Below are 72,089 nucleotides of genomic sequence, written 5' to 3'. Positions count from 1 at the left end.
GCCGAATCGCGGGTGAGACTGTGTTTGTGTGTGATTCTGGTCGCAGACGTTAGACAGGACTGTATGCGTGTTTACGTGGACGAGATACAGAGAAAACCCAAAAGAAAGAGATTGCTGAACGTGATGGTCTGACTGCGTGTGCAGTGAATCATTGTGCACTAAATTTCAATATCTTTAAGAAACTCTCTGTTAATGAGTTAATTCACACGATTGACAGAAGAAGCTCCAGATGATAGAGTAGAACAATCAATACACCTCTCTCTGATGAAGGGTCTTGGCCCGAAACGTCAGCTTTTGTGCTCCTGAGATGCTGCTTGGTCTGCTGTGTTCATCCAGCTCCACACTTTGTTATCTCAATCAATACACCTCGTCATGTTTTTGAAAATTGAAATCTATGATCTAAAAGTCTGTGTCCATTTCTGTTCTGTGATTTCAGACACTGGGCAGTGGTTGGGGCAGCGATGGCCGCTGCTCCCATAACACCCCGCGGCTGTGAAAGGCCTCTATCACGAACACAGGCCGCGGTCCACTCTGGGAAAAACGAAAGGACGCATGCGTATTTCTGGAAGTCCCAGATCTTCTTCTATTTTAAATTTCCCCTTTCGAGGCGATCAGATTTTCCACCCACCCCTTCTTTGTTTCGGCGATTCCGAGGTTTATATATAAATTTTAAATGAGTCTGACGTCACCCAACATGGCCGCCCCCACGATGAAGCCACGGCAAACTGACAAAGAAGGAAGTGCATCGTCAAGAGGAGACCCTGGGATGACCAGAAGAGTCAGAGCGTCACCTTCCGGGTGAACACGTTTCACTGCACAGACATATGTTGAAACCATAAGCAGAAGTAGGCCATTCAGTCCATCGAGTCTACTCTGCCATTCCATGAGACCATGGCTGATCAGATAATCCTTTACTCCATTATCATGCATTTTCCTGTCAACTTTTATTCCTCCACCGACTAAAAAATGTTTACCTCAGTCATGAATAGATTTAGTGACCCGATTGCCCTCTGACATAAAGAATTCCACAGGTTCAGTACCCTTTAAGACGAGAAATTCCTCTTCATCTCTGTCTTCAATGTATGGCCCCATGTTCTGACATTATGCCATCTGGTCCGAGCCTCTCTGAGACGTAAACTTTGATGTGGGCTTTTTGGTTGAAGCACCTGTTTCCACACGGTAGGGATTCTATGAAGTGGAAACAAGCCTCCGCATCGGCCCTGTGTAGTCCTCTATGAATTTTGTATGTTTCAATAAGATTGCCTCCCAGTTTTATGTTCTCACAAATATGGTCTGATTCTACTCAAACTATCCTTAGAAAACAGACCCCACCCACATACCTAGTATCAGCCAAGTGAACTTTCTCTGGACTGCCTCCAATGCCTGCCCACCTTTTCTTAGCTATGGGTTCCAAAACTATTCACAGTATTCCAACCACGGTCTTACTGGTGCCTTAGATAATTTGGGAAAACATCCCTAACTTTATCTTTCATCACCTTTGGTGTAAAACCATACATTCCATTTGCCATCCCTATTACCTGCTGAACCTGTGTGTTAGTTTTCTTTTGGGCTTTTATACATGGACTCCCAACAGCCTCTGTGTTGCTGCTTTCTGCACGGTTTTCTATGTAAATAGTACTCAGCTGCTCTATTCTTCCTGCCAAACTGCATACAGCCCTTTCGCCAAATTTCATTCCATCTGCCACATTTTCGCCTGCTGGCTTAATCTGTCCAGATCCCTCTGCAGAGTCTTTGAGTCATCTCCACCAGTTCCCTTTTTAACCAGTTTGAGTCATCTGCAAACATGGCTATAGTCTACTCACTTTCCTCAATCAAATCATTAATATAAATTGGAAAGAATTGTGGCCTTAGTTCTGATCCCTGTGACCCTTAATTGGTTGCATATCACTGTCCTAAAAATGCCAAACCCCACCTAAATTCAACTCACTGTCTTCTATTAGTTATCAATCATCTACCCATTGTCATACCATGACCTCCAACATGGTAGGTTTATATGAAATAGCCTATTATGTCATGGAACCTTAACTATCACAGGCTGAAAATCCAAATATAGTACATCTAATGCTTCCCCTTTATCTATCCTGCTTATTAGCACCTCAAAGAATTCCATTAAATTTGTCAGGCATGATGTCCCATTCATGATGCAAGGCTAACTCTTTTTGATCATATTATATTTTTCTATAGGCTATGTTATTACATCTTTTATAATAGTCTGTTAGATTTTTCCCAATCACAGATGTTAAACCTGCAGGCCTGTTGTTTGACTTCTTCTCTTTTCTTGAAGAAAAGTGTCATTTTGGCTGTTTTCCAACCCTCTAGAAGTCTTCCAGCATTTAGGAATTCTTGGAAGACTAGTATCAGTGCATTTGCCCATCTCTGTAGTTTCTTCTTTGATATCCTGAGATGCATCCCATCAGGAGCATGAGTTTCCTGATTATATTGTATCTGCCATGGTATTATTATTATTTTGTAAAGCATGTGACCACCAATGTCAATCATCTCCATTCTCTTTCTCCTTTTCTGTTTCACAGACAGTTTGATTACAGTTGTGACACTCTCCTGGGGAAAGTGTGGTCTTTCCAACTGCATCACATGTTACTTGTTAACTCTGAACAACTCCATGCTGTCATAGACTGGCCTCTCTGGTTCACTATCATTTCAACATTCAATGCGTTTGTTGCCATTTTTGCCAGAAGCTGAAATCTAAACGTTACACTAAGAAAACCGTGAGTGTGATTCCAGCAACAAGTCGTAACCATTTCCCTTTAAAGAACATTCTTACCAACAACAGGTTTATTACCTGGAACCTAATCAGACATCTCATTTTGTTCTAATTAAGAAAGCTGATCCTGGATTAAATTGAATTGGGAATATATGAGGCGTTATCCTCATTAATTCTGTTGTTGAGTGCTCTGACAGTCTGACACAATTCAGTGGCTAATCAAGTCGACAAAGGACCAAGTGACCAGAGCAAGGCGGAGAATCACAGTGATAAAGTATAGAAGAAAGTCTGTCATTTCACTCTTTTACTCCATATCCAGCAGCTTCATGGCTTTGACGGTTATGTATATTTCATTGTTCTGTGATGCTGCAAATCACTTAGACTGTCATTCTCACTGCAGACTTGAAAGCTTACATATGTGCTGCATTTTTGTTTCACAAGCATGTTTATTTCCATAATGAATCCATCCAAGTTCAGAAAGCAGTTGAAATATCCAGTTGCATCAATTTTCAATGAAACAATGAACAAATGAAAAGAACCCAATAATCCAGTGAGCAATACATATTAAAATAGTGGTATATGAGATTGATGACTTTTGTGAAGAGTTTAAAAGAGGTAATGAGATCAAACAATCCTTCTGGAACTATGATGTAACTTAGTATGCGTCAGAGAGCGGGAAGACTTTAGAGTGATAAGGAAAGATTGTTTTTACTACAATGGTTTATGACAGGTAGTTATTCTTGGCTACTGGCTTAATGATGAAAGATTGATCTCAGCATAGGAAACCCAGAGAGTGAAAGTCTTTCAGTAATTCAGAGGAGACCTGATCGGGCTCAGTAACATATGTGGTTTCTCTTGTGGAATCTGTGGAAGTCTAAGCTCTCAGCTTTGTGAATTTTCATGCAAGAAGACTGGACAGTTCACAAGAAAGAACTGGGGAGAATCAATTAAGTCACTCTTAAAGATCTCACAAAGAAGGGTAATATCTCTGGTGCTGAGTCTCTGTAACGGATAGTGTTAGATAACATGTTTATTTGCAATGTGTTCTAAGGTCTTTCTATTTGTGTAATAAACTTCTGCTGTTAAAGAAACTTAAGAACCTCGTATTAGATAGGTTTCATTGAATCACAACCACATTCACTGAAATAATTTTGAAAAACATCGATCAAGCCAGGTTTCATTCTGTGATCAAATGTGTCTGCAGAAATGACCCTGATCTTCCAGTTGCCTTTTCAATAACCCATCTTGCTCCCATGTTCCTATTTCCTACATGGACCTGCTGCAATCTTCCAATAAAGCTCAATGCAAGCTTGAGGACTAGCATTTCACTTGCTGCTTAGGTACTCTTCAGCACTCTAGTACTCAGGATTGAATTCCACGGTTAAAAAGCATGGCCACTGTACTCCAATTTTTTTGTCCACCACCTCACCCAAGCTGAGTCTTGTCAGGTTCTCTCCCAGGGTGGACCCATCTTTTCCCCTGTGCACAAGGAACATTCGCACCTATTTCACAGCTCTATCACTCCTTTGCCACCATTAGTCTCTTACTGTAGGTTGCCTCTGACTCTAGGCATTCTGACAATCTGTTCAATTCCCACCTCCTCACCTTCCATCACAGGAATAAATAACATAACTTTACAGATCTTATCAGTTCTGAAGAGAGTCATACTGGACTTGAAATGTTAACTGCCTTTCTCTCTCCATTGCTCCTGCCAGACCTGCTGAGTTTCTCCAGAATTTTCTGTTTTTATTTCAAACATCAGCTTGGGTGGGAACATAGGTCCTGGAAGAGTAAAACCCATGTGGGAGATAATAACAATGAGCAAGAAGGGCAGAGAGTGGGAGGATCATTTGGGTGTGACAGAAGGTCTCCACCCTCCCTATATCTCCAACCTCCTACAGCACCAACACCCCTCGCTATATCTCTAACCTCCTCCAGTCCCTACACCTCTTCCTATATCTCAAACCTCCTACAGCACCAACACCCCTCCCTATCTCAATAAACTCCTTCAGCCCTTATATTCCTCCTTATTTGTAACCTCTCCAGCCCTAAAACCCCATACTATCTCTGTAGTATGATCTCTGGTCCTCCATCCTTCCCTATCTCTCGAGCCACCTTCAGCGCCTACACCCCTCCACATCTCTGTAAACCCCTCCTTCTCCTACACCGTTCCCTATCTCTGTAACCTCTTCCAGCCCCTGAGGGCAGTGCAATGGGAGATTTATCTGATTCTGAACCAGTGCTGTCCCTGTTCGAGGAGTGTTTGAGGCCAGTGGGTGTGGCGTGCCTCTGTGTGGACAGATATGGACATGAGCAGATGATCAGTCGCTCAAGAAGACTCACTCCAAATCCTAGAGGATGCCATGGGGGAGAGAGAGAAAGAGAGAGAGAGACAGAGAGAGAGCAAGAGAGAAGGTCAGTGCAAAACACAATAAATTAATGGCAAGGTGAAGTGGTTACATTGTCTCTTATTGTCTGGCATTGACCATGTCAAATAACAGAGAATCTAAACTTGATATTCAATGGCGTTACCATCAGTGAATACCCAACGATTAACATCCCGGGTTGATCATTGACCAGAAACTCAACTGGACTTACAACATAGACACAGTGGCTTCAAGAGCAGGTCAGAGGCTGGGAATACTATGATGAGTAACTCACTTCCACATTCCCCAGAGTTTGCCCCACCATCTACATGGCACATGTCAGGAGTTGGATGGAATACTTGCCCTGGATGGGGACAGCTCCAACAACACTCAAGAAGCTCAACATCATCGGGGACAAAGCGGCCCCTGCTTGATTGGCACCACATCCTCAAACATCCCACTCCGTCCCACTATCAATGCTCAGTAGCAGCAGTATGTACTACCTGCAAAATACGCTGCAGAAATTCACCAAGATTTTCGGACAGCACCTTCCAAACCCATGAACACTTCCATCTAGAAGGACAGGAGCAGCAGATACACGGGAAAAATGACTGATGAGGGATATTGAGGCTCTGATCAGGAAAAAGGCATACAGTGGGTTGAAGGTATCAATCTCAAGTGAATCCCTAGATGACTGTAAAAAGTGTCGGAGCACACTTAAGAGGGAAATCAGAAGAGCAAAAACACACTATGAGACGGATCTGGCAGCTAAGGTAAAAGATCATCTCAAGAGGTTCTATAACATATTAAGAGCAAAAGGACAACTTGGGAGATAATACGTCCCTGAAAGATCAGCATGGTCTTCGATGAATGAAGCTACAGGAGATGGGGGAGGTATTTAATGAATGATTCCCCTCAGTACTTACAGCGGAAAGAATCATGGTTGCTAAGGAAATAAGGGAAACAAGTGGGGATGTTTTGGACTGCGTACACATTACTCGAGAGGATGTGTTTCCAGCCTTTAAGTGCATTAAGGTGGATAAATCCCCTGGGCCTGATCTAGCCCATGCTCGGATGTTGTGGGAGACATTCCCTCCATCACATTCTGTCATGCCTGAGGGCATTTTTGGTCAACATGGACTGCAGCGGTTCAAGAAGGCAGCTCACCACCACCTTCCCAAGGGGTAATAAATGGCAGGAAATGGCAATAATGCAAAGAAATGGTGCCCAGCAGTGGCACAGACTTCTGAGAAGAGAATAAAAATAAAATGTAAGATCTCGGAGTTGCGACCCAAGTCTGTGATCCCACCTTTAGTTCTCAGGGTGAAATACCTGAGGGCAACTAGTGATTCACCAGATCCACACCCACATGGTCTTACCTTCCTCCTGGTCCTGGAGATTGGGCAGCAGATGGGGAGGCACCCGGCATTCTGTGCTGTCTGTCAGTCGCTCCCTCACACTGCTGTGCATTGCCAGCTGCTGAAAGAGAAGTGAAGGAACACACTGCGGCTCAGCGGGGTGTAGGAGCTTTGAAGGGAGTGAGGTTGGGGATTGGGGTGGGGTGTAAGCCAAATGAGATTGTGGAGAACGGTGATCCGTTGCTGAAGAGCTTGCGTCTCTCCACTAGCTCTCTGCGGAAAGGCTGAAGAAACTGAGGACAATAGCAATGCTAACTGTTATCCCTCCTAACTACCTTCCAAACTAGTGATGTATGACAGGGAGAGAATTACTTTATGGGATGATATAGGTGGGCTGAACATACATAAATGGATTCTAATGCAGAAAACCAGGAGGTGATGTGCTTTGGAAGGGCTCGCAAGTTGAGGAAGCAATGGTAAGACCTTAAAAAGTACAAAGGATCAAAGGGACCTTGACATGGATGCCCATGGACCCTTAAAGGCAGCAGGACAGGTCGATATGTTGGTTAAGAAGCCATATGGGATGCTTACCTTCATTCAACTAGGCGTTGCATACAAGAGTGAAGGGGGTTAAGGGACTGCATAATCCATTGATTTGGTCACATCTGGGGGACTGTGCAGTTCTGGTCACCCACATTATAGCACGGGGTGCAGACGAGATTCACCAAGATGTTGCCTGAGCTGGATTAGTTCAGCTCTCACTGGAGACCAGGGTTCTTTTCTTTGGAACAGAGAAGGCTGAGGTGGCACCAAATTGAAGTTTACAAAATTACAAGGGGCAGAGACAGGGTAAACAGGGAGGAACCTTTCCCCTTTAGTAGGTGATCAGAAACGAGGGGGGGGTTGATTTAAGGTAAGGGGCAGGAGATTAGAAGTGATTTAAGGAAGATTGCTTCTTCCTGAGGGTCGTGACTATCTGGAAGTCACTGCCTGAAAGGTGGCTCGACAACAGTAAAGTTGTATTTAAATGAATACTTGAAATGCCATCGTGTACAATGCTGTGGGTCAAGTGGTCGAACATGGGGTGAGAATAGATGAGCTGAAGTGTCTCCTTCAAGCTGTAAAACTCTGCAACTCTATCATCCATCACCTCCCAATTTCCCTCAATTCTGTTTCTGACCCCTCCAAACCTCATCCCTTCTAATTTCCACCTCTCCAGTTCTTCACCCTCGTTTTCCTACTGTTTCAGATCCTACCAGCCCCATTAACCACCCCACTCCCCTCTAAACCCTTCTCCTCAAATTTCCCTCCAATTCTATTCCCCTTCAGTCTCTATCCCCTTGCCTACTATTCTAATCTTATTAATGCACCCTCCCTTCTAGTCACTATCCACTAAAAATTCTCAAAGACATAAGTCTTCTTCCCCTCCAATGTAATCCTCCTCTATCACCCCTCCCTTCCAATTACCTGAACCTCCCCTTTTCTGAAGGTGTGACCCTCAGTACCTCAGCTGTGAATGCAGCATAGTGTCACTGTTGCACACTCTGTTTCAGAGGGAGTTGCACCAAATAATTACTCTTCTCACCCATTTGGCCATGTTAGTCAGAGTATGATACAGTGTCTCATTGGTCCCCAGTGCCAAATCCTCATGATTGGCTGGAGGGCCAGAGCCTTCAGGAGACAATTCAACCCACACATTAATGTCCCTTAGTTTGCCTTGTCCAGGCCCAAAATATTGCCATTTTCACACACTCCACACCTTTCCATTGAACACCTCATCACTTCCATTCAGACCATCACATCCACTCAGCTCCTGCTTACTTTCCAATGTCCTCCACACTCTGGAAACACTCCCTGTTCAGTTCCCCACCCCACTCGCCTTCCTTCTGTCCACACTCTCCCTCACATCCCAGACACCCATCCATCCCCTCACATACCAGTCCCTCCTCTTCCCCTCATCTCCCATTCCCTCCACATCACATCATCTCCCATTCCCTCCCTGTCCCCTCACCTCCAACTCCCACCCCTTCCCTTCACATCCCATTGCCTCCAACTACAAATCAACATCATCCACCCAACATCATATCATCTGTTCTGTCCCATATCATCCTCCCCTCCTCACTTTCTCCCTTTGTTCCTCCTCTCCACTTCCTTCTCTTCCCCTCTGTGCCCCTCTCTCCCCTCCCACTCCCTCTCCCCGCTCCCCACTCTCCTCCTCTCCAGCCCTCCTATCCTCTCTGCTATCCTCAACTCCCCTCCACTCCCACAGTTACTTCTTCCTCCCCAAGCCCTTGCCTCAACTCTCATCTCAATCTGTCCTCTCCCCTATCTTCCCTCCACCCCCACTCACCTCCCCTTCTTCTCTCCTCACCTCCGCTCTCCAACCCTCTCTCCTCCACTCCCCTCCCTTCACCTCCACTCCCTCACAGTTCCTCTCCTCCCCTCCCATTTCCCCCTCACTCTGTCCTCTGCTCTACTCCCACCCTCCACTCTCCTTTCCTTTCCTATCACTCCACACCTGCCCTTTACCCACCTTCCCTCGACACCCTCCCCTCCACAACCCTTCCCTTCCCTCTTTGCCCTCCCCTCCCTACCCCTTCCTTTTACCCTTCTCCCTCGGCTCTCCTATCCTCCACTCCCCTCGCTTCCACTTTTGTCTCATCCCCTACAGTCTCCTCCCCTCCCCGGTCCCTCCATCCCTTCTTCTCTCCTCCCCTCCCCTTTCCTCCCCTCTCCTGTCTCTCCCACACTCGCTCTGCCCCACATTCAAACAACTGTGCCCACCTACCCATGACAGGTTATTGGCCTGTTCCAGGATGAGACAGTGGGGGCTGATACCTGTGGCACACGAACTCAGGGGCAGATCCCTCAGTGGGCAGCTGGCCATCAGAAAGTTCCGGAAGTTAAACTTGTACGTGAATCACTGCCATTTGTTTTTTTGGAGGATCTGTTTGCTGTCGTTATACCTGAGGATGAGGGGAAAGAGGAGTGACTGGGAGAGAGTGAGAGAGAGAGAGAAGGAGAAACATGCTGAGAGAGAGAGACAGAGAAAGAGAAAGATACAGAAGGATAAACAGCAAGGCAGAAGTCAACAGAGAGAGAGCTGAAAGAGGCAGGAGGATGGAGACAACGGTGGTGGGAATGAGAGAGAGAAAAAGACAGAGAAAGAAAGACTCACAGATACAGAGAGACAGAAATGTACAGACACACACATGCACACAAAGTATAAGGGGAGTGAAATTCAGGGAAAGATACAGAGAGTGAGAAAGAGATAGTTGGGGGAAAGGAAGTTTCGCAGATAGAGAAATGTAGAAAGTGAGAGAATGACTGGGAGAGAGAGAGGAACAAGTAGAGGTGGAGAACAAGGTGAAAGGAACAACACCCAAACAGACAGAGTGATAGAGAGCAGGACGGAAAGAGGTGGAGAAAAACAGGATGTGAACAGAAAAGTAAACAGGGCCCGTATGCTGAGACATTGAACAGGGCCAGCTCCTTACCTAATGGCCCGACTGAGCTTGTCTTGGTTCATCTGAGGTTTACATTTCCTCCTTCCCCAGGGCCGAGCGACCTCATCTGGGTCCTTCATAACAAACTCTCCATAATCTCCTTGCCAGGCAGTGACTTCTCGATATTCCTCTTTCTTCAGCAGGTCCTGGATGAAATGCCAGAGCTGCACTTGGTGACTCCCAGTGCTGGAGTCAGGCTTGTAGGCCCAGCCTGGGCAAGCCAAGCCTGGAAAGGTAAGCCCAAAAACAGACAACACAGAGACAGGGTTAGGGTCTGGGACACTATTGGGACTGGATCTGAAGGTTTCATGGCAAATGGTGATCAGTTATAGATCAGCTATTATCTCAAAGAGCTTTTTTTTAAATCACTTGTGGGATGTGGGCATTGCTGGCTGGGCCCAGTATTTCTTCCCAGTCTCTACATGCCCCCTTGAGAAGGTGAGGGTGAGCTGCCTCTAAAGCGCTGAAGCCCATGTGCTATGGGTTGACCCACAATGCCCTTATGGAGGAAATTCCAGGATTTGTCCCAGAGGCACTGAAAGAATGGCATAAATTTTGAGGTCAGTTGAGTGGATCAGAGGGATCTTGTCGGGAGTGGTGTCCCCGTGTAGCTGCTGCCCTTTGCCTTCAACGTGAAATTAGTTGTGTGTTTGGAAGGCGTTGGCTGAGGATCTTTGGTGAATTTCTGCTGTGCATCTTGGAGATAGTACACTCTCCCATGATTGAGTGCCGTGGTGGGAAGGATTGGGATGTTTGTGGTGGTGACAATCGAGCGGGGGATGATTTGTCCTGGATGGTGTTGAGCTTCTTGTGTGTGGTTGGGGCTGCAAACATCCAGGGGCAAGTGGGGACTGTTCGATCACACTCCTGACTTGTGCCTTGTCGATGATGGACAGGCTTTGGGGAGTCAGAAAATGAGTTACTCGCTGCAGTATTCCCAGCCTTTGACCTGCTCTTGTAGCTGCTGTGTTTACGTGGTGAGTTCAGTTGAGTTTCTGGTCAATGGTAACAGCCAGGATGTTGATAGTGATGGTAACGCCATTGAATGTCAAGGGGTAGTGGTTAGATTATCTCCTATTAGTGATGGTCGTAGCCTGTCATTTGTGCGGCATAAATGTTACCTGCCACTTGTCAGCCCAAGCCTGAATATTGTCCAGATCTTGTTGCTTGTGAACGTGGACTGATTCAGTGTCTGAGGAGTCACAAATGGTGCTGAACATTGAGCGATCATCGGCAAATATCCCCACATCTGACCTTATGATGGAGTGAAGGTCATGGATGAAGCAGCTGAAGTGTGGGGATGGAACAGCTACCAGCTCGATGAATGCTAGAATGGTTTAGATGGACTGGTTGGCCTCCTCCTAATGCTGTGCCCTCCCTCTTGTCCTTACAGACAGCCCTAAAGCACAATGATTTATCACAAGTTTGTGAAAAGTAGCTCTCTTTACATACCTGGTAGCCAGAAAAGTCTGGGAATCGGAGACCTGTTTTCAGTCCCACAGTCACACTGCATTGCTGTTCCCAGATCCCTGTAGGTAAGGAGAGGGAGGCAATATCAGCGACTGCAGGACTGGGAAGAGGAGAACACAGGGAAGAGACAGAGTGACACAATAGAAAGGGCTGAATGCAGAGAGAGAGAGGGAGAGGGAGTGACAGAGGCGGAGACAGACAGAAAGGTTAATGGAAGCTGAGAAACAGACGAAGAGTGACAGACACAGCGAGAACAAGGTAGAGAAATTTGGAGAGATATTCGGAGACTCACATGGAGAGAGGAAGACAGGGAGAGGCACTGGAAGACAAATGTGGAGAAGGAGCATAATATGGACAGTGACAAAAAAAATGGAAGAGATGGAAGGCCAGAAGTCAGAGAGAAGTAGAGAGGGGATGAGAAGAGATAATGACAGTGAGTTGTCACAATGAACCAGACACGGAGAGAGACAGAGAGACTGAAGACAGATGTGGTGAAAGAGACAGGGAGTTAGAGAGACGAGAGACAGTGGGGGAGAGGCAGTGAAAGACACAGACAGGTATAGAGACTGAAAACCCAGAGAGAGACAGTTAGAGAGACTAAGGGAGAGACAGTGCGATAGACAGATGCAGAGGTGGAGTCAGAGAGAGGAAGAGAGAGACAGTGAAAGGGAGGGGAATGTAAAGGACACATGTAGAGAGACAGAAAATGAGATTCTGCAGAGAGAGGGCAGGCAGTGAGATTTTATAAGAGATGATGAAGGAAATGTACAATGTAGAAAGGGAAAGAAGAACAAAGAAAGTGAGAAAGGAACAGGGAGAAAGTGGACAGGGAGTAGAGCGGCAGACAGAGAGAGTGAAGACGAAAGACAGAAAGTGAGAGTGAGGGAGCAGAACAGAACTGGAACAGAGACAATAAGACAGAAAGATGTGGAGAAAGAACAGAAAAATAAGAGGGAAAAACAGATAAGACAGACAGAGGGAACTGGCAACAGAGAGAGCAAGAGTATGGAATACTTCCAAAGAAACAGAGACAGCGAGACAGGAGAAAAGATAGGGAGACAGTTTAATGATAGAGAGGCAGAAAGATAGAGACACAGTGAGAGAGACAGCATATGATAGACTGTGACAGAGAGAGTTACAGTGACAGTGAGAGAAATGGTGACAGAGATAGAGTGTAATGGGCTATGTCACAGAGAGAGAGAGAGAGAGAGAATGTGATGGACTGTGACAGAGGGACAGTGAGAGTTAGAGAGAAAGCGATAGAGAGAGAATATGATGGAGTGTGACAGAGTTGGAAAGAGAGACAGAGTGGGATGGATTGTGACAGATACAGAGAGACAGAGTGATGGAGTGTGACAGAGAGAGAGTCACAGTGAAAATAAGAGAAACAAAATGGGTTGGAGTGTAACATTGAGAGAGAATCTGATGGAATGAGACAGCGGGAGAGTGTGTCATGGAGAGTGACAGAGAAAGAGAGAGAGATGCAGAATGTGACGGAGTGTGACAAGAGAGGGAGAGACACACAGAGTGTGATGTAGTGTGACAGAGAGACAGAGAGAGAGTGTGTGATGGAATGTGAAAGAGAGAGACAGTGAGAGAGAAATCGTCAGGGAGTGAAAGAATGTAAAAGCAAACATAAAAGAACAGGAGATCACGTGACAGACTGGCACTAACACGTGCACTTCTATTAACCCAAAAATATTCAGATGTAGGCTGAATATTTTAATGAAGATTTTCTCACTGACCTTCCAACAAAGCCCCAGGCTCTGAACAGAGCGATGGATAGAAGACAGCAGAAGAGTGGGAGGAGAAAGGGAGAGAGTGATCAGCTTGGGAACATGTCTAAGGATACAGTATCTGTCAAAGAACCTCCCGATGCCATCTCCCGTCTAAAATTACCACTCTCTCTGTGTCCCTTTTTGCTATCACATCTCGTTCTGACTATCCCTCTCGCTCTACCTCTCACACGATCTCTCACCCTCTCCCTTATTCACTCTTTGTCTCTCTCACTGTCTCTCACACTACCTCCCTCTCTGTCTTTTTCACTAGGTCTCTCTCACACTATCTTTCACAGTACCTCTCTCAGTCTCTTTATCTCTCGCTCTTTCTCACTCTCACTAGCTCTCACTATCACTCCATATCTCTCTTTCTAACTCTCTCACTGTCTCTCACACGACCTCTCTTTCTCACTGTCACTACCTCTCTCCTTCTGGCTGTCTACCCCTCACTAACTTTCTCACAGTCCCAATACTGGCTCTCCCATGCTATCACTTTCTCACTTTAACTTTGTCCAATTCTGTCTGATTCGATTGTTTCCTCTCTGTATTTCAGCCAACCTGTCCATTTCACTGTTATCTCTCTTTGTCTGCAGCTCACTTTCTTCCACTGTGCACCTCCCTGACACATTCTCTAACTCCCACACTGTCTCTTACTTTTTAATGTTCTTTTTATGCCTGTCTGTCACCCTCTCCCTTTGTCACTATCATATTCTTTGCCTACCGCCCGCCCTTCCAATGTATCTCTGCTACTCTACCTCTGCACAATTTACCAGCTGCCTGCCCCCCTCCCTCAATACCACTGTCTCTCGCTGTCTGATGAAAGAGCATTTCCCAATTATAGCTGATCTCACGAAGAGACGATCTCTGTGATCTAAATTACTTCACTTCTGGAATAGGTGAGTCACAACCAGATTAGAGAGATTGAAAAGGTGCGGTTTGGAATCAAATACAAACCTGGAATCTAATCGATGGGCTATATACAGAATTACAGAGAGCTGGGAGTGAGTTACAGGCTGGAATCTAATCGAGGGGTTCAGGGTGTGTTATATACAGAATAACAGATACCCCGGGAGGGAGTTACAGACTGAAATCTAATCGAGGGGTTCAGGGTGGGTGATATACAGAATAACAGATACCCCGGGAGGGAGTTACAGACTGGAATCTAATCGACAGGGTAAGGATGAGTTATATACAAATTATCTAATAAAGGTCAATATGATTCTTTGCTGCTATCTCTCCCTATTTACCTCTGCCTCTCTCTCCATGTTTGTGCCATTTTTTCTCAGTCTCTCACTAAGTGGGTTCGAAACCACATTGTCTATAACTGGAAATGTTAGCAACTGCAGCTAAAGGGCCTGTAAATTATTCAGCACTCAAAGAATAATTAAAACAAATCTTCCACTGAGGCACTTAGGTGACATTTTATCTCCCTGCAAATACGGTGGCACTGTGGGGTTCTGAAGATGGTCGAGTGAGTTAAGACAGGGAGAGAGAGAGGTGCACACTAGGAGAGGAAGCTGAGAGACAGTGTGATGACAGAGAGAGGGAGAGAGACAGAGTGATACACTTGAGAAAAGACAGAAATACAGGTGTGTGTCTGAAGGGAAAGGACAAAGACATGGAGTGAGTGATGGAGAGAATGAGACAAGACACAGAGAAATCGAAATGCAGACTGTGAGAGGTACAGAGAGAAAGAGAGACAAAGTGATGACAGAGAGAGAGAGAGAGAGCAAGATGGAGGGAAACAGGCAGGCGTATTGGTACATGGTGGAAGAGGGAAGGTGAAAGAGAGACAGTGTAATGACAGAAAAGGAGTGTGAAGAAAAACAGGGAGAGATAGAGGCAAAAGATGTGAGAGGGCTGAGAGACTGCGTATTAGCAGAGACAGAGAGAGAAAGAGAGAGGGGGAGAGAGATGTTGTGAGAAGAGACAGAGAGAGAGACCGGTACAGAGTGAGAGGGACAGAGAGAGGCAAAATGATGAGAGAGAAGGATACAGTGTGAGAATAAAGATGGGAGAGATAGAGATACAGAGTTTGAAAGGGAGAGACAGATAGTGATGTCAGGCAGAGTCAGTGTGGGAGAAAGCCAGGGAGACATAAATGTGCTTTATCAGATTGTATATATCATATCCAAAAATATTATGCATGCATCACTCTTTCTATATAAAATGTGTATGATGAAAGATGTATGATTAATGATTTTTAATTTTTTGAGAGTTTCCGGAAGATGACTATCGGTCTATTTTTGTGAAATGTTACAAACATTAATTAGATCAATCTTTTTGAAACTATCATTTTAAAATCAGAATGTGTCAGAGAAAAGCAGGTGATGGCTAGGATCCCTGGAGTGTTAATGGGATATTGTGGAGTTTTATGACAGGGAACAGAAACTATTATAGCAGAGTCTACATGAGCCCAAGATTTTGAAAGTAAGTTTGGAAGCTTTTTCAAGTCAAATTGAAGGAGTCATGACTGGGATCAGATGAAAGTATTGACTCTTCATGAAAGGAAGATTATTCAGCACAGTGAAGGAAATGACTTACTTCAGTGAAAGAATATCGTTATTGAAACTCCCAGACCAAAGGTGTGTGGTTCGACCTCTGAAGATTATTAAAATACTGAGAAAGTCTCATCTCTCAGTTGTGTAAGTGGTCAAGAAGAAAGGTCTTAGAGCTCACAGGAGAGGAACTGAGAAGCAGCTAATCCAAAGTAAAGATCTCTCCGTATTTTGATTAAAGATTGACATTGGCGATGTTGGGGAGTAGATTGGATTTGTTTTGTTGTGTGATTGAAATCATACGAATTCTGAAATGGCTTGGATTAGAATAGAAAAGAATAGAACATCCTGTGGCTTCGAGTCATATCGTTCTACAGCACAGGAACAGACACTTCTGTCCAAATTGTCCATGTTGTCCAGATATTCCAAATTAATCTCATTCCATTTGTCAGCATTTGGCTCAAGTCCCCATCCACGTGCCTTTTAAATGTTGTAACTGTACCAGCCTCTGTCATTTCCCTGGCAGCTCATTCCATACATGCACCACCCACTTGTGTGAAAAAGTTCCCCCTCAGTTACTTTTTAAATCTTTCCAGTCTCACCTTAAACGTATGCTCTCTAGTTTTGGACTCTCAGGCAAAGACCTTGGCTGTTCACCCTCTCCATTCCCCTCATGATATTCTAAACCTCGATAAGGTCAACCCTTAGCTCTGATGCTCCAAGGAAAATAGTCCCAGTCTGTTCAGCCTCTCCCTACATCTCTAACCCTCCAATCCTGGCAACATCCATGGAAAGATTTTCATCACTTAACCCACCAAATGCTGGTCTCATTGTGCCGCTTCTGTTCAAACACTTTTCCAAGTCCCTGGCACACTCTCCAGGAAAGTTTGTGTTCTGTTATTTTTATTTCTTTTTATTAATAGATTTCTCTTTTCTTGCTCAGCCAATTCTGCAGCTTCATTGTGCTAAGGTTTCAGTGAAAGACCATCACACACATTTATAGCAAATAAAGTTTGATTTGTTAAGCCATGTTTAATTCCAGGATTGGATTCCTCCATTCTCATGTCAACTGCAATCATGACAAATTGAGAGTATTACCAGGGTTTGAGCTCACTGCATTTGAGAGGGGTGTGTGTATCATTTATAAAATTGGACATGCGCAGAATTGGGATATGCAATGGTTATATTGCAGTGAAATATGTTGCAAATAGAATTTGCAACTATCTTAACATGGAAAAGTGTTTTCTGGGATAATAACGTATAACAGTGGGTAATTTTAAATCTTTAACTGCGGCTGAACGTTTTGAAAATTGGGTGCGTTAAATTGACCGCAGAAGTGAAAAGCCTCGTAACGAAGTTATACTTACGATCAAAAGTAGGAAGCGAAAAATGATGTCACAGCTAGAATTAACTAAGATAGTTGTAAAAATGGTGAAGAAAAATCTTGACTTAGAGTGACAAAGAGAAATTAAAGGAGTTGAGGTGGATGAAAAAGACAAAGAGAGTGAAACGAAAAGAAAAACATGGATGGGAAGATGAAGAAAAGAAAATAGCAATGGAAAGGAACATAGAGTTATGAAAACTTGAATTGACAAGTGAAGATGAGGAACAGCACAGGCTCATGGAAAGGGAGATATAATTTCAAAAGTTTGAATCCAAAGAAACAAGAAAATTATTAAAAATATGTTCCAGAAAGTTTATAATAAAGAAGGAAGAAAACAGTAGAAGCTTGGAGACCACATTGATTCGAATGAGGGACTTAATTTAACTCAGAATCGATCTTAATGGCTCAGGGTGAAGTCACATAGCATTTTACCTTATTTATGAATGTAGATGAATAAAGTGCCCAAAATATGTTTGGACCTACATGCTGTAAAGCATTGTTAAAGGTGCAGCTATGAGTGTGTTCACAAGTTTGTCAGAAGAATAATCTGCAGTTTATGAATCTGCTAGTGTCTATGTCTATGAGTTTGTTCCTGCAATTTGTCAATTAAATTGTATAACTGCAAGAAAGAAACTTAAATAATTCAGAATCAAAACTCTGTTTGTCTCTCCACAGACACTCTCAGACATCTTAGATTTCTCCGGTGTTCCCTGCTTTTATTTCAGCTTTCCAACATCAACAATATTTTAGTTTTAATCAACCTAACCAGGCATTTGTTTAGAATTTGCAGGAGAAAGTTCTTACAGTGGGATCTGTGATTCCAAACACTGAAGTTACAGGAGTAATTTCAGAGCATTAGGGAAGTGATGATTATGGAAGAATGCTGAAACAGCTGCTCCTGCAAACCTCAAAACTTATGCAGGTCAGTATCAAGCATCAAAGAACAGATTCCTATCGACATCTAGGTCAATGGAGCTGACGTGGACAGAGTCGGGGGAGCATCAAGCTCCTCGGAGTGACAATAACCAACAACTTGTCCTGGACTTCCCATGTGGATGCAACAGTCAAGAAAGTACAACAACATCTCTTCTGACTCAAGCAGCTCAGGAAGTTTGGCATGTCCATAAGGCCCCTCACCAACTTCCACAGATGCACCATGGAAAGCATACTGTCCCGGTGTGTAAAGGCAACCGCTCTGCCCAGGACCATAACAAATTACAGAAGGTGGTGTGCACAGCCCAGACCATCCCAGAAGACACCCTTCCACCCATGGACTCTATTTACATGGCTCGCTGCCGCGGAACAGCTGCCAACATCATCAAAGACCCATCGCTCTCCAGTAATGATCTCCGACACCTTCTTCCATCAGGCAGGAGATACAGAAGCTTGAACACACATATCAGCAGGTTCAGGAACAGCTCCTTCCCTGCTGACATTAGACTGATGAATGGTCTCTCTAACTTCAAAGGACATTGATCTTGTTCATGTTGATCTTGCTTCATGCACCTCCTACACAGTGTAAGCTCTGTCTGAGCACACTTTTATCTCGACATCCTTCTTTGATACTATCTGCCTATGCTGCTCACAAAACTAAGCTGTTCAATATGGGAATCCACAAGAAATTAGTAAGAATAGAAAATCTGCAGATGGAGTATGTACTCGTTTCAGGGGACAAACAGAACAATATCAAAATAATAAGGGAGAAAAGCGAGGACCAAAAATGACATGAAGAAACTGACAAGCTTCCATTGCCAAAAGACTGAACATACAAAAGCCAACTGTGAGAGGTTTATTGGCAAAATTATTTTAGTATGTTTCCTCAAGAAGATGGTCATTGGAATCTAGAAAAACTGAATTGCAGAGATGAGGTGAGAGCGACAGCCCTTGATATCATGGTTGTATTTGGCTGAGTGTAGCATCAAGGAGCCACATGAAAACTGGAATCAATGGATATCAGGGACAAACTCTCCTGATTGAATTCATACCCGGCACATAGGAAGATGGCCATGATCATTGGAGGTAAATCATCTCAGCTGCAGGACATCTCTGCAGGAGTTCCTCAGGGTAGTGTTCCCAGCCCAACCATCTTCAGCTGCTCCAGTGACTTTCCCTCCATCATCAGGTCAGAAGTGGGGATGTTCACTGATGATCGCACAATGTTCAGAACCATTTGTGACTCCTCGGATACTGATGGAGTCCATGTTCAAATCCAACGTGATGTGGACAATATCCAGGCTTGGTCTGACAAGTGGCAAATAGCATTTCTGCAACACAAATGCCAAGCTATGACCATCTCCAATAAGAGCCAATCCAACCACTGCCCCTTGACATTCCATGGTGTTACCATCACTGAATCCCTGACTATCAAACTTCTGGGGGTTATCATTGACAGAAGCTCAACTGGACCCACCGCATAAACACAGCGGCTGTAAGAGCAGTCACAGGCTGGGAATCCTGCAGTGAGTAGCTTACCTCCTGATTGCACAAATCGTGTCACACCATCTACAAGGCACAAGTCAGGGGTGTGATGGAATACTCGCCACTGTTGAAATAATACAAAAGCAGTATGTTGGTTTATAATGTACTGTGAAGGAAGAGATGATTCAGCATAATCAAGAATAATTTTCCTTAATTGTTGATGAGCAGAATCAGACTGCTGCAGGTTCTGAGGAATTTATCTCAATGGGGAAGTCTTTCCTGGTGCTATGTATTGCGAAGCTATGACAGAGATTGTAAGAAGCTAATCACTGGTACAAGAGACAAACAAGTAACAGCAGATGCTGGAATCCAAGGTAGACAAACAGGAGGCTGGAAGAACACAGTGAGCCAGGCAGCATCTGGAGGGAAGAAGACATCAATGTTTCAGGCTGGCCGATATTGCTATTTGTCTTCTCGGGGAGCTAATAAAGGAGAAAATATTAACTGGAAGAGTACATGAGGTTCTAAAACAATCTCTTATAACAAGTTAATTTCAAGAGTGAAACGGAAACAGAACATGCTGGAGAAACTCAGCAAGTCTAGCAGCATTTGCGAAGAGAGAAACAGAATTTGAGTTCGATATCACTCCTCTTCAGAACTCATTCCAGACTTTAAACTGCTTTTCTCTTTCTCTCTCTCCGTCTCTCTCCACAGACCTGCTGAGGTTCTCTAGCAACTTCTGCTTTTGGTTTCAGCTTTCCAGATTTCTGCAGCATTCTGCCTTCACTTGTGTTGGGTTAAAGAATGACTGGGTTAAATGGAGAAGTAGCAATGGAACTCGGGAGACAGATTCCCAAAGAGACAATGGATTTGATTTCGGTAAGTTACCTGAGAGAGTCAAGAATATTGGTCTCACTAAGGATGGTGGAATAAAGGGTGGAGATAAAAGATATGCAGATGTTACAGGAAGAGCATCCTGGACTGATCCCTGACTGTGTTGTGACTAGATCTCAAGCTGAGAGATTTAGATAGGAAGGAAGGAAAAGTGCAAGACACCGGGAAATGAAAGGTCCTGAATTGAAACTGTTGCATTAAACAGCCTACTCAGGAACTGAGTTAGAATCAATACCCAAGTGTCATTGCTTGAAAGCAAAATATTCGTCACACCTCAAACACCAGCAAATGACAAGTGGACAGTGGTCATCAGGAGATATAGTTACACAGAAACATAAATGATAGGAGCCTGAGGAGGCCGTTCAGCCCTTTGAGCCTGATCCGCTATTCATCATGATCATGGGTGATCATCCACTTTTTATAGCCTACTCCTGCTTTCTCCCCATAACTTTCAGTGACATTCACCCCAAATGCTTTTTCTAGTCACTTCTTGAATACATTAAATGTTTTGGCATCTAATACGTTCTGTGGTAATGAATTCCACAGGCTCACCACTCTTGGGGTGAAGAAATATCTACTCATCTCCATCTGAAACGGTCTACCCTGAATACTCAGATTGTCACCCATGGTTCAGGACACACCCACCATTGGCAACATCCACCCTGTATCTGCCCTTTCCAGTCCTATTAGAATCTTATAAGTCTCTATGACATCTCCCACTCATTCATCCGAACTCGAGGTAAAGCAATCCCATACTGATCAATCTCTCCTCATATGTCACACCCACCAACCCCTGGAATCAGCCTGGTAAACCTTAACTGCGCTCCCTCGAAAGAAAGAGCATCCTTCCTCAGAAAAGGAGACCAAAAGTGCATGCAATATTCCACGTGTGGTCTCACCAAGGCCCTGTACAATTGCAACAACACATCCCTGCCACTGTCCTAGAATAAGAATGATATGTTATGAATGGTTCATGGAATTCCAATGGCGGGGACCTCTGGGAAAACACAGGCTAAAGTTTTGAAATGCTCTTATTGGCCAGGTTTGAATGAAGCTACATATAGCAGAGGTGCCACTCATGTCATGCAGTTGGGAAAATTTAACGATCAACTGCTGTTCCTTTAATTCTGATGTCACAGTGTCATCGAGTCATACAATGTGAAAACAGACCTTTCAGTCCAACATGACCATAATTCAAAACTAAACTGGACCCACCACACTGCTCCTGCAAACCTTTCCTTTTCATGCACTAATCCAAATGCTTTTTAAACATTGTAATTGTACCCACATCCACCACTTCATCAGGAAGTTCATTCTGCACACGAACCACCTTCTGTGTAAAAAAAATTGCCGCTTGTGTATTTTTTAAATCTCTCTCCTCTCACCTTAAAAATGTGCCCCCGAGCCTTGAAATCCCCCATCCGAGGGTAAGGACAACTAACATTAACTCTGTCTGTACCTCTCATTATTTTATAAACTTCTATATGGTCACCTCTCAACCTTCTATGTTCCAGTGAAATAAAAGCCCCAGCCTCTCCAGGCTTTCTAACTCAAACCTTCCATAAATGGCAACATCCTGGTAAATCTCTTCTGAACCCTCTCCAGCTTAATAATACCCTTCCTTTAACTGGGCACCCAGAACTGGACACGGTATTCCAGAAGAGGCCTCACCAGAGTCCTGTACAACCTCAACATTGTGTAGAACCTTGACCTAAAACCAGGAATGGCAGTCAGTATTTCTGTTTAACAAATGTGGATGATTCCACAAAAATTCCTGAAGCAGCGCCTTTAGGGAAAATCGCAGTGAAAATGGCAGCAGAGAAGTTTTTCTTCACTCCAAGATGTGGATTATCTTATGAAGTACAACCGGACCTAGTTTCAAACTTTCAAAGTGTTCAGTGAAATGTTGTCTGGGATACAACAGTTCACATTTTCTCCTTATCACCCACAGTCTCAAGGTACATTAGAAAGATGGCATCAAACTTTGAAGGTCGTGATGTTAACACAAATGTCGAAGAATTGGGAAGAAGGAATTCCATTGTCATTAGGAACAGTCCTAATGAGTTCGCAAGATATAATCCTTTTTAACTGATTTATGGATGTGAGTTAAGGGGACCACTTAGAATCATACAGTCATATAGATATACAGCATGGAAATATACCCTTCGATCTAAGCCATCCATGCTGACCAGGTATCCTCAATGAATCTCCTCCGCTTTGCCAGCATTTGGCACATGGCCCTCTCAACATTTCCTATTCATGTACCCATCAACTTGGCTTTTAAATGTTGTAATTGTATCAGCCTCCATCACTTTCTCTGGCAGCTCATTCCATCCACACATCACCCACTGCATGAAAAAGATGCCTCTCAGGTCTCTTCTAAATCTTTCCACTCTCACCTTAAACCTATGCCCTCTAGTGTTGAATTCCCTCCCACCACCCACGCTGGGGAAAAGACCTTGACTATTTGACCTATCCATGCCCCTCATGATTTTATAAATCTCTCTCAGGTCACCCTTCAGCCTCCAATGCTCAAGAGAAAATAGCCCCAGTCTAATCAGCCACTCCATATAGCTCAAACCCTCCAACCCTGGCAACATCCTTGTAAATCTTTTCTGAACCTTTTCAAGTTTCTCTATATCCTTCCCATAGGAGGGAGACAAGAATTGCATGCAATATTCCAATAGTGACCTAACCAGTGTTCTGCATAACTGCAACATGACCTCCCAACTCCGGTACCCAATGTACTGAACAATAAAGGCAAGCATACCAAATACCTTCTTCACTATTCTATCTACCTGTGATTCCATTTTCAAGGAGCCATGAGCCTGCACCACAAGGTCTCTTTGCTCAACAATACACCCCAGCACCTTAGCATTAAGTGTATAAATCCTGCCTGATTTACCTTTCCAAAGTACAGCTTCTCACATTTATCTGAAGTGAATTCCTCTGCCAGGCCTCAGCCCAACTGATCAAGATCCTGTTGTAATGGAAGGTAACCTTCTTTGCTGTCAACTACATCTCCAATTTTGGTGCCATCTGCACACTTACAAACCATACCTCCTATATTCACATCCAAATTATTTACAGAAATGAGAAAAAGCAGTGGACCCATCACTGATCCTCATGTCACACCACTGGTCACAGGCCTCCAGTCTGAAAAGCAATCCTCCCCCAGCACCCTCTGTCTTTGGCCTTCGAGCATTTCTGTTTCCAAATGACTAGTTCTCCCTGTATTCCATGTGATCTAACCTTGCCAAACTTATTTTTTTTTAATCTGATAAAACTCAGAAGTTTTGATTATGTTTAAGTTTCAGAGAGAAATGAATCAAAATGCATTAGAGAAGTGTGAATGAGAGATACATGGTGAGAGAAGCATTCAGCGAGTGGGAGATGGATCAATACAATGAGAGAGCGTGATGCAATGTGAGAGAGAGATAGAGTGACAAAGTGAGAGATGGAGTGAGAGGCATAATAGTGACAGTGCTGAGACAAAGAATGTGATGCTGTACCAAGAGAGAGAGAAAGAGGGAAAGAGAGAGACAGGAAGACAGAGGAAGAGACAAAGAGAGAGAGAGCGAGAGACAAAGACAAAGAGAGAGAGAGGTACAGTGACAGAAACGGCAAGAGACAATCAGAGTGACAGAGGGTGTGAGTGCAGGAGAGAAAATGAGAGGGGCAAAGATTGAACAAGAGAGAGAAGGTGGGAGAGACAACAACAGTTAAGGAAGATTGAATGTGAGAGAGAGCAAGACACACAGAAGGAGAAGTGCACAGAGACAATCAGAGAGAGAGAGATAGACAAAAAATGGTGAAGGGTTGAACCTTACAAGAAATTGGTGAAGTGACATTTTGACTGAGTTTGATGCAGGGTTTCTCTCCGCGAGGACCAGTGAGATTATTTGAGCTGTCGTTCCACTCTCACTTCATTCCCACAGCCCGATGGCATCTCACACATCCTTTTCTCCCACTCGCGGTGGATGGCAATTCTCATCACTGCCGGGACATCCCTGGCACTGGGGCTGACTTCGAAGCTCTGCATGTGCCTGGACATTCCCGAGATATCCCTCTCTGTGTACATATCCAGAGTGCATCCACAAACCTGCCACACAGAGATGGTATTAGTTCACTGCACATGATTATAAATGTCACTGTTTCAGCAACAAGCCAGCTTACCCTTCCTCAGCCACATACCTCCTTACGACCCTTTTCCTAAGTCACTGCCCCTAGTGTCCACTGCAGCCCTGCACTTCTTGTTGTTCAATGTGGGGCTGCTCTGGGCCTGCAAATGGCCCAAAATGTTCACTTTTATTTTCGGGTAGCAACACCAAATAGAAAACAAGTATATTTGCTTCTCGGGATATGAATGGGTTTCTTGCCTTTGGAACACCAACAGATTTACAGTCATTCAGCACAAAACAAACCGTTTGGGCCACCAAGTCCACACTAACCACATTCCCAAAGAAACTAGTCCCACCCGCCTGCACTTGACCCATATCCCTCCAACTTGTCCTATTCATGAACCTATCTAAATATCTTTTAAATGTTTGTTCCAAACCCTCATCCATCTATTCCTCTGGCAGTTTATTCTACATATGAACTATCCTCTATGTAAAAAAGATGCCGTTCATGTCATTTCTCCCCTCACATTAAAAATATTGCCCACCTTAAGGAAAAGACCTTTGTCATTCACCTCGTTGGCGTCCCTCATGATTTTATAAACCTCATTAAGGCCACACCTTCAACTTCCAGTCCATTTTTATATCTCAACCCCACCAATCCCAGCAACGTCCTGAACCCTCTCCAAATTCATAATATCCTTCCGATAACTGGGTGACAAATGAGGGATCACTGCACCAGGGTCTGATCTACAGTGGCTGGGCATCGATGGATGGTTGGCATCACCCAATGCTGCAGCATCCTATCATATAGAAGGTGATCAAAGTCCTCTCCTTCCTCCTCGAAAGGCTACTGTCACTCTCCCAGTTCTTTGGCTTCCATCGCCTACCACCCACCACCCCCCTGCTCAGTCTGAACTGCAAGGACAGCCACCCTAGCCCAACCTCCAAACTGATCCCCCATCATGCTCCTGATGGAGGAATAGACTGCATCGTAACCAAGCTCGCCTTAGCCAGGGAACGAGTGTGGTTTTTGTCACCCAGCCACAGCCCTTAGAGGGTAACCCTTATCTCCCAGTCACCATCCTCAAAGGCAGCAAGAACATGAGAGGATGTGGTCACCATGGAGCTCCAGGGGTCACTGACCCAGTCCCTGAAGATGTGCCACCAATGGTCCCAGATAGTTGCACGTGCATGGAGTGGAGCCCTGTTCATTGATGATCTCAGCCCATGTTATATTATGTCTCTCTCAGAGTGTACAGTCTGCCTCAGTGTGGGGAGCCTGATACCAACAGCCCATAAGACTCAAGAGCAGAACGAGGCCATTCAGCCCATCGAATCTGCTCTGCCATTCAATCACAGCCGATAACGTTTTTCAAACACCTCACCGAAAATCCGTAACCTCTGATCACCTTGCCAATCAAAAATCTATCTATCTATCTCTGTGCCAACCATGTTTATGGTTGGAGTTCAGAGCCAATACTGGAGGACATGCCACCATTAGCTGCCCATGGAGTGTGCCCAGACATTGGCACCAATGTCTGGAGTAGGAATCCGCAAATGAGATAGCATCCCGACAGTGTGGAAGCAGGCCATTGAGTATACACCAAACCACAAAAGAGCACCCCACCCAGATCCATACTGCTAACAATATCAATGTAATCCTGCATTTCCCAATGCCAATCCACCCTAACCTGCACATCCCTGTGCACTATGGGACAACTTAGCACGGCCAATCAACCCTAACCTGCATATCGCTGGGCACTTTGGGACAATGCAGCACAGCCAGTCCACCCTAACCTGCACATCCCTGGGCACTACGGGACAATTTAGCACGGCCAATCCACCCTAACCTGCATATCCCAGGGCACTATGGGACAATTTAGCACGGCCAACCCACCTTAACCCGCACATCCCTGGGCACTATGGGACAATTTAGCACGGCCAATCCACCCTAACCCGCACATCCCTGGGCACTGTGGGACAATTTAGCACGGCCAATCGACCCTAACCTGCACATCCCTGGGCACTATGGGACAATTTAGCATGGCCAATCCACCCTAACCTGCAAATCTCTGGGCACTTCAGGACAATTTAGCTTGGCCAGTCCACCCTAACCCGCACATCCCTGGGCACTATGGGACAATTTATCACGGCCAATCCACCCTAACCTGCACATCCCTGGGCACTATGGGACAATTTAGCACGGCCAATCCACCATAACCCGCACATCCCTGGGCACTACGGGGCAATTTAGCATAGCCAATCCACCTTAACCTGTAAATCTTGGGCACTTTGGGACAACTTAGTCTGACAAACCCAATGCCTTACCTGCACATCTTTGGACTGTGGGAGGAAAACCACGCAGACACGGGGAAAATGTGCAATCTCCTCTCAGACAGTTGCCCGAGGGTAGAGTCGAGCTCAGGTCCCTGCTGCTGTGAGGCCGTCGTGTTAATCACTGAGCCGTTATGCTGTCCCATGCTGTCACAGTCTGGTTTTAACCCAGCTGATCGTGAATGGGAAAATGTACTTCAATGAGATGAGGTGAGGCAGTCATGAGATGTTTGCTAGTGAGAAGCTCAATTCAGTGCCCAGAACACGTGTCTCACACCCTGGCTCCAGGCAAAATACACAAGACTCTCACGCTGGGCTGCAGGCAGCTCTGTCAATCTCTGTCTGATCTTACTGTCCTCAATCACTGTCCTCAATCGAATGGTTTCCTGTACCACGATGCCATGGCCTGATTTCTCTTCCTTTTCATAACGCCCACATTTCTGGATACAGGCATCAAACCTTGCCTGACAATTGTAAAGTTTGATGATCCTCCATTCCTACTTCATGAATGCTATCCCTAACAATATACTCGCAATAGCCTCCTCCGGGTATCCACACACAGAAGCTGTGCCTGCCTCCTGGAATTAACTGAAGCATTTGCATCCTGAGCCTCCATCTCAGAGACTCAGTTCACGAGCACTGACTCTATCTGTGTCTTCCCCAGATATATTTGAATTCAGGAACTCCCACATGCTGCAGTTGTGACACATCACCTCGCTTGAAGGGACTCGGCCCAATACATCAGCCTTCCTGTTCCTCTGATGCTGCTTGGCCTGCTGTGTTCATCCATATCTGCACCTTGTTATCCCAGATTCTCCAGCATCTGCAGTTCCTCCTGTCTCAGAAAGCTCTCCTCACTGTGTGTACACCTTCCCAGCATATGATCAGGATGGGGTTAGATTCATTAAAAAAAAACAGTCACACATACATCCACTAATGCAGCCACCTCATAAATACAGTCACATGGACTGATCACTACACTCACACAATAATGAATACAGTTTCACACATGCACAGCTGTGCACTCATTCACACATCAGCACACATACAAACAGTCTCCCACTCATTAAAACAGTTTAATTCCTAAAACTGTCAGGCTCTCATAAATGCAGTCTCACACTCTAAATACAGTCAGACATGCCCGCCAATGCAATCACACATACAGTTACTAATATGGCAGCACATAAATAGACTTGCTGATTAAAACTGTGACAAACGCTCATAATAGGCCACATCATTAGTTCAATAATACAGTCGCACACAATTATTAGTGCACTCACAGTTGCTCATTCAGTCGCACAGGAATGAGTACAGTTCCACACAACCATAAATGCAATTGCACACATTCATTAATACAGTCAAATGCACACATGCTCATTAATACATTCTAACATTCGCACGCATTCATACAGTTGCATATGCTTGCAATTAGTCATACTAATAAATACTGTCGCTCATTAGAGTTACACAACTTAATTAATGCAGAACATATGACATTAGTACAGCAGCACACACTCAAATACAGCCACTCACACACAAGTGCATCTCATGAATATATTCACACTGACTCATAACAGGTCTCAGACTTATAATTACAGTGTTTCATACTCATTACAATCAAACACATTCATACATAGTCACACATTCATTATGACAGCAGCCACTCATTGGTAAACAGCCAAACATACACAAACACAGTCACAAACACGTTAATATGTTTGCATACTCTTATTAATACAGTCACACACACTCGCAGATACAGGCCTCACATTCACGTTGTCTACACGGGTTTTAGTAAGGCACTTGACAAGATGCTGTTTTACTGACCATGCAGATATGGGAAGATATTTTATGAATAAAGTATCGTTCTGAAATTATGAAAGAATTGGAAAGGTCATGGCAGACTGGTCAAAAAAGTAAAAGTCTCTTGGATACAGGATAACGTGTCAAATTGGATCCAAAGTTGGCTCAGTAACAGGAAGGAACAAGTTGCCCTTGTGAATGGAATGCTGTTTCAAGTGATGTTCCACGGGGCTTGCTGTTGGGACCCCTGCTGTTTGTTTTATACATTAATAATTTGGACTTGAACACAGGAAACACAATTGGGAAATTTGCAGATGATGCAAAAACTGGTCATTTCGTGATTAGTGTTGAAGATACCTGTAAACTCCAAAATGGATTGGTGGGAAGGGCAGGAAAGTGTCAGATGGATTTCAACTCTGAGAAGTGTGAGGTAATGCATTTCGGGAGGTTAATCAGTAAAAGGGAATACACATTCAATGGGAATACACAGAAAGGTAGATGAAGTGAGAGATTTTGGTATACAAATGCCCAGGTCCCTAAAGGTAGCAGTACGGGTAGATAAGGTTGTAAAGAAATGGAATGCTGCCCTTTATTGGCAGAGGTATAAAATACAAAAACTGGAATATATGATTAAATTGTATCAGACACTTGTGAGACCACACTGCAGTGTTGTGTACAATTCTGGTCACCATGTTACAGGAAGCATGTAATTGTTCTGCACAGAGTGCGGAAAAGATTCACTAGAGTGTCGCCAGGGCTGGAGCAGTGCAGTTACAAGGAGAGATTGGAGAGAGCGAAGTTAATTTCCGTGGAACAGAGAAGTCTGAGGATTGTCATAATTGAGAGGGGTAGACGTATAGTAGACAGGAGGAACCTGTTTCCCTTGGCCAATGGTAATTGATTCAAGCGAACTGGCAGAAGGATTAGAGGATTAGATTATGCAGGAATGGTGGGTGTCTGGAATTCGCTGCCTGAGTTGGTGGTGGAGGCAGAGACACTAAACTCTTTTAAAACTACCTGTACTGCACTTGAAGGGCTATACACTGCAGGCCTAAGGGCTGTTTGCAGGAGGATGGGATTAGGAAGGACATCTGGGTGCCTTTGGGTCAGCATGGACAAGAAGGGCCAAATAGCCCCCTTCTCTACCACAACACTTCAACGGTTCTATGCTGTAAATATCTTTCGAGTCATTCAGCATGACAAGAAAATTCAACACTGCAAAAACAAATGATATGTCGGTGTCCGATTTCATGGGGACTTCACGAATTAAATGGGGAAACCTTGAGTTCTGACTGCATGTGCCTCCATTTTAACTCCTAATGTGACACCATTATTCTAAAAGGGAAGGGTTTTTTTGAGAAAAACAGATAACTAACTATAAGTTGTTTCCACTTGTGGGAGTGTCTAGGACCAGAGGGCATAATCTCAGAAGAAGGGGCTGGACATTTTAGACAAAGATGGGGAGGATTTTCTTCTTTGAGAGTCGAGTGAATCTGTGGAATTCTCTACCACTGACAGATATAGAGGTTCGGTCATGAAATACATTCAGGGCTGAGATAGATTTTTAATCAGTAATGGATTCAAGGTTGTTGGGAAAAGGCAGGAAAGTGAAGTGGAGAATTATCAGGTCATTGAATGGTGGAGCAGAATTTGTTGGAATGAATGGCCTACTTTTGCCTTGAGACCGTTTGGTCACCGAGGCAGCCAGTCATTTCAGGTTGTTAACAGCCAGAGGCATCACACAGCAAACAAGACACTTTCTGATCCAACACAATCACACAGGCACTCTCTCACAAATACAGACTCATACACAAAGACAAACAGAAAAACCGGCACGCTCAAGTACAGTCACTCAAACACAACATACACCATCACACTGTACACAATAATACAGTCACACTCAGACGTAAATATAGTCTCACAAATACAATCATACAGACACATTCGTAACAAGTCTCACAGTCGAAAACAACTACGCACCCTCATAAATGCAGTCATGTGCATCGTCAACAGTCACATGTACATATGTACAATCTCACATATACAGAGGTGAACACGCACACTCGTAAATACAGACATGTTCATGCTGATGAATGCTATCACAGTTGTTCATACATACAGTCACAAAGGCACACTCATATACAAACGTAATCACATGCACAATCATAAATATGCTCACTCAAACACACATACACACACACACAGACAAATACATGTATAGCCTGGGGGGAGAGGGTGTGACAGTAGGGCTGGGGGTGATAATATTTTAAAGACTTCAACCAAATCCCCTCTTAACCTGCTAAATTCCAGAGAAAATTGGCCTATTTTCTATGATCTCTCTTCAAAACTTAATGCCTGAAGTCCAGATATCATTCTTGTAAATCAATGCTGTACTCCCTCAAAGGTCAATATATCCTTCCGAAGGTATGGTGCCAACAGCTGCTCACAGCTCTTCAAGTGCGGTCTAACCAGGGTATTGTGTCACTGCAGCATAATGTCTACATCCTTGTACTCCAGTCCTCTAGTGAGTGAAGTTCCAACCTGTTTAGCCTTTGCTCATGGGACAATCTCTCCACACCTGGGATCATCCGAGTGAAACTTCTCTGAGCTGCCTCCTATGAAATGATGTCTTTCCTCAAATGAAGAGACCAAAACTGCTCACATTCCTCCAGAAGTGGCCTCACCAGCACCTTGTGCAGTTTTAGTAAGATTTCCCTCTTCTTGTTCTCCAACCCCCTTGAACGAAGAGCCAATACTCCATGACACTTCCTGATTACCTGCTGCACACTGTGTGCTAACATTGTGTTTCCTGCACAAGTTCCCCCAAGACCAACGGCTTCCTGCTGCTTGTCTCCATTTAAGTAATATTCTGTTCTTTTTTTCTCCCTTACACAATGACCAGCTTCACATTTTCCCATATTCCACTCCATTTACCATTATTTGTGCACTCACTTAACTTCTCAATGTCTATCTGCAAACCATCTGTATCCCTCACACAATTTGCCTTTCCACCTTTTTGTCTGATAATTCGGCTCCAGTACCTTTGTGCCCGTCATTACAGTGAGCGGCCTCAAGTTTTTGAGGGAGATGCCAGCATGGCCATTGGTTGAGCTCAGTTGGCTGGATAGCGGGTTTGCAATACAAAGCAATGCCAGCAGCAGAGGGTCAAATGTCACACCAGCTCATGTCATCTTAAAGGTCTCTCCTTCTCAATCTCTCCCTTTGCTTGGAGAGCGGTGACCCTCAGGTTAAACCAGCACCAGTTATCTCTCTCTAATGACAGATCAAGATTATGATAACTTTGCCTTGTCTGAACTGAACTGACTTTAATATCATTTATTGTGCATTTTATTTCATTAAGTGCTGCACACGTTTGCAACAAAAAAATTCACTGATTAATTTAATTATTCAATTTTATTCTTTAACAATTCCGTACCATCATACTCTATAAACAACAGTGTTCTGACATGGCTCACTGCCAGAATTTCTATCCCCCAAATGGTTTTAAGAAAAGCTTTGAAAACACTGCAATCCTCATGTCCCTGCGGAGATTTCCAGAAAGTATAGATAACAGGCTTCATTAGCTCGCAGTTTAATTCAGTCAGATTGTTCATTGAGGCAGAGTATTGCAGTCAGAAAATGCACGGAATTATTCTCAGCACCAACAAAATATATTACATGGTCCTGGCTGTCATTGGTGTTCCAGGTAAGTGAGTTACCACTGAAACTCGAAGCATGCTGCCCTTGGATTTACTTTGGGACTGGCTCTGCCGACAGATTTTATGCAGATATTGGATCACTTTTATCATTTTATTTCGAAAGCACGTAAGGGTCTGAATAAACTCTGGAGTTTTGAGTTACTGCCTCAGATCCAAGTGACGCTCTGATTGTAGTTTGCTTGATGTGTTTAGTGCAATGATGCAGATTCTAGAAGCAGTGATGCTTTGATACAGGCATTGGTGGTATTAATCACTGCATTGACAGCACAGAAAGCTCTCATTTCCTTCTCCAAAAGAAAAGATATTTTCTGATCAGAAACAAAAGTTGCTGGAGAAACTCGGCAGGTTTTGGCGGCCACTGTAGAGAGAAAGTGGAGTTAATGTTCTGAGCCTGGTGACCCCTCTCCAGAAGGGAATCTGTTGGAACAGAGATAATGGGAACTGCAGATGCTGGAGAATCCGAGATAACAAAACGTGAGGCTGGATGAACACAGCAGGCCAAGCAACATCTCAGGAGCACAAAAGCTGACGTTTCGGGCCTAGACCCTTCATCAGAGAGGGGGATGGGGTGAGGGTTCTGGAATAAATAGGGAGAGAGGGGGAGGCGGACCAAAGATGGAGAGAAAAGAAGATAGGTGGAGAGAGTATAGGTAGGGAGGTAGGGAGGGGATAGGTCAGTCCAGGGAAGACGGACAGGTCAAGGAGGTGGGATGAGGTTAGTAGGTAGATTGGGGTGCGGCTTGGGGTGGGAGGAAGGGATGGGTGAGAGGAAGAACAGGTTAGGGAGGCAGAGACAGGTTGGACTGGTTTTGGGATGCAGTGGGTGGAGGGGAAGAGCTGTGCTGGTTGTGTGGTGCAGTGGGGGGATGGGACGAACTGGGCTGGTTGAGGGATGCAGTTGGGGAAGGGGAGATTTTGAAACTGGTGAAGTCCACATTGAGACCATTAGGCTGCAGGGTTCCCAGGCGGAATATCAGTTGCTGTTCCTGCAACCTTCGGGTGGCATCTTTGTGGCACTGCAGGAGGCCCATGATGGACATGTCATCTAAAGAATGGGAGGGGGAGTGGAAATGGTTTGCGACTGGGAGGTGCAGTTGTTTGTTGCGAACTGAGCGGAGGTGTTCTGCAAAGCGGTCTCCAAGCCTCCGCTTGGTTTCCCCAATGTAGAGGAAGCCACACCGGGTACAGTGGATGCAGTATACCACATTGGTAGATGTGCAGGTGAACCTCTGCCTCATGTGGAATGTCATCTTGGGGCCTGGGATGGGGGTTAGGGAGGAGGTGTGGGGGCAAGTGTAGCATTTCCTGCGGTTGCAGGGGAAGGTGCGGGTGTGGTGGGGTTGGAGGGCAGTGTGGAGCGAACAAGGGAGTCACGGAGGGAGTGGTCTCTCCGGAAAGCAGACAGGGGTGGGGATGGAAGAATGTCTTGGGTGGTGGGGTCGGATTGGAGATGGCGGAAGTGTCGGAGGATGATGCGTTGTATCCAGAGGTTGGTGGGGTGGCGTGTGAGAACGAGGGGGATCCTCTTAGGGCGGTTGTGGCGGGGGCGGGGTGTGAGGGATGTGTTGCGGGAAATGCGGGAGACGCGGTCAAGGGCATTCTCGATCACTGTTGGGGGAAAGTTGCGGTCCTTGAAGAACTTGGGCATCTGGGATGAACAGAGCTGGTTTTGTTCTCACTTGCTTCATTGTCCCACTTCATCCTGATCTCCAGTCCACATTTCCCACCAGAATAGGACACCCAGATAACAAAGAGGTCCAGCTGCACTTTGTCCAATTTGTTGATCGGGGAGAGGGTGGTGTTGTCCCTGCTCATGGTATGGTTTCTTGCTCTGACAAAAGTTTGGCCTCAGTCTCGACATCTCAGTTTGCACAGTTTTAAACCACCTGCTCCTCTCTCTCTCTGAGTCTGGCGTGACTCCCTCCCTCATCTAGCCTCTCTTTTCTTGGTCTACAATGCTATTGAACTCTACTCCACAAAAACAATCAGCAGTGTATTGGGCACGTTGTACTGCCTGACATTGACACGGGATGGAGGAAATCGGGTTTCCTGTTGCAATTGGAAATTTCACTTTGATACTTGACTCACAGCCGCTCCCCATGACCCTGGGATCCCTGTGGCTTTCCTCGTCAAATTGACAGTGACCTGGAGCAAAGTTCTCACCACACACTGACTTTACGTGATTAAATCATCCACATCTCCGTTGAGATAACAAAGTGTGGGGCTGGATGAACACAGCAGGCCAAACACATTTAGGAGCACAAAAGCTGACTTTTCGGGCCTCAACCCTTCATCAGAAACGGGGGAGGGGAAGAGAGTTCTGAAATAAATAGGGAGAAAGCAGGAGGCAGATCAAAGTTGGAAAGAGGATAAGATAGGTGGAAAGGAGACAGACAAGTTAAAGGGGTGGGTGTGGAGCCTGTAGAGGTGAGTGTAGGTGGGTAGGGGATAGGTCAGTCCAGGGAGGACAGAAGGTAAAGGGGGAAGGATGAGGTTAAGAAGTAAGAAATGGAGGTGCAGCTTGAGGTGGGAGGAGGGAATAGGTGAGAGGAAGAACAGGTTAGGGAGGCGGGTATGAGCTGGGCTGGTTTTGGGATGCAGATGCGGGAGGGGAAATTTTGAAGCTTGTGAAATCCACATTTATGCCATTGGGCTGCAGGACTCCCAAGCAGAAGATGAGTTGCTGTTCCTCCAACCTTCGGGTGGCATCATTGTGGCACTGCATGAGGCCCAGGATGGACATGTCGTCGAAGGGATGGGAGGGGGAGTTGAAATGGCTCGCAAATGGGAGAAGCAGTTGTTAACAAATCAAACAACATCCAGGAGGTGAACTGTGACTCATCTCTTAAAGTCTTTGTTTGCTAAATCTTGAAATTGACAAGTCTGAGATGAACTGAGATCATATTTGTGATGCTTAACCATTTATTGGAATTCAAACAGCATGTCCTTTTGGTACCAGAATGCAGATATGATTGCGGAGACTCAGACAGTGTGTTTGCTTCAAACTATTTTTGTCTATTTTCTTTTCTCTCCACTACAGTTAATTTACTGGCAATCATGGTCCTGTCTCGTGGAAACTGTGGCCTATCTTCATGCACAACTTGCTACCTGGTGGCCATGGCAGCATCAGATCTGATAGTTCTCATCTCTGAGGTCATACTGAGGCAGATCAATTTTTATTATTTCCCATTATCTTTCTTGGATATCACTCCCGTGTGCAGCATCATCTATGTCTTGTCAACAGCAGCCACCTCCTGCTCTGTTTGGTTCACAGTCACTTTCAGCTTTGATCGATTTGTCACTATTTGCTGCCAGAAACTGAAAACTAAATATTGCACAAAGAGAAATGCAGTTGTAGTCCTATCAACAACCTGCACTGTAATGTGTTTAATGCATGTTCCTTTCTACTTTAGATATCAACCTTATAGAATACTTTACAACTTACCATGGCTCTGTTTTTCAAAGCCGAGCTATTATACTGAACCCATCTGGGTAGGATTTAAATGGTTCATTACAGTTTTTCATCCATTGCTGCCATTCATTCTAATTCTGCTGCTCAACGCTCTGACAGTCAGACATATTATCGTGGCCAGTCGAGTCCGTAAGGGACTGAGGGGTCAAAGCAAGGGAGAGAATCGCAGTGATCCAGAGATGTCGAGCAGAAGGATGTCTATAATTTTACTCTTTACCATTTCTGGCAGCTTTATAATTTTGTGGTTGATATATGTGATAAATTTCATTTGCAAGATTATTCCTGGAATTTATCCCGTCGATGACAATCATTCTTTACATGCGTTTGAACAAGTTGGAGTTATGTTGGTGAATTTAAGTTGCTGTACAAATGCATTTATTTATGGGGTGACGCAGTCCAAATTTAGATACCAGATAAAGAAAGCAATAAACTGTTCTTTTACATAAATCAGTATCGTCATTCACAAACAGTACAAGAGTGTTTTCAAATCATGGATAATGTATTAATATATTAACTCAACATTTGAAAATGTCTCCAGTAGCTTGATTGAGGGGTGGGTTAATGAGACACTGCTGGGGAGGCTGTGTGTTGTGGGGTGCAGGTAGAGTTGTCGAGGATAAAGTAATTCTGACATAACAGAGGCCAGTATCCCGTCACTATGTCACCCTTTATTTGTGCAAATTTCGCACCGCTAACCTATGAACCTGCGCATCTCTGAACAATATAGGCAATAATATTAAATATTCTAACCCTTCTGTGTTTCCTAACAGTAAGACATGCCCTGTACTAAGCACTGAAGTAATTCATGCTGGTATTTCGGGGGGTGGATGCTGTCTTGTTACAGGATGATGAGAGGATAATCGAGGACCCAACAGGACATTTCTGTAAATAAAGATAACAAAGTGTGGAGCTGGATGAACACAGCAGCCAGGCAGCATCTCAGGAGCACAAAAGCTGACGTTTCGGGCCTAGACCCTTCATCAGAGAAGGGGATGGGGAGAGGGAACTGGAATAAATCCCACCTACATCCGTGACACCACCCACACCCTCCACCTCCTCCGGGACTTCCAATTCCCCGGCCCCCAACACCTCATTTTCACCATGCACGTCCAGTCCCTATACACCGGTATTCCTGATGCAGATGGCCTTAAGGCTTCTTCCTGTCCCACAGGCCCGACCAATCCCCCTCCGCCAACACCCTCATCCGTATAGCCGAACTCATCCTCACCCTCAACAACTTCTCTTTCGATTCTTCCCACTTCCTACAGACAAAGGGGGTAGCCATGGGTACCCGCATGGGCCCAAGCTATGCCTGCCTCTTTGTAGGTTACGTGGAACAGTCCCTCTTCCGCACCTACACAGGCCCCAAACCCCACCTCTTCCTCCGTTACATTGATGACTGTATCGGCGTCGCCTCTTGCTCCCAAGAGGAGCTCGAACAGTTCATCCACTTCACCAACACCTTCCACCCCAACCTCAAGTTCACCTGGGCCATTTCCAACACATCCCTGAGCTTCCTGGATCTCTCAGTCTCCATCTCAGGTAACCAGTTAGAAACCGATATCCATTTCAAGCCTACCGACTCCCACAGCTACCTAGAATACACCTCCTCCCACCCACCTTCCTGCAAAAATTCCATCCCCTATTCCCAATTCCTCCACCTCCGCCGCATCTGCTCCCAGGATGAGGCATTCCACTCCCGGACATCCCAGATGTCCACGTTCTTCCAGGACCGCAACTTCCCCCCCACCGCTGCAGTGGTTGAGAACGCCCTTGACCGCGTCTCCCACATTTCCCGCAACACATCCCTCACGCACTGTCCCCGCCACAACCGCCCCCAGCGGATCCCCCTCGTCCTCACATAGCACCCCACCAACATCCGGATGCAATGTATTATTCTCCAACAGTTCCGCCATCTACAATCCGACCCCACCACCCAAGACATTCTTCCACCCCCACCCTTGTCTGCCTTCCAGAGAGACCACTCTCTCCATGACTCCCTTGTCCGCTCCACACTCCCCTCCAACCCCACCACACCCCGGCACCTTCCCCTGCAACCACAGGAAGTGCTACACTTGCCCCCACGCCTCCTCCCTCACCCCCATCCCAGGCCCCAAGATGACTTTCCATATTAAGCAGATGTTCACCTGCACATCTGCCAACGTGGTATATTGCATCCACTGTACCCGTTGTGGCTTCCTCTACATTGGGGAAACCAAGCAGAGGTTTGGGGATCGCTTTGCAGAACACCTCCGCTCGGTTCGCAACGAAAAACTGCACCTCCCAGTCGTGAACCATTTTAACTCCCCCTCCCATTCTTTAGACGACATGTCCATCCTGAGCCTCCTGCAGTGCCACAATGGTGCCACCCAAAGGTTGCAGGAACAGCAACTCAAATTCCGCTTGGGAACCCTGCAGCCCAATGGTATCAATGTGGACTTCACCAGCTTCAAAATCTCCCCTTCCCCCCACTGCATCCCGAAACCAGCTCACCTTATAACCGCCTCCCTAACCTATTCCTCCCCTCACCTATCCGCTCCTCCCACCTCAAGCCGCCCCTCCATTTCCTACCTACTAAACTCATCACGCCCGCTTGGCCTGTCCATCTCCCCCGACTGATCCATCCCCTTCCTACCTCCCCACCTACACTCACCTTTACAGGCTCCATCCCCAACCCTTTAACTTGTCTGTCTCCTCTCCATCTTTCTTCCTTGATATCCATCTTCGATCCGCCTCTCCCTCTCTCCCTATTTATTTCGGAACCCTCTACCCATCCCCCTTTTCTGATGAAGGGTCTAGGCCCGAAACTTCAGCTTTTGTGCTCCTAAGATGCTGCTTGGCCTGTTGTGTTCATCCAGCTCCACTCTTTGTTATCTCAGAGGAGCAGGATCTGTCTGGACTTCCTGTGTTTAAAGTGATACAATGCCACCCTCTGCTGGAATGCCCATGCCACTGCACGTGCAGCAGATTTATTTTGGATCAAATATCAAAGTCAGTGAATCTCACACCTTGCCTGTTTGTTTTGTTCTTCGATGAATGTCTTTGGAGACAGACATTGGTTTTACCTGATCCCTTGTGATGTTGTCCATGAGGTATGAGGAGAAGGAGATGAACATGCCCACTGCTTGTCTCATCCCCTCCACCTCTGAATCCTTTCTCACCTATAATTTTGTCAGTACATAATAAAACATTGCAAGTTGCAGAAGTGCAATAAAATTTACCCTATCTCCACGCGAAACCATTCACTTGAAGGCGCCTGGATACAACTGCAATGAAAACACTCTCTTTAATGCGTATAATGTCAGGAATTATGCTCAAAGGAAAATCATTTCCACATTGCAGAGGGAACATTTCCCCACAAGAGCATGTTTCACACTGAGGGACGTCAAACCAATTGCTCCCCTCTCCACATCAGCCTCATGTGTGTGTGCGTTCTGTCTGTGCCCGTGTATGTGTGTTTCTTCGTGTGCGTGTACTCATTGTGTTAAAAGTTTGGATGGTGCTGTGAGCTGCGGCTCTGTCTCTGGTCGTTGAGGGTTTTCACTCTCCCGACCTCTTGCAGTGGCGCGGGAGGCAAGCAGAGGGTGGCATTCAATCACTTTCAACACGAGGGAGCTTGTTTACACTGTTTTGACGCGTCACCCCATGAGAGGAAACTTCTGATTAGACTGCATTGAAGTACCAGCTCACTGCAGTTAGGCAGCTTGATGCTGAAAAACAACTAGCCCAGCCATTTGTTCTCTTTTTCTTTTGGTGTGTGGGGTCCAATGATGTCATGTCATTGCCTGCCACAGTTTCTCAAATCAAAACAGTTCATAGTTGGGCATCCAGCTCTGCACCTTGTTAGCTCATAGTTGGCCAATCATGACATTCATGGGGGGGTCAGTTGAATTGTTACCATGTATTTAATAAACAAACATTTTTCACATTAACTATTCTATTTCATATCCTCAGAGACCTCCAAATGATTTGATTTTAATGGAGGTGTAGAGGGTTCCAAGCTGACAGGAATTCACCAATAGGAAATTCCATTTACCCAAATAATACCTTTGGGTTGTGTCATGATGGGAAATCTGCAAGTTCCCAGCTCAACTCTCCCCTTGCAATGGGATAAGGGCTCTCCGTCAGGTGAAGGATGGAATACTCCCCACTTGCCTGGATGGGGCAGTTCCAAAACCATTCGAGAACCTCGACATGATCCAGAACAAAGGAGCTTGAATGATTGGCACTACACTAACAAACATCCACTCCCTCCTTCACCGACCCTCAGTAGCTAGAGTGTCTACCATCTACAACATATCCTGCAGAAATTCACCAAAGATCCTTATATAACATCTTCAAAACCCATGACCACGTCTATCCAGGACAAAGGTGGCAGATACAAAGTAACTCCAAAAAAATGGAAATTCCCCTCCAAGCCATTCATCATCCTGACTTTACTGTTGATGAGTCCAAATCCTGGAATTCCCTCCTGAACAACACTGTGGGTCAACCTACAACACACGGACTGCAGCGGTTCAAGAAGGTTGCTCTCAAGGGTCAACAAGGGATGGGTAATAAATGCAGGGCTCAGCCAGTGATGCAATATCCTCTGTGTGCATAAAAAATGTTATTTCATGGCCTGGAAACAATGGGACTCTTCTGTCAGCCTGATTGTGGAGTTTTATTCATTCATAACACAATTCGTATAACCATGTATTTTACTGCATTACAGATCTTCACTATGAACCTATAAAATGTTGCTGCATAATAAATGTGTTTGTGCAACAACTTAGGTTCTGCAGCATATAACCAACTTTTCTCATGTGATCTAGAAAAGATGAGTAATGATCAAATCTGATTCCTTGAATGACATAATAAAGAAATTTTCAACATGGATTAACCGCACGAGGATGAATCTTCCAGATATGGTGCAAAACAAAATCATAGATTTCCTTCTGCTCTTCATCTCTGGGTTTCGGTGATTCTGTCCTTTCAGCCTCTTCTGGACCCTACTGGTCACTAAAACGTCTCTGCCTGTCACAGCATTCAGCGTCAGATTTAAAGCAAAATGCAGCAAAGGGGATAAAACTGTATCAAACCAATCTGATGCCAACCACCAAGTCTCAGTACAGCAGCTTGCCTTTATATTACAATAGAATGGCACTTTGTTGACTATCCTTAGAGGGTCATACTGAAAATAGAAAACAGAACTCAGTGCAGATTGATGCTACAACCATAGTTGCAGTTTTTCAGTACAACATGCTGTTCTCAGCTTCTGACAACTAACGGTCACAAATCAGTTCAAGGAGAAAGTGATGGTGAACCAGACAGAGCAGTTCTTCACTGCATGATAAAGGGACCCAGTAACATAAATAGATAAGAACTAGGAGCAGGAGTAGGCCATCCGGCCCCCTCGAGCCTGCCCTGCCATTCAATAAGATCATGGCTGATCTTTCTGAGACTCACATCCACTTACCCGCCTGCACACCATAACCCTGAATTGCTTTACTGTTCAAAAATTTATCTCGCCTTGCCTTAAACACATTCAGCGAAGTAGCTTCAACCGCTTCACTGGGCAGGGAATTCCACAGATTCGCAACCCTTTGGGTGAAGAAGTTCCTCCTGACCTCAGTCCTACATCTGTTTCCCTTTATGTTGAGGCTTTGGGCCCACAGTCCTAGTTTCACCTGCTAGTGGAAACAACCTTCCTGCCTCCACCTTATCTATTCTCTTCATAATCCTATGTTTCTATCAGATCTCCCCTCATTCTTCCAGCCCACTCAGTCTCTCCTCATGATCCAATGCTCTCAACTCTGGAAATAAACCAGTGAATCTCCTCTGCACCCCCTCCAGTGCTCATACATCCCTTCTCAAGTAAAGAAACCAAAACTGCACACAGTATTCCAGGTGTGGTCTCACAGCATAGCCTCCCTTTAAGCTCTATCCCTCCAGCAATGAGAGACAAAATTCCATTTCCGTTTTCAATCACCTGCTGCACCTGCAATCCTCCTTTTAACAATTCACGCACAAGGATACCCAAGTCCCTCTGCACAGCAGCGTGTTGCATTTGTATACCATTTAAAACATAATCCATTTTGCTGTTATTCCCACCAGAATAGATACCTCACACTTTATCAACATTGTATTCCATCTGCCAGAACTTTGCCCAATCACCTAGATTATCTATATCCGTCTGTGGGCTTCCAGTGTTTTCTGCATACTTTGCTCTACCACTTATCTGAGTGTCAACTGCAAATTTTGACATACCATACTTCGTCCCCAACTCCAAATCATCTATTTAAATTGTAAACAATTGCGGTCCCAACACTGATCCCTGAGGCACTCCACCAGCCACTGAATGCCAACCAGAAAAACACCCACTTACCCCTATTCTTTGCTTTCTACTAGTCAACCAATCCTCTCTCCATGCCAATACATTACCTGCAATACCGTGCAACTTTATCTTAAGCACCTTGTCAAATGCCTTCTGGAAATCCAGACGCACCACATCCATAGGTTCCTCATTGTCCACCATGCAAGTAATGTCCTCAAAGATTCCATTACATTAAACCTGGCCTACTCTTCCTGAATCCATGCTGGGTGTTCCCGATGGGAGAATTTGTATCTGGATGTCTCACTATTTCTTCCTTAATGATGGATTGAAGTATTTTCCTGACTACTGAAGTTAAGCTAACTGGCATATAGTTCCCTGCTTTTTTGTCTACTTCCTTTTTTAAACAGTGTCGTCACATTGGCTGTTTTCCAATCTGTGTGAACCACCCCTGAGTCCAGTGAATTTTGGTAAATAAGTACTGGTGCATTTGCTACTCCCCCATCACCTCTTTTTGAACCCTGCAATGCATTTCATCAGGGCCAGGAGACTTGACTAACTTTTGCCTCCCATTAGCTATTCTCAGCACTGCCTCCGCAGTGATAATGATAGTTTCTAGGTCCTCACCTGCTATAACCTTCTTGCCATCAGTTCTTGGCATGCTATTTGTGTTTTCCACTGTGAAGACCGACACAAACTAACTGTTTAGTGCCTCAGCTATTTCCTCAGGCCCAGTTATTAAATTGGCCTTCTCATCCTCTAAACAACCAATGATTCCCTTCACCGCACTTTTACGATTTACATATTTAGAGACACTTTTGCTGCCTGTTTTTATATTTTGAGCTAGTTTACTCTCATTAACTATCTTACTTTTCATTATAACTTTTTTGTGGCTTTCTGTTAGCCTTGAAAGATTTCCCAGTCTCCTTGTTTCCCACTAATTTTTGTTTTCGTATGTTTTTTTTTTCAATCTGACACTTTCCTTTATTTCCTTAGACATCTATGGCTGGTTCTCTCTTTTCCGACAGTTCTTTCTTATCACTGGAATATACTTCTGCTAAGCACTGTGAAAAATCATTTTGAAAGTCCTCCAGCGTTCCTCAATTGACCCACCATAAAGTTTTTCCTCCCATTTTACCTGAGCTAACTCCTCCCTCATCCTATCATAGTGTCCTTTGTTTAAGCCGAGGACATTGGTACAAGATTTAACCTTCTCATGCTCCATCTGTATTTTAAATTCAACCATACTGTGATTGCTCCTTCCGAAAGAATCCCTAACTGTGAGATCATTAATTATTCCTGTCTCATTAAACAGGACTGGATCTAGGATAGCTTACTCCCTCGTAGGTTTCATTACATATTGTCCAAGGAAATTATCACGGATGTATTCTATGAATCCCTCCTCAAGTCTGCCATGCATGATGCGATTTGAAAAATCAATTTGTAAATTAAAATCCCCCATGATAATTGCTGTATCATTTTTACATGTATTAGCTTTTTCTATCATCCTTAAAAATTAGAGCAACACCACCTCCCTCACTTTCCTGCCTGTCCATCCAAACAGTTTAATACCCCTGGATATTTTTCTCCCAGTCATGACCATTCTGCAACATGTCCCTGTCATTGACATTAATTCAGACCCATTTGCCATGATTTGTGCCGTCAACTCATCCACCCTGTTTCGAATGCTCTGAGCATTCAGATAAAGTGCCCTTATACCAGTTTTGGCACTGTCTTTTTGAGTTCTATCAACTCCATTACTAACAGCTCTTGAGTTATCCTTTGCTTTAGCTTTGTCCTTAATTTGCAATGCAGTTGAAGCTTCCTCGTAACCTGCTAACCTGTTGCTTTGCCTTACATTAATTGTTATGCTCCCTGCACACTTGCTCCTCCCTTTCCTCCTACTTGATTGTCAAAAGTTCTATTGAGAACCCTATTTAACCTTTTCGACAGAACACTGGATCCAGCCCTGTTCATGTGGAGTCCATCCCAGTTGTATAGATCCCTTCTGTCCCAGAACTGATGCCATTGCCCAGTGAAAAGGAAACCCTCTTTCCAACATCACTCTTTTAGCCACGTGTTCACTTCCCTGATTCTCGCCGCCCTATGCCAATTTGCATGTGTCTCAGGCTGCAATCTAGACATTACGACCCTTCCCACAACACATCCCTCACGCCCCGCCCACACAATAACCGCCCTAAGGGAATACCCCTCATCCTCACATACCACCCCACCAACCTCTGGATACAACGCATCATCCTCCAACACTTCCGCCATCTACAATCCAACCCCACCAACCAAGACATTTTTCCATCCCCACCCTTGTCTGCCTTCCAGAGAGACCACTCTCTCCATGACTCCCTGGTCCGCTCCACACTCACCTCCAACCCCACCACACCCGGCACCTTCCCCTGCAACAGCAAGAAGTGCTACACTTGCACCCACACCTTCTCCCTCACCCCCATCCCAGGCCCCAAGATGACTTTCCATATCAAGCAGATGTTCACCTGCTCATCTGCCAATGTGGTATACTGTAACCACTGTACCCGGTATGGCTTCTTCTGCATTCGGGAAACCAAACGGAGGCTTGGGGACAGCTTTGCAGAACACCTCTGCTCGGTTTGCAATAAACAACTGCACCTCCCAGTCGCGAACCATTTTAACCCCCCCTTCCATTCCTTAGACGACATATCCATCTCCTCCTGCAGTGTCACAATGATGCCACCCGAAGGTTGCAGGAAGAGCAACTCATATTCCGCTTGGGAGCCCTGCAGCCCAATGGTATCAATGTGGACTTCACAAGCTTCAAAATCTCCCCTTCCCCCACTGCATCCCAAAACCAGCTCAGTTCTTCCCCTCCCCCAACTGCATCCCAAAACCAGCCCAACTCATCCCCGCCGACCTAACCTGTTCTTCCTCTCACCTATCCCCTCCTCTCACCTCAAGCCGCACCTCCATTTCCCACCTACTAACGTCATCCCGACTCCCTGGCCTGTCTGTCCTCCCCTGGCTGACCTATCCCCTCCCCACCTCCCTACTTATACACTCCTCTCCACCTATCTTCTCCTCTATCCATCTTCGGCCCGCCTCCCCCCTCTCCCTATTTATTTCAAAACCCTCTCCCCATCCCCTTCTCTGATGAAGGGTCTAGGCCCGAAATGTCAGCTTTTGTGCTCCTGAGATGCTGCTTGGCCTGCTGTGCTCATCCAGCTTCACACTTTGTTATCTTGGATTCTGCAGCATCTGCAGTTTCCATTATTTCTGACGACCCTTGGAATTCTTTCTTTTTAAATTTTGTTCCAAGCTTTCAATAATCCTGAATCAGGTCTTTTTTCCTTGTCCTGCCTATGTTTTTGGTACCTATGTGGACCAAAACAAATGGATCCTCCATCTCCTTCTCCAGTATCCTCTCAAGCCAGCCACGGCAGTCAACACACCTTGCGGGACTCTCTATCCTGCTCTCAAAGGATACTGTCTATCACTCTGATGACGGAATCCCCAACAACTACAATCTGTCCTTTAGCTCCCTACTCTTGAATGGCCTCCTGAACCATGGTGCCATTGTCAGTTGACTCATCCTTCCTGCAGCCTTGTTCCTCATCCACGCAGGGAGCAAATGCCTTATACCTGTGGGACAAATGTCAAGGGCTGCAGTTCCTGTGTTCCTGTATGCAGCGTACCTCTCCCTTTCTCATTTACAGTCACACACTGCTGTGTGACCTCCCCAAAAGACAACAAAGAGATAAGAAAAAAATGCAAATAGCTTACCTGCTTACCGCACTTAGTCTTTATTATTAGATTGGAGGAGGTGGAAGGGCAGGAGACACTACACATGCAGTGTTTCGGGTATTAGTCACTTCCCAAATTTATTGGGTAAAAGATAACTGTTATCCAGCCAACCACTCATGCCCACTCTGGGACTCCTCCTCTACTGTACAGCTGAAGGCCGCAGTCACGCGAGGTAAGACTTTTAGGATGAAAGCTTACTTTCCCAGCTGCCTTCGCGCTCTCTCCCGGACTCCTGCTGCTAAACAACTGAGCTAATACTACACACAGCAATGTTGTGCACAAAAGAGAATGGGTAATAATAGTAAGGAGAACTCCACAGTATAAGTTCAGTGATAATGACTATCAGATCAGCAGCCGCCAGAACCACCAGGTAACGAGTAGTGCAACGGGAAACACTGCACTTGCCCCTGGAAAGGATAACAATTGCCAGCAAATTAACTGTGCAAGACAAATGAAAAAAGACATGGTGAATTATTGACAGAAATTTCCCTGCCTGTTCCCAAAAGCAACAATAAGATTTTATCGCCAAAAATCGATGCACAGTGTGAGTGGAAGTGATGGGGATTGAGTGAGTTTGAATTCTGGCTTTTGCAGCCACCTCTGATTGTCCTCCATTCCAGTCTGTCCAGAGATTATGGAGTTTGGACAGAGACTGAGCTCATGGTCCCCTCTGTCAGAACAGAAGGAAGTCTGTAATTTTACTTGGTTTCAGAGGTCAATGGGTGTAATAGATTCTTACAGTTCTGAGCTCCAACTCTGCCCAGAGCAGAACACCATTAGAAAACTCAATCACGAATCAGTCATAGGACTGACAATTGGAAAGTCAAAAAACCAAACTCTCTCCTTCTCCTTGGATCATGTCATCCCCTGCTCTTAGCATTGGACCAAATCTGATCGGAGCCACAACAGGACCAGGAAACAAATCATCAAAACCCGTGTCATATTTCGAACAAGACTAATCTATGTGTTTTATACAAGTGCAGCAATAACATAGAATGCAGGGATCCCTTAGTGACAATGTTAGGACAGCTGAGATATTTACACTATGAATCTATACATCTGTAATGTGGTAAATGTCTTGATGTGCAGGCATCAGGATGGTGATCTGTTAAGATTTGAATCTCCTGACTGAAGATTGTGAAGAGGAGAGAATTTCCAGAAGGAATAGAAGTTAAATAAAGCTTTACACATCAAAACAGGCCGAACATCCTTCAATTCCTTTGCTAAACAATAAACAAAGCTCTCATTTAACAGACCAACAGATACAGTATCCACTGCTGTGTGAGGGAGAAAGTTATAGAAGTGCGAGCTGACATCTCTCCTAAACGCTTTGGCTCTCTTTCTCAGATTATGATCCCTTGTTCTAGAATCCCCAACCTACGGAAATAGTTCATCTTTTTCTGTTAGTACCTTATCACACTTCACTCAAATCGTCCCTTAATTTCCAAAATTCTTGGGAAAACGCATCTTATTTAAAAAGAAAAACAGAAATTGCTCAGTGGGACTGGCAGCATCTGTGGGAGACAAAGTCGAGTTAATATTTCGCGTCCATTGACCCTTCTTCAGAACTGCCTCTCCTGATCTCTCCTCACACCTTCAAGCAGAAGAAACTAGAACAGATGATAATAATCCGGGAACGTCACCGTTCCACAGGTTATTGACCACTACTGGCCACCACTGGGAACTGCAACCAACCCACAGAAAGGCTCAGAGATCATGGGAACTGCAGATGCTGGAGAATCCAAGATAACAAAGTGTGGATGAAAGGTCTAGGCCCGAAACGTCAGCTTTTGTGCTCCTGAGATGCTGCTTGGCCTGCTGTGTTCATCCAGCTTCACACTTCATTACCACAGAAAGGCTCAGAGTGAATCAGGGTGAATGAAGCAGCTCATGTGCGCAAACAGATTCTGTCTGTACTCTCCACGCTCAGAGTGGGGAACTTTTACTTTGAGAAAGCAAACCGCTGATTCTGTATAATCGAGGAAAAAGTGTTTGGAGCTTTGTGGACATGCGCTGTCATTTTTAATGCTTTGTTGATTTCAAAATGCTGTGGCATATTAGCATGGTCTGCACTCATCCCACTGTCCTCCATTATCTTTTTCCTGGGTGAATGCAGAGACAAAGTACTCATTTATGATCTTGCCCACATCCTGTGCCTCCAAGCAAAAGTCCCTTCCTTTATTCTCTCTTGTTATCCTTTTGTTTTTAATGCGTATATAAAATGCTTTGGGATTCTCTTTAAACTTACTTGCCAAGGTCATTTCATACCCACTTCTTGGTTTCCCAATTCCCTGCGTAACTTCTTTCCTCTTTCTTAATATTCTTTGCTGTTCCTATCCAGTTTTATCTTCCACAACCTTACATGTCCTTCTTTATCCATTTGACTGAATTCATAACCTGCCTCATTATCCAAGGGACCCTAACCTTGCCAGACCTGTCCTTTCTCCTTACTGGAACATTCCAGATCTGAACTCTCATCAGCAGGTCTTTAAACAATTCCCACATGTTGAATGTAGACTTGCCGATAACAGGTCCTCCCAGTTAACACTCCCTAGCTCCTGTCTAATACTGATGTAATTTGCCATCTCTCGATTTAATAACTTGTCACAAGGTCCTGACTTCTCCTTGATATTAGCTATCTTAAATCTGAAGGAGTTGTGATCACTGTTTCCAAAATGCTGTCCCACTGTAACAAATTCAGCCTCTTGCTGTAAGAGAGTCCCAGTCAATATCGGGGAAGATCAAGTCAATGGTAAAACTCTGTTTTTCTTGCATCTTTCCATATTCTGCCTACATATCTGTCCCTCAATGTCTCGGTGGCTGTTGGAGGGCCTATCGTATAATGCTATCATAGTGACTACACCCATCTTATTTTTGAGATTTACCCACATTGCCTCAGTGGATGAGCCCTCCAGTATGACCTCCCTGAGAGCAGATGTAACATTCTCCCTGATTAGTGATACAACTCTCCTTCATTTTTACTTTCCTCTCTCTCTTGTCTAAAATAATGAAACCTTGGAACATTGAGCAGCCAGTCCCGTTTCTCTGTCTCTGAACCAGGTCTCTGTAACAGCCACAACATCATCGTCCCCTGTCCTGATCCAGGCTATAAGCTCATCTGCCTCACCTACAATACTCCATGCATGGAAATAAACACACTTCAGCTGATTAATACCATTGTGTTTATTTACCTGTTCCTGTGCCCTTTCTTTTCAAGTTATGGTCCTAACATCAACCTACTTTCAGTCCCTCCATTGACATGCCACTCTGATTCCCATGCCCCTGCCACTCCAGTTTAAATCATGCTGAGTCGCACCACTGAGGATGTTGGTTCTCCTTCAGTTTATATGCAACCCATCCCTCTTGTACAGGTCACCTCTGCCCCAGAATGGGTCCCAATTTCAAGGACCTGAAACCCTGCCCCCTGCACCAGCTCCTCAGCCAAGCATTCGTCTGTCCTATCTTTCTATTCCTTGCCTCACTAGCATGCAGCACTGGCAGTAACCCAGAGATTACTAGCCTCGAGGTCCGGCTTTTCTGCCTCTTTCCTAATTCCCTGTGTTATCTCTGCAGGACTTTATCACTCTTTCTGCCGATGTCATTGGTACCAACATGCACCACAACCTCTTGCTGCTCACCCTCCACCTTAAGAACTTGGTGCAACCGCGCAGAGGTGTCCTTGACCCAGTCAGGAGGGAGGCAGCACACCATTCTCAATGCAGCCACAGAAATACCTGTCTCTGTCCCAAACCAATGAGTCTCTGAGCACCATCGCTTGCTTGGATCTTGCCCAACCCTGCTCTACAGCAAAACCATTTGTGGTGTCACAAGCCTGGCTGCTGCTATAACACTTCCCTGAGAGGTTATTCCCCTAACAGCATCCAAAAGGGTGTACCTCTGAGACAGGGGAATAGCCACAAGAGACTCTGCACCACCTGCCTGCCTCTCCTGGCAGTCACCCATCTACCTGACTGAACGCATGGTGTAACCACTTCCCTACAACTAGTGTCTGTTACACTCTCTGACACCTGTAAGCTCTTTGGCGTGTTCAAGTGTAACTCCAACTTTAACATGGTCTGTGAGGAGCTTCAGTCAGTGACACTTCCAGCAGACATAGTTGTCAGGGCCATGAAACCATGAGACTTCTCACTGATCTACATCTGGCAGGAAGAGCGCACCATTGCCCAAACTGCAACATCTGCTTCACACCAAAGGGTTTGTTTCCGTGTGATAGGACTCTATAGCTGTAGTCCAGCTGTGGCCTAAACCTGCTCTTGCAATAAATACCTCAATGAGTATGGGTAAGTATCCCTTAAGCCTCTTTAACCTCCTTGTTCACCAGCTTTGTTGTTCTCAAGGATCTGTGGAAATGCATAGCAAGTTCGCCCTGACTCTGAATTTCATAGGCTCCTCATCTTCATGTCCTCCATTCACCTTGTTTGCCCTCCCAAATATATCAGCTCAAAATTCCCATGATTGCTGTAGCCCTGCCCCTTCTAAGGCTCTACGTCTTGCTATTTCCCACACAAACAAGTTCATGTCATCTGCCACCTTCACTGATCAAACCTCCATCCATATCCAGATCATTAATATACACTCCAACCACCATCCTTAGTCCTGTCTGTTGCAATGTGTTCACCCATTTGTTTCTGGACGACTGGCCTCCTTTCTTTTCCCAGTCTGCTGTACGTATTCAGTACCTGCTAAAGTTAACCACGCTGCCATGGGAAGCCCAGCTCAGTTTGAAGGAACTGTTGCCTTGGCGAATAGTCTGGGCTGAATTTTGTTTATTAACTCATTCATGGGAAGTTGATGTCACTGGTCAGACCAGTAATTATTGCCCAGAAGGGAGATAAGAGTCAACCACATTGTTGTGGGTCTGCAGTCATAGAATCCCTACAGAGTGGAAAGAAGTCATTCATTCCATTACATCTACCCCACCCTTCGACAGCATCCCACTCTATCCCCGTGACCCTGCATTTACCATGATTAACCCACCCACCCTGCAGACTACAAGGCAATCTAGCACAGCCATTCCACAAAACCTGCAGACCTTTGAGGTGTGGGAGGAAACCCGCACAGACGTGGGGAAAATGTAAAAACTCCACACAGAAAGGTGACCAAGGGCAGAATCGAACCTGGGTACCTGGTGCTGTGAGGCAGCAGTGCTAACTGCTCAGTCACCCTGATTCCCTAAAGAGGCAGATTTTTTGTTACCCTGACCAATAGTGCATGGTGACCAATAGACCCTTAAACCCAGATTTTTATTGAATTTGTGGACCACCATCTGACATGGTGATTTTTGACCCCAGATTCCCAGGATATTACACTTGTTTCTGGGTTAACAATGCAGCAATAGTACCACAAGGCCATTTAATGGTTTTTGGAGCACCAGATAGTCTCATGGGAGGCCCATGATACTGACTTTATCTTATAGCCACTGTATTTATGTGGTGAGTTTCTTGTCAAAGGTAACCCCCAGGATGTTGATAGTGGGGGTTCAGTAAATGTTGAGGGGCAGTAGTTTGTTGTGCGATTAGATGATTAGATCGAATCATTGCCTGATATTTGTGTGGTCTGAATGTTCCTTGCCAGTTCTGATGTAATTCCATTGCCTGTTGCTGATATTGATCCTTTAGTGTGTTATTGTTTGGGCATGTCCTTTTTTTTAATCTGAGACTTTGTCAGTAAGTTTTGCACTGGGATATTATTACTTTTGCTAGTTAATATCTCCTTGCCCTTTACCTATCCCATATTTTTCCATTAGATATTTTTTCTTTGCCAACTATGAGCTTCCAAGTAAGTGGTAGCCCCCTCCAATAAGCAGTTCCAACTGGAGTCATCTGACCTTCCCCATTTCATACTTGCTACCGAGCGCCAGGTGAGAGAACAGACCAGGGCAGGGCACCAAACCCCCCATTACCTCCTCCGGCATGGTACTTCTCTTTTTTACCCCAATCCCTCACCCCTCAGAGCCACCCCTTCCCTGACACTCAATCTCTCTATCTATCTTTTGTTCTGTCATTTTTTCTGTCTCACTTGCTCTCTCAACCTCATTCACTCTCTCTCACACCGTCACTTACTGTCTCACGCTGTCTCTCATTTTCTCTATTTACTCACTCTCCCTCTCACAACTTGCACTCTCGCTGTCTCTCATTTTCTCTATTTACTCACTCTCCCTCTCACAACTTGCACTCTGTTTGAAAAACATCCTATTCTATTTTCAATATGAGCCTCTGAGGATCATCAACACTATGCCATTCTACAGGAAAACAAAGTCACGGTATTTTACTGAGATTTGGTATGTGGCCCCATTTGCTTGATACAGTTTTAACCCCTTTATGCCATTCATGTGAATTCTGTTGCTTAATGCTATGACAGTCAGACACATTTTAGTGACTTGTCGAGTCCGGAAGAGGCTGAAGGGTGAGAGCAAAAGAGGCAATTGCACAGACGCACAGATGGATAGCAGAAGGAAGTCTGTGATTTTGCTCTTCACCATCTCTGGGAGCTTCATCCTCCTGTGGTTAATCTATGTTGTACGTTTCTTATATTATGTCATTCAAGGGATCCGTTCTGAGAATTACCCACCTTTTCTAGATCATTTCGGTGCAGTTGATTACATGCTGTGGAATCTAAGTTGTTGCACAAACACATTTATTTGTGCAGCAACATTGTCTAAGTTCACAGCAAAGATCAGTAATGCAGTGAAATACCTGGTTGCATAAATTCCTTGTGTTATGACAAAAGAAAACTCTTCAGTGAAGCTCGCATTTCAGAACATATTTACTTTGCTCACACCTGGAATATGACATCACTGGCTGAGTCAGATTTATTTTCCTTCTATTGCCCCTTGAGAAGGTGTCAGTAAGCTGTCTTCTTGAACTGCTGCAGTCCATGTGCTGAAGATGTACATTATTGTTAAGGAGGGAATTCCAAGATTTTGACCCATTGACACTGAAGGAACAGTGATACATTTCCAAGTCAGGATGGTGAGTGGATCAGAGGGGAACTTGAAGGAGCTGGTGTTTCCATGAATCTGCTATCCTTGTTCTTCTGGATGGAAGTGGTTGTGGGTTTGGGACGCACTGTCTGAGGATCTTTCGTGAATTTCTGCATATTGTAGATAGTACACACTGATCCCACTGAGCATCTGTGGTGGATGGAGTGGGTGCTTATGGATGTGGTGCCAATCAAGTGGGGCTGCTTTGTCCTGGATGGTATCAAGCTTCTTGAATATTTGTTGGAGCTGTACCCATCGAGGCAGGTGGGGTGTATTCCACCCATCTAGAAAAAGAGTCCTTATCACAGTTCAGGAAGAGAGCTGAGCTGGGAATGTTTGGATTCTCCATTGTTTGACAATCCAAAGGAATTGTCCAGAGAAATAGGAATTACCCAGGAAGAAATTCTATCAGCTGGGAACCCTCCATAAGTCTCCATCAAAATCAAATCCTTCGGAGGGTTTTGATAACATTATAGTTAATCTGAAAATGTTCTGTTATTAAATGCATGGTCTCACTTCTCAGTTCCAATTACACAGACCCCATACAACTGTCACAAATAGCCAACTATGAGCTGTTTTGATGTGGGAAACTGTGGCAGGCAATGACAAGATTTTATGAGAAACAAGTCACGAAACAATTGATAACAAATAGCTAAATTCCCTGTTTTTCAGCATCAAACTTCTCAATTGCAATGGGCTGCCATGCCAATGCAGTCTCACCAGAAATTTGCTGTCATGAAGAGCAGAGCCAAAATAAGGTAGCAAAGCTCCCCTGTGTTAAAATGATACAATGCCTCCCTCTGCTGGCCGCCCCAAGCCACTGGACATATGATGGTAGAGAGTGAAAACCCTCAAGGATTAAATCAAAGAGGGAGCAAGGAAGGACAGCATCTTTTAGCACAATCCAAATTGACAGCACCATCCATCCACACACACACACACACACACACACACACACACACTCACAAACCCAGTGTGGAGAGGTTTGCATTTGGACTGAGGATCCTCACTGTGGAAAATGCTCATGTGGAGAAATGCTGTGCTCACTCTGTAACGTGGAAATGATTTGTCTTTGAGCAGTATTCCTCACATTAAACGTATTAAACAGAAAGGTTGCACCGCAGTTGTATTCAGGCAGCTCCAAGGAAACCATTCCATGAGGTGAATTTTATTGCACTTTCTGCAGCTTACAACGTTTTCTGATGCACTCTCACAAATTTTAAGCGAGAAATTAATCAACGGTCGAGGGGGCTGAGACCAGCACTGGGCATGTTCACTTCCTTCTCCTCATATCCCAGGGACAACATCGCAATGGATGGTGCAAAATGGATCTGTGTCTCCAAAGGCATCCTTTAAAGAATGAAACAAATGTACAATGTGAGAGATTTAGAGGCTTTGATGTCTTGCCCAAAGCAAATCTGCTGCTTGTGCAGTGGCCCAGGGAGGCCTCTTCAAACTTATATCGCTTTAAGCCTTTGATCCACCACATTTTAATTAATTCATTCAAACTTCCTTCAGTACAAAGTCACTCCCATTGCAGGCAGAGACTGTCTTATGAAATGTCATATTTAAAAGTTACTTCTTTAATTCATAAACAACATTGAAGAGCACTTTTTTTGCCTGTTCCATTTTACAACGTCCAACAGGAATACAAGGAAACACTTCAGGAACAAACTGAAATACTGAGCATGAACACTATCCAATTTAAAACAAATTTAACGTTTTTCAATTGCTTGATTGATACACTGAGCTAACGATTATTGCAGGAGGTGCACAAACACGCATGCACAAACACACACAGACATAGAGGCACACATTAACACGACCATGAACATTATGATTTTAAACATAAGAGGGGCAGACAGAGAGAGAGAGAGGAGTTTGACCCCAGTTCAATACTTCACCACCAAAACAATTAAGATCCTGTTGCATAGAGCGACAGACACAAAGAATCACTCAGATATAGATACAGACTATTACCTCGATACAACCAGACACGGACACACTGAGATTGACAATAAAGATGTACACAGATACACAAAACCAAAAAAACTCACAATAATATATATATGCTAATATAGACGACCTCATACATATACTTACAGACATACATAGAATGTTACTCACAGATACAAAGACAGAAACATATAGATACAGAGGACGAAACACTCATAGACAGAGAAATACACAAATGTATGCAGACACTGAAACACATACCCACACATACAGACACCTTTACACATACACACAGAGAGTCACACACATTTGGAGACACACACGTATCATAAACACACAGAGACATACACATACAGACACACATATTGCTGAGGACAGCAAAAGTATTCGAATAATATGAAAAAACAAAACATCTCTTATCGAAAATGAAATAGAATTATTTGAATTGATGTAGTACTGAGGCTGAATTACACACTGATCATTTTGTATCATCACTGAATGAAATTTATACCAAATTCCTCAACCAAATTTCGCATTCACTGTTTGTTAATGTCCCACAATCATCTGCTTTGAGAAGATGAGTTCATTCTTCCTGGAATGTCACTGGATTAAAATGTCATATTTAAAAGTTACTTCTGTAATTCATAAACAGTTTCGAAGAGCAGTTTATTTTTTGCCTGTTCCAGTTTAAGATGCCCAACAGGAATTCAAGGAAATACTCCAGGAACAAACTTAAATACTGAGCGTGAACACTATCCTATTTATGACAAATTTAACGTTTTTCAATTGCTTGATTTATACACTGAGCTAATGGTTGTTGCTATTGTTTGAGATCAGAAAATAGTAAAACATGAACTGCTGGTAAGAGGCAGAGACCATGAAGACTGGATACAGAAACATCTCTGAAGACAAGTTTAAAAAGTCTGAATTGAGCAGTTGTTTCAAAGAAATGTTTCCCAGCTTGGGAGACTGCTCTGAAACTGAAATATTTCTTTGGGCAGTCGAATTCTAGAATTTCAGCATCAGCAAACAGGATCCCAGAGATTGGAAAAACAGCAATGGTACAAATGCTGGTCCATCATTGGGCTAATAGGTAAATATACCCACAATTTCAATTTGTTTTCCAAACACTGAGATTTAAATGTTATCAACTGCAGAATAAACCTGAAGAACCTGGTACAGGAGCACTGTCCTTACCTTGGGAATGCTCTGGGAGAGCTCTGAAAGAACCCAGAGAGTTTACTGTTTATATTTGATGGTTTGGACAAATTTAAGGACAGTAACAGTTGTGAACATAATCAAACAAATATAGAATCACAGTTTACGTGCACTGATCCTGAATCCTCGTGTGAAGTGTCAGACATTATGTACAGTTTAATCCAGCACAAGCTGCTCCCAGGATGTTCAGGGCGAGTGGCCAGCCGTCTCACTGCATTCCATTTGTTGAAAAAGGCTGAGATCAGTGTCTCAGCTGAACCCCTGAGATTTCTTGGTGATGAACAGAAGGAATATTTCCACAGATTTTTTGAGGATCAGACAGTGGCAGCAGCTGTTTTCAAACACATGGAGGAGAACGAGATCCTGTACACCATGTGCCATAACCCTTCATAACTGCTGGGTCCTCAGTCTGTCACTGGGTCCCTTTTTCATAGGAAGAGACAGGAAACAGCAGCAAGTTCCCAAGACCATCATCCAGCTATATTCCTACTATATTTATAACATTCTGGAAAATCATGGCCAAGAGACTGAAGACCCCTGTGAAGCGTTACTGAAGCTTGGTGAGATGGCCTTCACAGGAGTCTCTGAGAAGAAGCTTGTGTTTGGATTTGAAGATCTGATCCAGTACAACCTGCAAACCTTCCAGTCCCTGTCTGGGTTCATGATGGAACTTTTGGAGAGCGATGATTTCGTCTGCAATGTGGTTTACACATTCTCACATCTCACCAGCCTAGAGTTGGTAGCTTCATTCGCACAATTCCTGATTCCAGATCCTGAATACACCCAGAAATGCTTCAGTCAAGCCAATAGTGAGGCAGGTGATATTTCTTTGTTTCATGACTGGTCTCTTCTCTCCACAGTCATCTCAACCTCTGCAGCAGTTTCTGGGTCTGTTATCACATAAAACAACTTGCAAGTGATCGACTGGGTGAAGGAGAATTTTGTAGCACATGTTGGAAACACAGACAGTAAAATTGGGAAAAGGAACCCCCTAAATGCATTGTGTTACCTATTTAAATCTCAGAACTCCCCACTGGCCTATTACACAGTCTGTTCAATAAAAACACTTTGATTTGAGATTCAAACTCACATAATACTCTGCGATTGAGTCCCATTGATTGTGCAGTTATGTCAGGAGGATGAACGTAGAGCACACATATCCTTTTCACTTGATAAAAACCGAAATAACTGCAGATGCTGTAAATCAGGAACAAAACCAGAAGTTGCTGGACAAGCTCAGCAGCTCTGGCAGCATCTGTGAAGGATAAATCAGAGTTAACGAGTCTTTCTGGTCACTGGACCTGAAACGTTAACTCTGTTTTTTTTTTCTTCACAGATGCTGCCAGAGCTGCTGACCTTTTCCAGCAATTTCTGTTTTTGTTCCTTTTAATTGAGTTGTCTGTCAGCGGGAGAATGGAGTGCAATATATGGGACCAAACCTAAAAGGTGACATTGCACAGAGTTCCAGACTTACTAAACTATAGAGGGACCAGAGAAGGAGAGAAAAGTGAAAACAATAATTACCACGAGATAGAAAAAAAATGGGAAACTCATGCACCTGATGGGATGCCTCTTAGAATATCAAAGGAAGTAACTACAGAGACGGCAAATGCACTAACACTAATCTTCCAAAAATTCTAAGATGCTGGAAAACTCTGAGAGGATTGGAAAACAACCAAAATGACACTTTTCTTAAAGAAAAGGGAAGAAGTCAAACAATAGGCCAGTTAAATGGGTTAAAAAGGGATCTGATGGAGATGACACAAAGACTCTGCAGAGGGATATGGACTGATTAAGCCAGCCGGCAAAAACTTGGCAGATCGAATGAAATTTGGGGAAAGTGCAGTATACAGTTTGGCGGAAGAATAGAACAACTGAATACTATTTACATAGAAAACGGCTGCAGCAAGCAGAAAAACAGAGGCTGTTGGGAGTCCATGTGTAAAAAATCCTAAAGAAAGCTAACACACAGATTCAGCAGGTAGTAAGGATGGCAAATGGAATGTGTGGTTTTATATCAAAGGTGATGAAATATAAAACTAGGTAGGTTTCGCTAAAATTCTCCAAGGCACGAGTAAGACCATAGTTGGAATACTGTGAATAGTTTTGGACGCCATAGCTAAGAAAAGATTGACTGGCATTGGAGGCAGTCCAGAGAAGGTTCACTTCGCTGATACTAGTATGTGTGCAGGGCCTGTTTTCTAAGGATAGTTTGAGTATAATCGAACTGGATTTGGTGGAACATAAAAGAAGAAAGGCAATCTGATTGAAACATACAAAATTCATAGAGGGCTTGACAGGGTAGATATGGAGGGTTGTTTCCACTTCATTCCTACAGTGTGGAAACATGTGCTTGAACCCAACAAATCCACATCAATGCTCACATATCGGAGAGTCTAGGACCAAAATTGGAGAAGTGTTGGGTATCCTAAAAGACATTAAGGTGGACAAGTCCCAGGTCTGGATGGGATCCATCCCAGGTTAGTGAGGGAAGTGAGAGAGGAAATAGCCGGGGCCCTAACAGATATCTTTGCAGTGTCCTTAGACAAGGGTGAGGTCCCGGAGGACTGGAGACTTGCTAAAGTTGTCCCCTTGTTTAAGAAGGGTAGCAAGGATAATCCAGGTAATTATCGACCAGTGAGCCTGATGTCAATGGTAGGGAAGCTACTGGAGGAGGAGATACTGAGGGATAGGATCTATTCCCATTTGGAAGAAAATGGGCTTATCAGTGATAGGCAACATGGTTTTGTGCAGGGAAGGTCACATCTTACCAACTTAATAGAATTCTTTGAGAATGTGACAAAGTTGATTGATGAGGGAAAGGCTGTAGATGTCATATACATGGACTTTAGTAAAGCGTTTGATAAGGTTCCCCATGGCAGGCTGATAGAGGAAGTGAAGTCACATGGGGTCCAGGGTGTGCTAGCTAGATGGATAAAAGAAAACTGGCTAGGCAACAGGCGACAGAGATTAGTCGTAGAAGTGAGTTTCTCAAATTGGAGACCTGTAACCAGTGGTGTTCCACAGGGATCTGTGCTGGGACCACTGTTGTTTGTGATATATGTAAATGATTTGGAGGAAGGTGTAGGTGGTCTGATCAGCAAGTTTGCAGATGACACTAAGATTGATGGAGTAGCTGATAGTGAAGGGGACTATCAGAGATTACAGCAGAATATAGATAGACTGGAGAGTTGGGCAGATAAATGGCAGATGGAGTTCAACCCGGGCAAATGTGAGGTGATGCATTTTGGAAGATCTAATTCAAGGGCGAACTATACAGTAAATGGTAAAGTCCAAGGGAAAATTGATGAACAGAGAGATCTGGGTGTTCAGATCCATTGTTCCCTGAAGGTGACAACGCAGGTCAATAGAGTGGTCAAGAAGGCATATGGCATGCTTTCCTTCATTGGACGGGATATTGAGTTGGCAGGTCATGTTGCAGTTGTATGGGACTTTGGTTTGGCCACATTTGGAGTACTATGTACAGTTCTGGTTGCCACATTACCAAAAGGATGTGGATGCTTTGGAGAGGCAGAGGAGGTTCACCAGGATGTTGACTGGTATGGAGGGTGCTAGCTATGAACAGATGTTGAATAGATTGGGATTATTTTTATTAGAAAGACGGAGATTGATGGGGGACCTAATTGAGGTCTGCAAAATCATGAGGGGTATAGACAGGGTGGATAGCAAGAAGCTTTTTCCCAGAGTGGGGGACTCAATTACTAAGGATCATGAGTTCAAAGTGAGAGGAGGAATGTTTAAGGGAGATATGCGTGGAAAATTCTTTACACAGAGGGTGGTGGGTGCTAAGAATGCGTTGCCAGTGGAGGTGGTTGACGCAGACACGTTAGCGTCTTTTAAGATATATTTGGACAGGTACATGGATGGGCAGGGAGCAAATGGACACAGACCCTTAGAAAATGGATGGCAGGTGAGACAGAGGATCTCGATCGGCGCACACTTGGAGGGCCGAAGGGCCTGTTCCTGTGCTGTAATTTTCTTTGTTCAAAATGCATATTCTCAGACTGTGGGGTCATACATTTAAGACAGAGATGAGGAGGAATTTCTTATCTTAAAGGGTACTGATCCTGTGGAATTCTTTATGTCAGAGGGCAGTCAGGTCACTAAGTTTATTCAAGACTGAGGTGGGCAATTTTTAATCGGTACAGGAACAAAAGGTGACAGGAAAATGTATGGTAATGGAGTTAAGGATTATCAGATCAACCATGGTCTCATTGAATGGCAGAGTAGTCTTGATGGACTGAATGGCCTACTTGTGCTTATGGTTTAAACATATGTCTGTGCAGTGAAACGTGTTCACCCGGAGGGTGCAGCTCTGACCTTTCTGGTCTGCTCAAGGTCTCCTCTTGAAGATCCAGTTCCCTCTTTGTCAGTTTGCCGTCGCCTCATCCTCGTGGGGGCGGCCATGTTGGGGCGACGTCAGAGTTATTTTAAATTTATATATAAAACACTGAATCGCCGAAACAAAGAAGGAGAACCTCCGGATCGATAGGTGGATGGAGAATCTGAGCGCCTTGAAAGCGGAAGTTTAAAATGGAAGAAGAAGATCTGGGTCTTCCAAAAATATGCATGTGTCGTGTCTCATTTCCCAGAGGACACCGCGGCCTGTGTTATTAAAGAGGCCTTTCACAGCCGCGGGGTGTTACGGGCGCAGCGGCCATCCTGCCCCAACCAGTGCCCAGTGTCTGAAATCACAGAATAGAAATGGACACAGACTTTTAGATCATAGGTTTCGACTTTCAAAAACATAGGCCATCCGGCAAAATCATGTCGAGGTGAATTGCATGTTCTGCTTTACCATCCATAGATTATTCTGCCAATCGTAGGAATTAACTCATTAACACATTTTCTTAAAGGTATTCAGACTTAGTGCACAATGATTCGCTGCACACACAGTCAGACCATCACCTTCAGCAAACTCTCTCCTCTGGGTTTTCGCTATATCTCGTCCACATAAACACGCATACAGTCCTGTCTACTGTCTGCCACCATAATCACACACATGCACAGTCTCACCTTCGACTAGGCGTTGTTCTCATTGCACAAGTGCACGATTTTAGACTTCATCTCCCTCAGCGGGCCGCTCTTGTAATGTCAAACACAGAGACTGGCCAACTCCAACTCACTCTACTGGACACAATATCACACAAAGACAGATCAACCTTACTGCCTAACATTTCAGAAATCACCGAGGAGACAATCTCTGTAGCCTTCCTGAACGCCACGTCCTCTCCATTAAGACAACAACCTCCAGGCCCATGACCCTCAATATCAGTGGGCCTATCATCAGCACCACTCCCTTCCTATTACAGTAATCATTTCCTGGATCACAATCCTTTATATCTCTGTCACCTTCCCAAGCCCCCAGATGTCTACTAGCTTTAATAACATCCTCCAGCTGGTATAGTCCTTGCAATATCTGAAAACTTCTCCAGACAATACAACTATTGCTATCTTTGTGATGTTCCACAAACTTGACAGCCTCCCAGTCTCTGCGATAATTCTGATCTCACGTACATTGCTGATGTCGCTATAGTCCACCATTAATATTGCTGCATCTCGATGTTTGGTTTTCAATGATGCTGTCTCTATTTCTGGGCCAACCAATGTGTGCTCAATGTCAGTTCGATTATTGCATTACGTTTCTTCAAAACACTTTCCTTCCTTTTAAAAAGTCCATACATCCTTATTCTTATTTCTCTTCATATATTGGTAATTACAATGTAAGTTTTTTTTAATCATATTATGCAATAAAATTGATTTTGACACTTTCCTGGTTATTTACCCTCATCCCTGTTCCATCCAGAACATTACTCCAAACTGAAGTGAGAAACTGCAAGGGCTGTTACATGACAGAGTGCATGTCAAAGGGGGAATGCAATAGATATTTGTGAATGTGGTGCCGATCAAGTGGGCTGCTTTGTTCTGGATCATGCCAAGCTTCTTGAGTATTTCTGGAGCTGCACTTGCCCAAGCAAGTGGAGAGAATTCCATTACATTCCTGACTTCTGCTTTGGTGGACAGGCTGTGGGGAGTCAGGAGGTGAGTTACTCAATGCACGGTTCCCAGCCTCTGACCTGTTTTGGAGCTGCATTACTTATAAGGCTGCATCTGTTAAGTTTCCGGTTAATGATACCCCCGCAGATGTTGATTGTGGGGAAGTCAGTGATGATAAAGCCATTGAACGTCAAAAACGGTGGTTAGATTCTCTCTCATTATTGCCTGCCATTTGTGTAGCATGAACACTACTTACTACTTGTCAGCTGAATACTGGATAACAAAGTGTGGAGCTGGATGAACACGGCAGGCCAAGCAGCATCTCAGGGGCACAAAAGCTGACGTTTTGGGTCTCTGATGAAGGGTTGAGGCCCGAAACCTCAGCGTTTGTGCTCCTGAGATGCTGCTTGGCCTGCCGTGTTCATCCAGCTCCACACTTGGTTATCTTGCATTCTCAGCATCTGTAGTTCCCATTATCTCTGAGCTGAATATTGGATATTGTTCAACTCTTGTAACATTTGGACAAGCATTGCTTCAGTATCTGAAGGTTCTGAACAGTTCACATTCATCAGTGAACATTCCCACTTCTGACCCTATGATTGAGGGAAAGTTATTGATTAAGCAGCTGGACAGAGTCAAACAGCTGTACAGAAATAGACCCTTCAGTCCAACTCGTCCATGCTGGCCAGATAACCTAAACTAATCTAATGCCATTTGCCAGAATTTGGCTCATATTATTCTAAACTCTTCCTAATCATATACCCATCCAGGTGCATTTTGAGTGGCATAATTGTACCATGCTTCACCACTTACTCTGGTAGCTCATTCCTTGCGCACACAATCCTCTGTGTGAAAATCTTGGCACTTAAGTCCTTTTTAAATCTTCCCTCTCTCACCTTAAAGCTTTCCCCTCTAGTTTTTAACTCCCCACCCTGAGGAAAAGAACTTGTCTATTTACCCTACCCATGCCGCTCATGATTTTCATAAACCTGTATAAGGTCACTCCTCAGTCTCCGATGATCCAGGAAAAATAGCCCCAGCATACCCAGCCGCTCCCTATATCTAGAACCCATTAAACCCGTCAAAATCCTTGTAAACATTTTCTGAATGCCTTCAAGTTTCACAACATCCTTCCGATAGCAGGAAGACCTGAATTGAATGCAGTAACCCAACAGGGGCTGAAACAATGCCCCATAAAACCACATGATCTGCCAACTTCTATATGCACTGACCAATTAGGCAATCATGCCAAATGGCTTCTTCACTATCCTATCTACCTGTGACTCCACTTTGAAGGAACTTTGAACCTACACTCTAAGGTCACCTTGTTCAGCAACAGTCCCCAGGACCTTACCACAAAATGTATAAGTTCTGCCCTGATTTGCCTTTCCAAAATGCAGCACCTCACATTTATCTAAATTAAATTCCATCTGCCATTCCTTGGCCCACCAGCCCAATTGATTAAGGTCCCATTGTACTCTGTAGTAACCTTCTTCGCTGTCCACCACAGCTCCAATTTTGTTGTCATCTGCAAACTACCAATACCTCATACCTTCATATCCAAATCATTTCTATAAATGACAAAAAGCAGTGGATCCAGCACCAATCCTTGTGGCTCACCACTGGTCACAAGTCTCCAGCCTGATATGCCACCTTCCACCACCACCCTCTGTCGTCTACCTTTGAGCCACTTTTTGTATCCAAATCACTAATTCTGCCTCTAATCCATGTGAGTTAACCTTGCTAACCAGTCTATCATGAGGAACCTTATTGAACACCAGAGTGAAGTCCTTATAAATCACATCCACTGCTCTGCTTTCACCAATCCTCTGTGTTCCTGCTTCAAAGAGCTCAGTCAAGCTAGCGAAACACAATTTGCCACATAGAAAGCCATGTTGACTGTTCCCAGTCAGTCCTAACCTTTCCAAAATACACGTATTTTCAATACATGTAAATCCTATCCATCAGGATTCCCTCCAAAAACTCGCTCACTGGTATATAGTTCCCTGCATTTTCCTTACTACATTTCTTAAATAGTTGCTCTGCATTAGCCAATCTCCAGTCTTCGGGTTCCTCAGTAAGGGGCCCAGCAATCACTTCCCTTGCTTCCCACAGAGTTTTAAGTTACTCCTGATCAGACCCCAGGGATTTATCGACCTTTATACGCTTTTTGACGTCCAGCACCTCCTCCTCTCTAACATGGATATTTTACTTGTTGCTATTTATGTTTCCAAGTTCTCCAGGTTCCATATTCTTCTCCACAGTAAACACAAGTGTAAAATACTTATTTAGTATCTCCCTCATCTCCGACATTTCCACACATGTTTGGGTGTCAGATATTACTCTGAGGAGTTGCTGCAGAATGTCCTGGAGCTGAGATGATTGGCCGTCAATCATCACCATCATCTTTCTATCCGTCAGATAGACTCCAACCATCTGAGAGTTCTTTCTGATTCCAATTTTGCTCAGGATCTGTTGGCTGACAGCAGTGCACAAAGTCCAAAAGTGATTTCCAGCCAACTTAGATCAGTCTGTTTAGTGAACCTTAAAGTGTTCCATAATTTAGGACAATTGAAGCTTTGTGGATAAAATACATTCAAAGTGACACGGTTGAGATAGATCAGAGAGCATCATACAAAGAATATACCAAGTGTCTTGTTACAAACACTCAGCTGCAGCTGTTTACACAGCAACAGCTGGATAAGGACACCCATGAGTACGCTGATAGAAAAATTCCATACCTACCTGTATTAAAATCTGAGATCCATCGCAAATAGAAATAAAACCCTATTTACTCTTGTTAAGATTTCCATGTAATCATAGTTATAGATTTTCGATGTCACACATATAACCTCTTAAAAATCACAATAAGCATTAAAGAGGATATCCTATTGTCAAGATAGTATGGAAACACACACACACTGCTTGCAGGGACAATTGAACAATTGGTGCAGAAGTCAACAGTATTGGAATGTGATTGCATACAGCATGCATCGTGAATGGCCCAAGGACAGAGAGAAAGATGTCTAGAAAATGTCATGAGATCGTGCAAGCCTGTCCAGAAGAGTTGTCAGTAAAGCTGTTCATCATTGCCCATACAGACACATGATTAATTTGATTGGACATGTATGCAATTGGTTAATAATACGACTGGTCTGTAATTGTTAAAGGCGGGCTGAACACAATTGTATAAAAATGCATTCATCGTTCATTGAAGAAATTTCTGATCCCCAGAGGTTTCTTCCCACCAGTGTAACTTCAACAAATGTTTTGATGCTGGAAGTGGAATTGAGTGACTTATGTAGTCATTCCACCCTTGATGCCACACTTGGTCAAGTGTGACATTTATTTCAATGGCTGTCACTCTCGCCCACGCTTAGTGTTGTCCTGACTTATGCTGCGCTGAGGTCTGGAACTGAGCTGAAACCATACCGACAGTCTTTGAGATGTCATCACTTGGCAAGTGCTGTTTGATAGCAATCCCTTCCATCACTTTGGTAATCATGGACAGTAGATTGATAAAGTGGCAATTGCCTAGGTTGATGTACTCCTTCTTTTGGGATAGAGGTCATGTTGTGACATTTTCCATATTGTCAGGTCGATACCATAGAATCATACAGTACAGAAGCAGATCCTTCACTCCAATGAGTCCATGCTGACCATGTTCCCAAGCTAAACTAGTCTCACTTGGCTGCGCTTGGCTCATGTCTCTCCAAATCTTTCTTATTTATGTACTAATCTAAGTGTCTTTTACACACTGTAACTGTATCTGCATCTGCCACTTCCTCAAGAGGTTCCTTCTACGCCCTCAGTGTAAAAGAGTTGCTTCTCATATCTTTTTTTTGAATCTTTCTCCTCTCACCTTAAAAATATGCCCCACCAACCCATGCTCCACCCCGAGTTTTGAACTCCCCACTCCAGGGAAAAGACTCTTGTCATTCACTTTATTAATTCCGCTCAAGATTTTACAAACCTCAATAAGGTCCGTCCCACCACCTCCCACCCGGCTCTGTAAAAATTCCAAACATATCCAGTCTATTTTTATAACTCAAATGTGCCATTCCAGGTAACATCATGATAAATCTTTTCTGAACCCTCCCCAGCTTAATAATATCATTCCTATAACAGGGCAAACAGAATTTGGAATGTGTGAGGCGTTATCCTCATTAATTTTGTTGTTGAGTGCTCTGACAGTCTGACACAATTCAGTGGCTGATCGAGTCCAGAAGGGACCAAGCGACCAGAGCAAGAGGGAGAATCACAGTGATAAAGGGTAGAAGAAAGTCTGTCACTTTACTCTTTTACTCCATATCCAGCAGCTTCATGGCTTTACGGTTTATGTATATTTCATACTTCTGTGATGCTGCAAATTACTTAGACTGTCATTCTCCTTATAGACTTGAAAGCTTACATATATGCTGCATTTTCATTTTGCAAACACATTTATTTCCCTAATGAATCCATCCAAGTTCGGAAAGCAGTTGGAATATCCAGTTGCATCACTTTTCAACAAAGCAATGAACAAATGAAAAGAAGCCAATGATCCAGTGAGCAATACATATTAAAATAGTGGTATATGAGATTGATGACTTTTGTGAAGAGTTTAAAAGAGGTAGTGAGATCAAACAATCCTTCTAGAACTATGATGTAACTTAGTATGTGTCAGAGAGTGAAAACTCTTTAGAGTGATAAGGAAAGATTGTTTTTTACTGCAAAGGTTGATGACAGGTAGTTATTATTGGTTATTGGTTAAAAATGATGAAAGATTGATCTCAGCATAGGAAACCCAGAGAGTGAAAGTTTTTAGGTAATTCAGAGGAGACCTGACCAGGCTCAGTAACATATATGGTTTCTCCTGTGGAATCTGTGGAAGTCTAAGCTGTCAGCTTTGTGAGTTTTCATGTAAGACTGCACAGTTCACAGGAAAGAACTGGGAAGAATCAATTAAGTCATTCTTAAAGATCTCACAAAGAAGGGTAATTTCTCTGGTGCTGAGTCTCTGTAATGGGTAGTGTCAGAAAACATGTTTATTTGCAATGTGTTTTGAGGTCTTTGAAATTTACTTTAAGGTAGATTTTTTTTTCTAATCTATTTGTGTAATAAACTTCTGACGTTAAAGAAACTTTAGAGCCTCATGTTAGATATGGTTCACTGAATCACAACCACATTCACTGAAATAATTTTGACAAACATCGATCGAACCAGGTTTCATTTTGGGATTAATCGTGTCGACAGAAATGACCCTGATCTTCCAGTTGCCTTTTCAATAACACATCTTGCTCACATGTGATATTTCCTGCCCGGGCCTGCTACAATCTTCCAATAAAGCTCAATGCAAGCTTAAGGATCAGCATTTCACTTGCTGCTGAGGCTCTGTTCAGCACTCTAGCACCCAAGATTGAATTTCTAGACTTCAAAGCACGGCCTCTGTACTCCAATTTTTTTTTGTCCACCACCTCACCCAAGCTCAGTCTTGTCAGATTCACTCCCAGGGTGGACCCATCTTTTCCCTTGTGCACAAGGAACATTCGCACCTATTTCAGAGCTCTATCACTCCTTTACCACCATTAACACTCCAGTTGTCTCTGACTCTGTGCATTCTGACAATCTGTTCAATTCCCGCCTCCTCACCTTCCATCACAAGAATAAAGAACTTACACTTATCAGTTCTGAAGAGTGTCATACTGGACTTGAAATGTTAACTGCCTTTCTCTCTCCATTGCTCCTGACAGAACTGCTGAGTTTCTCCAGCATTTTCTGTTTTTATTTCAAACATCAGCTTGGGTGGGAATATAGGTCCTGGAAGAGTAAAACCCATGTGGGAGATAATAACAATGAGCAAGAAGGGCAGAGAGTGGGCGGATCATATGGGAGTAACAGAAGGTGTCCACTTCACCCTAGAACATGGGCAAAGAGAAGGCAGGGAGGAAAAGGGACATTTACTCCCATTTTCTGCCCTCCATATAACAAGTGTTCAAAACGACTGCTGTCCATGACTTAAACCACACCACGTCCAATTCAGAAACCACTCCTGTATGCACTGAAACTACAGGAATATGTAGTATGCTGACATCACAGTGTAAAACACTCATCTTTGCCTCAAATTCCATCATCAAAACTCAATCTCTGTAACCTCCTCCACACACCTCCCATCTCTGTAAAATCCCCCAGCCCCTACACCCCACCCTATTGATATAACCTCCATCTCCTACAGAACTCCCAATTACTGTAACTGCCTCCAGTCCCTACACCCCTCCCTATATCTCTAACCTCCTCCAGTCCCTACACCCCTCCCTATATCTCAAACCTCCTACAGCACAAACACCCCTCCCTATATCTCTAACCTCCTCCAGTCCCTACACCCCTCCCTATATCTCTAACCTCCTCCAGTCCCGACACCCCTTCCTATATGTCAAACCTCCTACAGCACCAACACCCCTCCCTATCTCAGTAACCTCCTTCAGCCCTTATACTCCTCCTTATTTGTAACATCTCCAGCCCTAGAACCCCTTACTATCTCTGTAATAGCTTCCTGGCCCTCCACCCCTCCCTATCTCTCTAACCACCTCCAGTGCCTACACCCTTCCACATCTCTGTAAACCCCTCCTTCTCCTACACCGTTCCCTATCTCTGTCACCTCTTCCAGCCCCTGAGGCCAGTGCAATGGGAGATTTATCTGTATCCTACCAGATGATACAAAGTTAGGAGGTAACGTTGATAACAAAGAAAGTTATCAAAAATTACAGACGGATCTTGATCAGATGGAGAAGTGGGCTGTGGATTAACAAACGCAATTCAATGCAGGTAAGTGTGAGGTGTTGCATTTTTGAAAGTTAAACCAAGGTAGGTCTTGTACAGTAAATGCTAAGGTCCTGGCTGGTGTTGTGGAGCAGTGGGAGCTAGGAGTACAAGTACACTGTTCGTTGAAAGCATTGCCACAGGTAGACAGGGTGGTAAAAAAGGCATTTAGTACACTGGTCTTCATCGATCAGGGCATTGAGTAGAGGAGTTGGGACATTATGTTACAGTTGCTGATGTGTTGTTGAGACCTCACTTGGAGTATTATGTACAGTTTAGGTCACCCTGTTATTGGAAAGACATAGTTAAACTGGCAAGTGCGTAAAGAAGATTTACAAGGATGATGCCAGGGCTAGTTGGTCTGAGCTATAGGGAGAGGTCGGCCAGGATAGAAGTTTATTTCTTACAGTGTAGGAGAATAAGGGGCGACCTTATTAAGGTGTATAAAATCATGTTGAGAATGGATAGGATGTATGCATATAGTCTTTTTCCCATAGATGGTGAATTGAAAACTACAGGGTTTGGGTTTAAGGTGAGGGAGTAAAGATTTAAGAAGGACCTGAGTGGTGCATATCTGGAATGGGCTGCCAGCGAAAGTGGTTGAGGCAGATACAAAAGCAACATTGAAAAAACATTTGGATAGGTACCTGGGTGGGAAACGTTTAGAGGGACATGGATGAAATGCAGGCAATTGGAACAAGCTGATTGGGCACTATGGTCAGCATGGACCAGTTTAGGCCGAAGGGCCTGTTTCCATGCTGTATTACTCCATGAGCACCCCTGCAAGTTCCTCTCCAAACAATCCTGACTTGGAATATATCACAGTTTAATCACTGTCGCTGGGTCAAAATCCCTGGAATTCCCTCCATGAGGGCATTTTGCGTCAACATGGACTGCAGCGGTTCAAGAAGGCAGCTCACCATCAACTTCTCAAGGGTAAATAAATGGTGATAAATGGGAATAAATTATAATAAATGGCAATAAATGGTGGCCCAGCAGTGACAAGAAAATAAAAATAAAATGATAAATCTCGGAGCTGCAGCCCAAATCTGTGATCCCAACATTAGTTCTCAGGGCAAAGTACCTGAGGGCAACTAGTGATTCACCAGATCCCCACCCATACGGTCGTGTTACCTTCCTCCTGGTCCCGGAGCTTGGGCAGCAGATGAGGAGTCACGTGGGACTCTGTGCTGTCCGTCAGCCTCTCCCTCACACTCCTGTGCATTGCCAGCTGCTGAAGGAGAAGCAAAGGAGCAGACTGGGGCTCAGTGGTGTTAAGAAGTTTTGAATGGAGTTAGCTTGTGGATAGGGGTTGGTGGGGAGTGGGGTTGCCAAATGGGATTGTGGAGAATGGTGACCCCTTGCTGAAGAGTTAGTGTCCCTCCACCAGCTCTCCCCAGAAAGGCTGAAGGAACTGAGGACAATAGCAATGCCAACTGGGGTCGCTCTTAACCACCTTCCAAACTGGTGATGCCTGACAGGGAGAGCCTTACTTTATGGGATGATACAGATGGGCTGAACACACACAAATGGATTCTACTGCAGAAAACCAGGAGGTGATGTGCTTTGGAAGGGTTTGCAAGGTGAGGAAGCAATGGTAAGGCCTTAGGAAGTACAAAGCATCAAAGGGACCTTGATATGGATGCGCATGGACCCTTAAAGGCAGCAGGACAAGTTGATACATTGGTTAAGATGACATATGAGGTGCTTACCTTGATGAGACTAGGCATTGAATACAAGAGTGAAGGGGGTTAAGGAACTGCATAAGACATTGGTTTGGTCACAGCTGGAGGACTGTGCAGTTCTGATCACCCACATTATAGCACGGGGTGCAGAGGAGCTTCACCAAGATGTTGCCTGAACTGGATTAGTGCAGCTCTGACAGGAGACCGGGGTATTTTCATTCGAACAGAGAAGGCTGAGGTGGCACCAAATTGAAGTCTACAAAATTACAAGGGGCAGAGAGAGGGTAAACAGGGAGAAACCTTTCCCCTTTAGTAGGTGATCAGAAACGAGGGGGACGGTGATTTAAGGTAAGGGGCAGGAGATTAGAGGTGATTTAAGGAAGCTTGTTTCTTCCTGAGGGTCGTGACTATCTGGAAGTCACTCCCTGAAAGGTGGCTCGACAACAGTAAAGTTGTATTTAAATGAACACTTGAAATGTCATCGTGTACAATGCTGTGGGCCAAGTGGTCGAACATGGGGCGAGATTAGATGTGCTGAAGTGTCTCCTTCAAGCTGTAAAACTCTGCAACTCTGTCATTCATCACCTCCCAATTCCCCTAACTTCTATTTCTGACCCCTCCAAACTTCATCCCTTCCAATTTGCACCTCTCCAGTTCTTCACCCTCGTTTCCCGACTGTTTCAGCATTTCAGCTCCTGCCAGCCCCATTAACCACCCCATTCCACTCTAAACCCTTGTCCTCCAATTTCCCTCTCATTCTATTCCCCTTCAGTCTCTATCCCCTCGCCTACTATTCTAATCTTATTAATACACCCTCCCTTTCAGTCACCATCTACTAAAAATTCTCAAAAACAAAACTCTTCTTCCCCTCCAATGTCTTCCTCCCCATCGCCCCTCCCTTCCAATTACCTATAACTCCCCTTGTCTCAAGGTGTGAGCCTCAGTCCCTCAGCTGTGAACCCAGAAATGGAACAGAGACAGTGAGACAGAAAGATATGGAGAACGAGCAGAAAAATGAGAGGGAGAAACAGATAAGATAGAGGGGAATGGCAACAGAGAGAGCAAAGAGAATGGAATACTTATACAGAAACAGAGGCAGCGAGACAGGTGAAAAGATCGGGAGACAGATTAATGATAGAGAGAGACAGAAAGATAGAGACAACATATGATGGATTGTGACAGAGAGTTACAGTGACAGTGAAAGAAATGGTGACAGAGACAGAGTGTAATGGACTGTAACACAGAGAGAGAGAGAGAGAGAGAGACAGAATGTGATGGAGTGTGACCGAGAGACTGTGACAGTGAGAGAGACAGACAGAGATAGACTGTGACAGAGAAACAGTGAGAGTTAGAGAGAGAGAGAGAGAAAATGATGGAGTGTGACAGAGAGAGATAGACAGAGTGTGATGGATAGACAGTGAGAGTAAGACTGACAGAGTGTGATG

At 44.4% G+C, this 72,089-nt stretch overlaps 1 protein-coding gene and 1 pseudogene across 1 annotated transcript; both read left to right on the top strand.

Moving 5' to 3' along the window:
• Positions 1–32,287: 32,287 nt before the first annotated feature.
• Positions 32,288–45,749, top strand: LOC132208509 (probable G-protein coupled receptor 139). The gene is made up of 4 exons (XM_059644033.1): positions 32,288–32,379; positions 35,433–36,286; positions 39,532–39,617; positions 45,503–45,749. Exons 1-4 carry the CDS (start codon positions 32,313–32,315, stop codon positions 45,747–45,749), a joined length of 1,254 nt encoding a protein of 417 aa, XP_059500016.1. The 5' UTR covers positions 32,288–32,312.
• Positions 45,750–46,082: 333 nt separating this feature from the next.
• Positions 46,083–57,215, top strand: LOC132208508 (NACHT, LRR and PYD domains-containing protein 3-like; annotated as a pseudogene).
• The last annotated feature ends 14,874 nt before the right edge of the window (positions 57,216–72,089 follow it).

This window comes from Stegostoma tigrinum, unplaced genomic scaffold (genome assembly GCF_030684315.1).
Source record: "Stegostoma tigrinum isolate sSteTig4 unplaced genomic scaffold, sSteTig4.hap1 scaffold_440, whole genome shotgun sequence".
NCBI lineage: Eukaryota > Metazoa > Chordata > Chondrichthyes > Orectolobiformes > Stegostomatidae > Stegostoma > Stegostoma tigrinum.
Note: the sequence above shows the minus strand (reverse complement) of the source record. Positions and strands in the feature narration are given on the sequence as shown.

Bases quoted from the DNA above. Each gene is read 5' to 3' on its own strand.
- LOC132208509 (XM_059644033.1), top strand. From the start codon at position 32,313: ATGCACGGAATTATTCTCAGCACCAACAAAATATATTACATGGTCCTG. The intron at 32,380-35,432 runs GTAAGTGAGTTA...TCTCCACTACAG, and splicing joins GGCTGTCATTGGTGTTCCAG to TTAATTTACTGGCAATCATG. The intron at 36,287-39,531 runs GCAATAAACTGT...ACTTCTGATTAG, and splicing joins TTAGATACCAGATAAAGAAA to ACTGCATTGAAGTACCAGCT.